Raw genomic sequence first — 69,355 nt, 5'->3', positions numbered from 1 at the left:
TTTGAAATAATTGATGTCAGACAAACTGTGTAAATCCATGGAGGATTATTTTAAAAGGCTTGGAAAACAAATGATCCCAAGAAAACTTGTATATAACTTCAGTGAATATTTTATTAATTACTCCTTTGATGGGAACACTCCTCTTTCCCTATCTTAAATTACATGAATGGATGATGAAGATATTGCATTAAAGCTCAGTGATCTTGCTTTATACTGTGCTTTAGGAGGCAAGAGAAGGAGTGGATTCAGCTCCCTAAACAAAGAAGGCTTAAATCTCTTAAATATCTAGCAGTGCCACTTTGCCCTGAAGAAATACAGAAACAAGGGAGTGTTTCTTTGGTCTGATTGGAAGTGAGAGTTCATGGGGGTAAAATGCAAGTGATGACTATGGAAGGATTTTTTAAGAGCTGGCTCAGTTTGAAAACATGTGCCTAAAGCCTCAACACACACCCTGACACAAACATTAAAATCATATGACATATGACAGAGAAAATGACTACAATTTATGAAGGTAATAACCATGTCTCAACAAAGTTTCAGAAGAATATCTCAGTCATGAGACATTATAAGAACCTGTACAGTATTCAGACACAATGCATATAGAGCCTCAGAGCACAAGTTGTAGCCAAAAGTTATGGCGGTGGAGATTGATAGTGTCTCTCATGGAGCACAGTGGGACTTCTATTCACAACCAAGACTACAGCAATTCATATAATAGTTAATGGACAGTATTGTCCACCAGTGAATGGGCATGTTATTGGTAGGCAGACACAACAATAGATGGTATACAGAAATCCTAAGGTTCACTGTGACTTTGTGGTTGGGGATGTGGGGACTGAACTAGTTGCAAATCAACATTGAGACCACAGTGAGAAGTACAGCATCACAAGTGAAATAATTGGATGAAATATAATATAATTACCACACAAATGAAAACTATATGATGACATGCATGTTTGGAAAAATATACATTGAGATTCTGCACAACAGGAGTGAATACAGAAGCGGTAGGCCATTCTGAGCCATTGTCGAGACTCAACTTTCTTGCTTGAGAAAATGAGAAAAAAAAGTAACCCATATTTTGGAAGGCTACGTTTGTGGAACATGATCACTTGGTTTCTATTGACTCAAGAAGGACGGACAACAGAGCAACGTGGCATAGGAAAGAAAGTGAAAAATGAATAGGAAAGATGAGTGAGGGTGGGGTGTGTCCTCAACCATCACTGCTTCCTGTCCGGAAAAGTCCATTCATCATTTTCACGTCTTCGTGTCATGGCTTACTTTGGCAATAGCCAGAAGTGTGGCAATGATGACACAGAGGATTGATGAGGTGCAGGCAGGGGTGGCTAGCAGGGGTTTGGGGCGAAGATGGTCAAACCAGATGTGGCGTGAGATGGGGCTGGGATGGACCACGAGGGGGACCTGATGAAGGTCATGATGTTACCCGCTGCCCCCATTACCCATATCCACTTGCAGACACACACACACACACACACACACACACACACATGTGAATGTAGGCTACGCACAGACACTGTACTGTGTATTCTGGTGCATATTCACCCAGAGCAACACAAACACAACCTTCCACGTGGCATTACCCACCAGCATGCAGAGACACTAACCCATGATGTTGATACCAACCTTGGAGAACTCATGACAATGAAAAAGTATCACACAAAAAATTGGATTAAAATAATGTGAAAACTTAATGGAATAATGGTTGGAAATATACTTATTCGCTCCATGATTGAGAGTGAAGATCGATACCATTTTCATTTTTGAAGCTGGCGCCAGCTGGCTTAGCTTAGCACTGGGAAAGTGGGGAAACAGCTAGCCTGGCTGTGTCTGAAGGGTAAAAAAAAAAACGTATCAGCACCTCCTTGCCTGGCAACATAACCAGGCAGTGACGACAAGACTGCACCCAGAAGAGAAACAGTTCAGCACATTTACTTCCCTTAAAGTCACAATGTATTATGTGTATGTATTAATATTCTACAGATTAAACTCACAAGAGGTAATATGTTAAACTAGTGAGCTTCAGAGGTGCTGGTACAAAAAATTGCAAATGTGTTACCCTCAGTCAGAGCCTGTCTGCTGTTTCCCTCCGTTTCTAGTCATACAAAGCTAAGCTAACCAGATTCTGGCTGTAGCTTTATATTTACCAAACAGACATATGAATAGTGTCTTCACATCTAACTCTTAGCAAGAAAGCAAATAAACATATTTCCCAAAATATTGAAAGTAAATAACCCTAACTAAAACAGTTTTGGTGCGTAGTATCAGTTTATATGCACAATGTTAGCAGTATTGTCATCACTCGTGCATGTCATTCTTTTGTCAACACAGTTTGCTCCAGTTTGGCTCCACTCTATATTGTTCTTAATGCAATTTGTCAGTGTTTATTGTATGCTGCAATAATTTGAATATTCAATAATTTTACTTTTCCACCAACAATACTACAGTTTCCAAATGATTTGGCCACCTTGGAGTTCTTTTAGACTCAAACGTGTTGATTGTCAAATCTTTATTTACTGTCAGATGCTGTTAATTTGCCATCAACCTTAATATTCCACACATTCATTGCAGCATGTGAAATGTTAATAAGTAAGTTTCTGGTGCGACTATGTGGTGTCAAGAATGCATTTATTTTTGAACATTCATTTTGGAAAGACTAGATTTCTACATTTCAAAGCTTCATTCTTCTCCCTTCAGCAGACTCAGTGAGTTTGTATTGTTGAACTCCCCCTTGTGGTAAAATATCACACAACTGTAAAGCCTACAGCCTCTGAGACACAACTGCCAGACAATACATGCAAAGGGGTAACTGAACTCACACTGAATTACACTGGAGCCAAACGTAATATCAAAATGTACCCTCCCCTCCACACCACCCCTCCTCTTCTCACTCTGCTGTGTAGTGTATCCCCTGCTGGCACTAGGCGTACTCCGAAGAGTGTGGCTCTCCCAACTCAGTAGCTGATCAGAACCAGGTGGGTAGGCCTCCATGTGCTTTCCATTTGTGCAGGATGTAAATGGATTCAATTAGATCCAAATGCACAACCTGTCAGCCAGGGGGAAGTGGCAGACTTTCAAAGGCCATTAGATTATGGACAGGATTTGGAATAAAAACTTCACTGGCCGGGATTTTGCCATTAAATTGGTTGATGTGAAACTATTGAAGTGATTTGAGCTTGCATGCTGACTGTGCGCTATTCATGTGGGCGCAAATTCTGTCACACACACACCCTCCCAAATTATCATCAGCAAACCCGTCCTCCCTCCCTCCCTCATACACACACACACACACACACACACACACACACACACACACACACACACACACACACACACACACATACAAATACATACACACAAATGGCATGCCATACATAAAGCTGTAGTATATCCTCAGACATATTGCCAGTGGCCTCGCAAAACGTAGCTGCATTACAAGAAGGAGCTCTTACAGCGTTAAAGTCAAAAGGCTCCATCAGTCATGGCTGTTAAGAAGCCCAGCCATAAAAATTAAAGACTTCCAGCTAACTGACCAACTGTAACACGTCTCCTTTGTTTTGATTGGCTGGAATAATATGGTGTCTACTGTTAACATTCTGTTTCACTCACTGGTCTCTGTAAACATCTGAAACAGAGAGAAATTCAAGCCTGTTGAAGGAAAAGTGCTGCATTCACATATCTTTCAAAATATAATTTCACACGTTTTACAAAAATGTATATTACCAGGAAAAGCAGAGGTGTAAACTACATAACTACACACCAGTATCACTCATCATGTATTGGAACGGGGGAGGGGCAGTTGCATCGAAAACAAAGGACTTGCCACACATAGAGTAGATGGGAGAGAAGGTTTGGTTGACCTCCTATGATTTTAATGTAGAGACCCTTTACTTCGCAGGCCTGATATAGAAGTGAATCAATGGGACATTTCTAAGCCATTATTATCAATCACCATTGCTTAAGACATCCTAATGAGCTCATTAGATAAGATGAACAGCAGATTGATTGCAAAATGGGGCAAGTAAAAAGTAAGAAGTAGAGAAGTAGAAGGTGATGGAAGAGAAAGGAAATAGGTCTCATGGATCTGCAGAAAGAAGAATGGCAGGGTAAAATTAAATGAAAAAGAGACAGGCTATGTGTCTTATGCTGTGTTTCAAATTCTGTGAACGGTACATTTCAAATTCTTTGCATCTCTTCAGTCTATTTTGGCACCTGCACCAATCTTCCGAAGACCACAGAGATACTGAGATGCAGAGGTGGTTTCTGAATGCACCATGTCATCAACACAAAAGGACCACAAACCCTGACAGCTATAGAAATTATGACTTGCCGTGAGTCTCCCACTCACGGCTGCTGATCTTAGCTGTCTGTGGTCCAACAGAACAAAGCAGTTCAAGGCGATTCACCCGCTGCTTCGATAAGGTTGGAAAATGAGAAGGATGGAAAGAAGACAGGCAGGAGAGAGAGAAACTAAAGAAGAAGTAAAAGAACAAAGAAAGAAGTTGTGGACCCAAGAAAACAAAGAGGAGGGGGAAAACAATGTGTAAAAGAGTGTAAACGATATGATTCAGGCAGACATTTGTTCCCCTCGGGCAAGCTTGATAGGTCATACTGTCTGAATCAGGAGAACGTAAGGGAACCCTGCTAGTGTTGGATTTCGGTTGCTGTGGTACGAAAGTAGATCGCAAAGTAAAAATATGTAAGAGAAGGTCAGTATTAAAGCAGCAGCACCCCTCTCTGTTTCCACCAAGGACGGAACAGATGTGCTCACAACTCCAGCTGTTGCCAGATGTGAATAGGACCATCTGCATTAGCTGTTACTGTGTGTGTGAGTGTGTTTTATTTTTTTTTAAAGGCACAGAGAAGTGCTGCTCACATGAGTCAAACTGAGTAACGCTCCCATTTTTGATTATTTTATTCCGACACTTACCTCTTCAATTACTCCCTGTCAGGATTACTGTGGATCCTGATGGCCTCAAGGTGCATGTCGGCTGTTTTATGGGAGGGGAAAACAGCTTAACGTTTAATGACTGGAACATATTTTGGAGTGTAGACTTTCAGCATCTTGTCACATTTCTGCATGAAAAAAGCAGATAATAAAAATGTTGCACAAACACACTTTGATCCCATATGTGGTCAATTATATCACAAAGACCAGGCTCTATTCATAAGCAGGTCTATACTGACACACATACAGCATTCATATAAGGTGAATATAGTTTGTTTTAATGCAATAATATATAAGTTTCTTTCATTTTCAAGGATCACACGTTCATTCATTTGGCCAAAAATATCTAAGAACCACGAAATATGATGGCGATTGAAAAGCCGAAAAAGGAGATTGAAAGAATAAAATAAAAAAGGAAAGTCATCTTTTGTGTGATCCGAGAATATAAAACCTGATGAGACATATAAAGCTATAAAGTGTTATGACACCGCAGGAGATGGCAGATTAAAATGTGCAAGGGCGATATCCACCAATAAAGGTGGGGACAGCGGCCGCTCCACTGCTGTGCTCTGCTCTACCAGGCAAAGAGAATGGTTTGAATAGATTTCAGCAACCTTCATAAAGCCAGGTCTAAAGCTACTTCACAAAAGGGAATAGAAACCAAGCCAATCAATTAATACCCCCCAACAATGACAAGCACGGGGAGAAATGCTTTCAGACCTGGTGCACGTCTCAAACTTGCTGGGTTCCTACGTCCTGTGGCATTGAGCAGGAGAGTCAGGGTCTACTCTCTGCATGTTCGCGGCTGCTTTCTTTGTGTGTGTGCATGAGTGTGTGTTCTAATGTATTTGTATGTGTGTGTGTGTGTGTATGTGTGTGTGTGTGTGTGTTGAAAAGCTTGCTATTGAATGAGTACATTCAACAGAGTGCTGTGCTCTTTAAATGCCAGTGAAAATAAAGAGAGGGAAATTGTAGGCACTCTGAAGCAACAGGGAAAAAACCAACAGAGCGAGACAGAGAAAGCAAAACCTTACAGCGCCAAGAGAGACTTCATAAGGTTTAGCAGCCCTCCTCTCAAATATATGGTGGCCATAAATCCTCCACTTAATGTCCTTTGGGCTCCACTTTTTATGGGTGATGACAATGACAGTGAGTGACTTCTTTTTGAAAAAATGTTAATCAACACAGCAAATTTCAACCAGGCTCTCTGGACAAACTCCAGGTTTACTCTTTCGAAAACTCCCATTCCAGTAATGAAAGTCGACATTACGCTTTGTTGCACTACACAAGACATTCAAAGGGATGTAAAATATTATGTTTCCACTGAAGTTTTGGAAGGAGTAAATCATTAAATAGAATGGAGCTCAATACATGAGACCGTACTGTTGAGAAGGCCACACTGGGTGAGACACATTTGTGTTAGGTTTCTTTTTTTGGCAATGTTTGCAATTCAGTCCTAATAATGACATTTAACCATAAAAGTAAAAAACGAGAGCAGAAATTACAACTTAAGTATCAAAAGTAAGTGTTCTTCAGAAGAATGGTCCCTTTCAAGACAGTAAATTATTAATACACAAAGCTGTTGCTGAACATTTAAAGTAATGGCTCAAACTACTTAATATATTTGATCCTAAAATCCAACAATGGATTATATGATCACATCATTATAGACATAAAATAATATTTTTAGTGCTGAACCTTAACAAATTTGAGGGACTCAGAGGAGGCATATTTCTTTTAAAACAATAGTCAAAACTGAAGCGGCAGAGGCCGAAATATCCTGAGTTTTAGTCCCTAGTTCCCTAGTTTAAGCCCCAAAAACAACATTTCCCATAATACATCTATCATAAGACACCGTCTGCCTCCTACACAGCCAATTCTTTCAAATTACACACCTCCAGTTTGTAACGCTGGCTTTCTGTTACAAAAATTAGGTGTGAAGCCCGAGCGGAGATTTTTTTTTTTTACAAACACTAAAAAGCTCCCTCCAGAGTCACAGGCAATGTTATACAATTGTTTTTGGCTGAGTAGAACTATTCATGACGACTAAACGTCATGTGTGAAATCAGCATAGTGCCTCTTTAAATGTGCAATATTTCCCTCTGAAATCTAGTGGAATTAAGTCTCAGAAAGTAGAAGTATTCAAGAACAGTGGCAGTAAAATTAAATACAAGCGCAGTACTTCAGCAAATGCACTTAATTTAATTCCAACTCTACTTACGACTTTGCCTTTTTCGTGTAATTTACAGTGCCTTTATGAGCCTGTGTAATAAAATGTGGCAAAGTTGTCCATCTTCAGAGGAGGTGAGAATATGAGAATCTTTACTTTTTTTGGATTTTTCCTCTTTTTGTATGCATGGTAAGCACAACCATCAAGGCTTTGAGAAAACAGCTCATCTGTGTGTATATTGTTCATGGGAACTTGTTTCTCTTCTAGTTTGATGATTACTCATGTTTTTACAACCTCCCCCCCCCCCTCTCTGTAACTGGTCCAGCATAGACAAGTGTGCACCATCATTCACTGTGGCATCGAGGTGTTCCTACAATCTTGTGCATGCCCAAACAATACCCTGTCCAAGGATTACTCACTGTTTCCTTTGGAGAGTCAGTTTGTTTTTCTATTTTGTCCATATATCCATGACTCCATATACCCGAGTGCTGTGATGTCAGCCTTTTCTCTCCATGTTTCTGGTTGTTCACAGTCGGTCTTGATGGCTCATCAAGTTGTCATGGCCTTCCAGCTTTACAGCATTCCTTTCTTTATGTCCAGAGAGGAGGTTTTTTCATCAGCACACACTGACTGCGCTGTAAAATAAGCCCGTGAATAGACCAAAAGCTTTGAGGTGTACTCAGAGCCAGGTACGTTGTGTTGATATTGGAAGAGTCCTGCCTTCCCTCAGAGTGTGATGCCACTTTGGGCTTGGCCTTCCTTTTGGAAGAACAGTAGGAGGTCACAGTCCGTGAAAGTCTGCCTTCGGGGGTTTTCTGTGTGTGAAAACCAAGCGACTTATGCTACGCAGAAGAAAAATGTGTGGGAGAGAGAATGAGGAGAAAGTTTGGTCACCGCGGCCTTGGTTTCACGTTCAACAAAGGAGTGATCATCAATAGACGGAGGAGGAGGGTTGATACAAGGAGGAGGAGTGACTACTGGCCTAACAGACATGATAGATGTCTTTAATAAGCTCTGGCTGCTTTTTTTTAGTGTCCTCCAGGATTTGTTGTTATTAAGATCCAGGTCTTATTATGATGACCACCTCTTTCATCGTCTCCCACATCATGCTGGGGCGTCAGTCCAGACAGTCAAAATAAACACAAAGTCAAAAGCCCCCCTGTACTTCTGCTGATAAGGCACTTGTTGATGGTGCCAGCATGTCTCACTCCTGACCAAGGAATAAGTGGCTCAACAGCAGTCAGCATTGATAGAGAAAACAAAACATCCTGCTTGGTGATCACCTGTTGAATCATTTGGAATCTGCACCTCAAAGCCCTGTAGCCAGTGATGTAGCATTACTACATTACAGGCTAGATTGCAAAAGGATGTTTAGGTAAATGGTGTATGATGGCTTTAATAAACATTTCCATTATGAAAAGGAGGGAGAAGGAAGTGGAAGGATGGAGAGGAGCTCATTGGGAATACATGTTGGACCGTGGGAGTCATCAAGAACTGGTGCTCATCACTGTTGAAAAACAAAATGAGAACATTTTATTGCACTTCCATTTCTTTTTTGCAAATAACAATCACAAACACTCCCCTTTAGTGTGTCTAAGTAGCTTCAAGCTCTATCACAGACATAGATTTAGTGAGGGCCCATGTTTTATTAATTTGCAGATGAGCTCAGCTATTGATGGCGTTGGCTGCCCATGGGTTCAATTAGGATAATACAAGGAGAGGGGCAGATTATGGGCAGCTATTTAAGTGAGGGTATATCTCTTCCTGACAGTTATAGTCCAAATGCAACAAATTGCACCTTGGTGGCTGTGAACGGCGCCATATCAGTCCTCTGGTGATGAAACATGCCAGTGTGGCAGGTCAGCCGTGTGGAGACGACACCAGGCTGTGTTATAGCCATGTAGCCTGTTCTCCCTGAGCTAACAACACAGGCCTGAGTGCAGCCTATTCTTACTCAGTTAATAGGGGCCATTTAGAAAAGAGCAGTCTATATGGTGGTGCGCTGAGTGCATGCTCTACCCAGCCAACCCTAAACAGTCTCACTTAGACTCTTTCTAAACTATTGCACTTTTGCTCCCCAGGATGCTCTGGGCTGAAAGCTTGTGAGTGTCAACAGCTGAACAGGGCAAAACAAGAACAACGTAAATATCACATTTTACAAATACAAGCCTGTGTGAGTGAATATTCTCAGCTTCAGCAAGACCATCTCACAAGCAGCCATAAAAGGAGGGATGTGTGTGGCCTGTGGGGCAGAAAACTGCTCACAGCCTCTCTTTCTTTCTTCTGGGGTGAACATTTATTATGATTGATCGGGGCCTTGACTGTAACTTCGCTGTGCAATGAAAACAGTCTACTGTACATTGTCTCTGAAGCGCATTGTGTGAAATTGAATAGGGAGGCCATAAAGTGGAACCGGAGACACTGACCCAAGCATGCCAAGCCTGGCCGTTATCTTAGTTCTGTGTTCAGTCCGTTCAAAGCATTAAAACTGCAGACAGACAGCCCAAGTTCTATAGAGAGTGGCTGTACTGTTTGCTTTCTTTTTGCTTAGGGAAATGACAAGTGTTTCTCAGCTGCATTGAGGCAGCGTGTTTAGGCTACAGTCGTTGAGATAACCCAGTTCTCCTATCCGCACCCTGACAGCAACAGTTGAAAGAGTGGGTATTCTCAGGAGCAGTGTAGGCTGGCTCACAGAAGATGAGGAAGCAGATCCTCTTTTTTTCTTTTACCTTAAGAGCAGGTTGTTTCAGTCTGAGTGCTGTGACTTAATAGTCATATATTTTGTATTTTAACATCTGTCCTCAACTGGCTTCCACTGCTACCATGGGATGAGTAATACTGTACTTTCTTAGATACACTGCACAAAAGATTCATGTCACACCTTTCAGAAAACCATCCATTTTTTAACAATAATTCTGCAAGAACATGTCTTAATCTATCAACACTCTCTCAAATAATATCAGCCTACCATAGAATAAGTGAAAATATATACATATATATATATATATATACCGATATTCCCTGAATATAGATCTGTCTTAAATCTGAAGTACTTTATCATCCTGACCCCACTAACCCTTCCTTCTCCTTGTTCTCCTGCCCCAGCTTTCCCTTTTCCCTGCTCCAGCCAGGATGGAGCAATAGGGCACTGCTAATTTGCTTGGTGGGTCATTAATTCTTCGTATGGCTATGGGGTCAGCAGAGCAGGCGAGCTTTGTTGTTTGATATTGGGCGAAACGGTGGTGGGGAGGCAAAGCAGATGTTTGTGTTGGCTGTCGAGGGAAAGCAGCACACTTGATGCCAACCCAATCACCATCTCATGCCAGGCAACAGCTGCCCAAATATATTTCAGCCAAAGTCTGGCAACGAGACGCAAGGGTGACCAGATCAGCAGATTAACTCACTTTTGATTTCTTTTCTCATGCTCCTTTAGCCATAACATAATTTGTTTTATTGCCCTTACCAAAGCCGCTCACTTGAAGGACTGTTCTGTGAGCAGTTTGTCTTTTTATTTGCCAAAATAATCTTGGGCATGTGTGAGGTTATTCATGGATATTTTATATTTGCAAGTCTAAAAGTTGAAGGTGAACTGGACACTGATAAATAGAAAACATACAGTAGTTTGTCTGCTTTGTTGTGTGCAGCTGATGTTCTATGTGCTTTCGCCTTTGAGGAGAGATGGGAATCTTAGCAGAGAGGACACAAAGAAACGGAGTCATAGACTAACCCAGATTTTTTCGCTGGCCATGGTAAAAATATAACAATGTATGCGCATACATAGACCCCAGAACAAGGACAGTTCATTTAACTCTCTCCTGCCTCTCCACTCAACTGATATGAGCCATTCATCACCGCCCACCTTCATATCTATGTGCTGCGTGGGAAGGACAGTGTGGGTATGCATGTGTGTTTGCGTGAAAACAGATTAAAGATAAATATCGTCCTCGTTGCCCACACGTTTGGATTCTGTTGTAAAATCTCCCAAAATTGATGAGATTCAGACCGACTTCACTCTGTTGTCCAGCTAACACTCAGAGTGTGCTGCCCTCTACTGATCTTTTCATGAACATCTGTACTCCAGACATCTGCTGTTAACAAACTACGATAGTTTGAAAAAGTCTGACAGGGAACAGGGAAAGGATTAACTGAATTTGCATTTTAGTCAACACAATTTCTTTAATATGTTTTTCCTAACAGAAATTTGAATGATCAGAGATAACATTTACACAAGCTACTCCTAACTGCTTCCTCACCACCAGTACATTGCACTTTCCTGGATCTAACATGTTTGTCTAAAGATACACAACCCCCCCTACAAACAGGCATCCTTCAGTTGATGCTAATTTGAAAGCAACACTTTCTCATTTTTACTGCCTCTTTGTTACTGTACTGTACATAACAAGAGGGTGAGCACCTGTGAAAAGAAAGAGCTACGTTGTCATGCAGGAAGATTTCAAATCCTGAATTATCATTAGCTCATTCTTCATCTCTAACTTAGTCGAGGTGGAGTGGGGGAATCAAAGGAGCCAAGTAATGAGGACCCACAGTAGCAGGCAAGGTAACCGTGGTTACATGTGGTGCATTAATGTATGTAATCTGTTACTGTGTCTGTGACAAGACAAGGACATGTAGTGTGCTAATTAAAGAAACCTTTCACTGCTCCTCCCTTAGACATAGGTCATATCTCATTAATGATGGTCTCAATGCACAAGGAGTCATTCATTAATGGTTATTTGGAAAAAGAAAGAGAAGATGTGGGGGTAGAGGGAATTCCTGTTTGCAGATACGACCTATAGCATACAAATCTAAATGAGTGTTTCCTCACTGATGCACAAGTGTGGATGGTCCCAGATTATCCAAGCAACAGCATCTTAAAGATTTATTATACAATTTTAAAAAATGCCAAGTGCAGCCTCCACATTTCAGCCTGCTATCACATGACAAAGCATGAAAATTATTCTTTGCCTTTGTTCAAAAACATTAATTTTTATTTTTGAAATGAATGGATATTTACAAGAACAAAAAAGATCAATGGCATGTTAATGTCATGTACATTACTAAATACAAAAAATATATAATTGAAAAAAATAAACCACATCTTCAAAATGCTTTCATTTCTGACACACCATTCTGGAAAAAAAGAAAAGAAGAAGGAAAATAAAAGCTGAGCTTTCTCCTGGGTTACGGGTTCAGCAGTGAAACCAATCCCACTTTAAGAAAAAGGAGAGATGCACAACCTCACGGTCAGTGCTTGTACCTGGATGTTCAGTGCACAGGGACACTTGTACAGAAACCATCGATAGTAGTGCACAGGCAGAGAGGCCGGTCTGCAATAACAGCATTTTAGTGGCTCTAGTAATATTACAAACCAAGCCAGGGGAATGTATTTTTGTTCCTTAAGACTGTAACCCTCTCTGGACAGAAATAATTACATTTCCCTATGTGCTTAAATGCTACTTCAAACAGCCCTCCATAGCAAAAAACAAACAAAACCAAAACCAAAAAAGAGAAAGTCTAAGAAGTATGGAAGGTTGTAGAGACTATGGTTATATCTACTGTTTTGTTTTCTCTTTGTCATCATAAGAACATTTTTAAATGGCTGACCTGCTCTCATGATGAAATTATTTCATGATCTCAACATATTAATCTTTGTTCTCTCATGATCAACTTTGGGGGGGGGGAAATTCTGATCTTTCACACGATTATTAGAAAAAGTGTGCAAGATGTAGTAATCATCTATAATCCAAATACATGAGGCAATCCACCCGTGATATTGCTTACGTCCAAGGTCATTACATTGTAGCTTACTGCCACAGGTGCACCATCACTCCCTGTAGGGGAATATTACAGCGATATTAGCAGTAGTGTAGTTGCATTAGCTTAACACATAACACATGGTGTCAACTTATGATATCAAATATGACCTGCTATATTTGGCAACCTTACTGATTATAGATGATCACGATATCCCAATCTACATGGTTATTATGGAAATAAAAACAATAAAATAATTGATGCTGTGATCACAGGAAAACGAGAGATTATTTTTATCAACATCATGAAATACTTACTCCACAATCAGAGAAAATAAAGCATAAAAAATGTGTGTACCATTGAAAAGGCTGCACAATATCTTAATAATAATAATAATAATAATAATAATAATAATATGTTCAGAAAATATTTGGAACTAGATCAGCATCTCACTGTGCTGATGTTTGAATGAGGGATGTGCCAAATTGTTTAAATAAGTGCAGTAGTTCATGAGAAATTGTGTTCAAAGTTGCATTTTTGCAGTGTTAAAAAACCTTAAAATTCCTCCTCTGCACCAAAACCAAATGACTTCTTCCATGGTTTCACTTTTACACTAATTGAAATCTGGATTTGGGGACATTCTACAAACAAACAACAGAGGCAGGACAGAAAATGTAACACCTGTGGCTTCTACAACCTCCCGTAAAGGAATCCCTGTCTGAATATAAAAGCAAGTGAGCCATTATCCTCGACAAGTGCAAATCCTCCCTGAGACTGGTCCATGTACCTACACAGACATCAGATTCAGCATGATACAACCCAAGTAACCTACTAGCAGACTAAACGAGTCACATCTGACCGGCCTAAAATTGTGTTTGGTGCCATTTTTGCAGCTCCAGTAGTACTATTTTCATACAACATTTGAAACAAAACACAGGGATTCATCATTATTACCAATCAGTCACTATAAAGGCTCTTCGAGCAGCATGTAAACCAGACTGGATAAAAAACAGGTTGATCACAAAAAAATGTTTTGAGTTGATCACACAGGTATTATTGCTAAAATGATTATCACTTTGATTTATTTGAATGATGAACCCCCTCCAGATACACGACCAGGAACTGGTCTCCATCCACAGATATGTAGAGAACAGAGCTGTGAGATATCACAGTAACTGGAGATGAGTGAGGAAGAGCTGAGTGAAGTGATTCAGCGTGTAATGCTCTGACGAGCTTCAGGGACTGGTGGCCGACAGAGGGAGATTAGGTCATCGTGTGTCTGTGAGCTGACCTCGGCTATGCAGACTCTGGAAGTGGGCTTCCTTCAGGATGCGGTTGATCTGCAGGTAGGTCACCAGGTTTGTAGGGCCGGCCAGTTCGGAGTAGTCGGCTGAGCTGGGCGGACTGCAGGGCCCCACAGCACATCGACTGCCGCAGCTCCCAGCCGCATGTTCTGGACTGCTGATGCTGCTGCTGCTCTCACTGTTGGATGACTAAAATCAGGATGTCAACATTAGCAGTATGACAGCAAACCTTCGTCCATGGTTTAAAAACAAGAGAGATATGGATATATCAATATCTAAATGTTCCACACTCACATGAATTTCAGACATGACATGATTTCATTTTAGAAAAAACAAAAAAACAACTCAAAACTGACATGTCTTGGGGTGACTCTTGACATTTTCCAAAGCTGGTTATTGAATTCACTTAGGGTAGTATGAAATGTCAAACCACGACCACTTTAAACAGGAGGGTCTTGGTTGGCTTCCAAGGAAACTCTGATTCACCTTTGGTGTTAACACAAAGCAGACAGACCAACCACCAGATTTTCTGATCATAAATATGTGACAATAGTATAATTAAAAAACTAACTGCATGTCTTGACCATGAGAAACGTTGATTTTGATCGATTGATATAATTGTGTAAGACAGTTTTGGTAACTTGAGCTGCAACGATTACTTTTATCATCAAGCCATGTTGCACCACCATAGCCCAGAACAGACAAACCAAACACTGGCTCTAGACAGGGCCTTTTGCATTTTTCACGAGTTTCATGGCTCTAAAAACTAATAATGCTCATGATGCTAACCTACCCATTTCCACATGAGCTAAACAAGCTAGATTAACATTTTACACACAGTAAAGCATGGTTTAGCATCATTTTCTGGACTGATGATGTCAGATGATGGTTGTAGTCAGTCCATATGATGTCATGTTCACAACTCTTAGTTTGTGAAGAGTCTGTGTAAACAGGAAATAGACTTCAACTAAAAACGTATCTTGTTGTCTTTCTTTGGTTTGAATCAAGTGAACCAAACTAGAAGTGTGTACGCAGCCCAAAATATACCAAAACTGCTGCTACTTAAATTTTAAGTAGCACACTAACTTTTAATGAAAGTTAGCGTGCAGCAAATGTTAGTTTAAGGCTGTATCCAAATGTCCAGACTCCACTGCACTTGCACAGATTTTGGGGGTGCGTTCCCGGGAAGTCTGCGAGTGCTGTCCAAAACCCCAAATCGCCAAGTACACAACAGGCCTCAATCTGCTAAACTAGATGTGAAGGTCCTTAGTTGAGGATTTAATGTAAATATAATATTAGCAGTGTCGAGCCGTTCATGTAAAGGGAAAATCTCACTGAGCATCCTGAGCAGATTTGTTGAGAGCAGCAGACCGATCAAAACCGTACAGAAACCAAGTTACAGGTACAGGAATTTCACTTCATCTCCATGGAAACACTGAAGGGCTTAAGTCTTTCTCCGAAATGCATTTCTGTACCAGGATGGCCCAGTGCCATTGCAGACTTGACGCTGAACACGTCAAAGTACATATGATTGAAGTGTGCAAAGGGATTAGGCTGCAGGTTCGGAGGGTGGATTTCAAACCTGGACAACTTTTTGCCTGGTTCTGTTACAATTCACACTCTACATCAGTATTAAGATTTAATTTCAATTTGACTGTTTATTGTACCTCAGAGTCCCAGGCATCCCGTCCTGGCTCAGGAGAGAGAGGATGAGCTCTGTTCTGCCTTTTGGCTTGGGGCACCAGGTGGCCGCTCTCCTCATCATGGCCACCACGCTGCCGCTTCCTGTTTAGGGCACAAGTACAAACACAGACAATTAAAAAAAACAAAAAAAAACACACACATACAATGAGCAAAACAGGTGGTGGTCACACAATACTCCAATACTTAACAATCTTAAAAAACATAGAAGCAGCACTTGAAGTCAGTACATCTAAGGAAGGCTGGTAGGCTTTTAGGCACAGACTTTATCCCCTTATTTATTTATTATTTATTCTGTATGCACACACCCACGACCCCATATACACACACACACACACACACACACACATATATATATATACACACCCGTATGAACAGCCAATACATAACGCTCCCACTTTCGTTTCCACAACAAGCTAGCCATGTTACCAAGGTCAAAACAAAACAAAGATAACAGAGTAAACTCATTAAATAATCGACAAACACGGCTGTAATCAACAAGGCCGCTGCTCCAATGAGTCAAACCTAAGACTTTTCTCGAAAAATGCCCATAATTATTATTTTAAATGGCAGCTGCAAGTGGACATTTAAGGCCACAGTAACGTTATTGCATCTTAACAGGATCCATTGTGTGTTTTTCACAATACAGCGTTAACGCTAGCTATATGATCACTTATCGATACATAAAGCACTGTACGCCTCACTCACCTGTTTTCAGTCAACATGTGATGACACTGAAGGCATCAATCTCGAAGAATTTCCTTTGTATTTATTCTGACCAGACTGGAGGACCGGGCTAGTTGACGTTATCGGCTTTTTTAGCTTGTTTCCTGACACTCGATGGCCTACCAACTGAGCTAGCAAACTAGCCTTGCCTGACTAGCAATTTATACTGAACAATTATGTGATAAAGTTATCCATTATCTCAGGAAAGAAATCTGATGTAATTAAACTAAGCGGATACTTTATGTACTGGTTAGCTATCCGGCGTTAAGAAGCTAGCTAGTGACCGAGCCAGCCCCACTTGATAAAATGTAGAATGCAAGCTATCGACGGAGCTAGCTAACGTTTCTGCTAGATAACCTTCTTAGCTGATGATGCTCTTAAGTAACCGTCAACAGCACATATTACAGAAAGTCCGCTTAGCTACTTTTATAAAAGGCTAAGAACCTCCATATCACAGCTCAAGTAAGATTAGACTTATTTAGATTTAGTTCAACCCTACTAGCTGTAATAATAGCCTCAGCTACATCTACAGCCAGCCGCGACAGTTGTGTTTACATGGCACTGCGGCTGCGCAGAGACCCTGAATGGTACGTTCAGGGAAAACGGGGATAAAAATATCAACAACGACTTTGCTTGTTTGATATGCGAGTCGGATAAGCAGAATAACATTTTCATTGGAGTCAGATATAGTGTGATATAATCGAGAGAAAGTGGTAGTTATTAATGAGATTATTTGCTGTATCAATATTGCGCTGATTACACCTATTCAATGTATTAGAAATTTACGAGTAGCACTTTAAGGCAACAAAAATAACACTGGCGCACGTTTTGCAGTGGAACACACAGAATCTGCTACTTTACACGATGATTAATTGAATAATTACATAGCATGAGGTTATTGATTTCATTTATAAAATTGTAATAGGTCTAAATGAGCCAACAAGTCGACAACCATTTCCCGTTTACAGATGCTGTTGCTGGCAATTATTCAACCTGACACAGTTAACATACCCAAAAGATGTCGCTGTTTACAATGGGACGCGTTTTCGATACACTGGCTAAATGCAATTTGGCTATTGCTTCGGGGATTAAAAATACCCACTGCGATTTTAATGAAAAGATATGCATAAACTGCTTAGACAGCGAGCTACAGGGGTTGCCATTTCGCCTTAATTGTGACGAGGATATATTATAGCCTATACAAAATGGACAATGCTTTATTCCGATTTTTTTTATATTGGCCTATTTATTTATATTTATTTGCATGGAACTGTTAAGACATTGCAGCTGGAAAGAAAACAAGCGGATTGAAGGGTTGACATCTTCTCAACCCGGAAATTACACTCTGCAAAACAGCCAGTCCAGTCAGCCAATAGTGTAAAAAAAAAAGAGAAAGACAAAAACGCCTCCGCCAATGACTCAATCGGCGGACTGAGGTGAGATTAACAGGGATTCTCAGCGGCGGCAGTCCCATTAGTATAAAAGGAAATAATCGCAATGGGCACCACCGACTCAAAACTGAACTTCAGGAAAGCAGTGATTCAGCTGACAACCAAAACACAGGTAAATGCGCCTCCATACAACTGAACACAAGATGATTATAGACCTACAAAGCTGATGAGCGCGCCGCATCACCGAGGAGATGAGATAACGCTTATGATGTGGTAGCATAAAAACAGACTGTCTGATGTTGCATACAGCCTTTATAATACACGTATATTTTACATAGGCTATTTATGAAAATATGTATAAACGCGATGCATGCATCGAACTCAAAACACGTCGTATTTCTCATCAAATATTGGATTAAATGATGGCATATTCTGCGATGGCAATACCATAAACCTTTATTCAAATGTACATGTTTAGTTTAGACAGAGATATGAACGATGCGTAGATAAATCAAAGCCGATGACGTTGGTCTGGAAATGACCACGTTTGCAGATGCGGCAGGTGCTTAGATCAGTGTGCCAGATAATATGTCCTCACTGTTAAAATACAGGCTGTGTTTACATTGCCATTAGATAGGCCTTGAAACAGCAATACAACGTCATGCAAGACTAAACATCATTGTAATATGATCCAAAAGGCAAAATTATATGTTACTATAATATATATTGTATTGTAATACTGTACAATGCAAGATCATCAGGTCATTTGTATTTCAAGTCTCACTAACTTAAAGTGCATTTGGCATGTGGGTATTGAATTATAAACATATTTTCTACAGCCAGTGGAAGCCACAGATGATGCCTTCTGGGACCAGTTCTGGGCAGACACTACCACCACAGTCCAGGATGTTTTTGCACTGGTGCCAGCTGCAGAGATAAGAGCTGTTCGAGAGGAGTCCCCCTCAAATTTAGCAACCCTATGCTATAAGGTATGAACTGTTACTGCATCTATGTAATCAGCAGCTGATGAGACTGCATGAGGGTATGCTTGCATTGAGGCTTTAACATGGTATAATTTTGTTTTAAAAGAATGCAGGTTTTTTTTTTCTCTCAGTCTGTTATTAAAACACAGCCCCATGGTCTCAGATGTGGGAATAAATGAGTCAACTCCCCTTCCTTTCTCTTTGCTTCCCGTTTCTAGCTCCCAGCTTCCGTTTGAAGCTGCCTATCAGAAACAAAACAGACACACTGGATACTTGCAGCCTAATTAAATAAAGAGGAGGAGATGAGAGCCCTTGAAGCTGGGCTGATTCAAAGGGATGTGTTACCCATTTTAGGCACAAGCTGCAGAATGTTGTTGATTGAACATAGATAATAAATCATGTTCAAACAAAAATATGTGTTAAAGGCCCAAAACAACAACAACAAGTGTCTCCATCTCATGGGCAAAATATTTTTATTGTCAAATGAATCACACTGTAGATATCCAGTGTAGTTCCTGAACAAACAATAGCCACTCCACATAGTTTTATGTTTACCGAAATATACAAGTACTCTGGATAGATGAGTACATTCAGACACTGTATCTTTGTTCTCCGATAATAAAATCATCCCAGTTGATGGCATAGTAAAATAAAAACATTATAAGGATATGGCCAGTTAATCAAAATATTGGGATTTGCTAAGAATTTGATGTTTAATAAAAGAGTGTTACAATACGTTTTGATTGTAGAACAAATAAAGAGCTCAAACTTAGCTATTTGTTTTTGTACTTCATGTATTGACTTTGTAATCACTTATTAAACTCTTAAAAAGAAGCTTAACATGAATAAAAAAAGGCACCAGTGCAGTCACAGGGAATTGGATGAGTCATCAAAAACTAATAAGATGGCACATTACATTAAAATAGTAGAGCAAGCCTTTTCTGTCTGAAGTCAAATAATTAAGCTGCATTTTTAATGTGATGAGTTTGTGACTGTGTGTGTGTGTGTGTGTGTACTTCTTTTTCTCAACTCTTTAGGCAGTGGAGAGGCTGGTACAGGGGGCAGAGTCTGGCTGCCCTACAGAGAGGGAGAAGCAGGTGATCCTGAACTGTACTCGTATCCTGACCCGCATCCTTCCATACATCTTTGAGGACCAGGACTGGAGAGGATTCTTCTGGTCAACGGTGCCCGGTGCTGGGCGGGCTGGGGTGAGTGCAGACAGGAAAGGAAAATCTATTTTCCAACGTTCCTAAAAAGAAGGAAAAAAATAAGCATCAAGTCACTATTAATCACTTTTAATGCCGATTATCAGATAGTATAGCTGTTTTTTTGTGTAGTCTTACTCTGAGCACATGATGATTGTATGAAGCGTTGAGTCATACTAGAGTATACCATGATGATACAACATAATGAATATCTCTACTTTTACTAGAAGAGCTCCTATTTGGCTCAAGTGGCCACAACAAATGGGAGATATACCATGGCAACACTTAACAAAAAAACTTCATTAAATCAAATTCACCCACATGAAGCCAAATTAAAAAGGTAACTAAGTATTATAATTATAGCCTGGGATTTGGGTATCAGTTGTGTCAGTGTGCATGCATTTAAGATGTATTTATGTGCGTTGAGTGAAAGAAAGTAAAATACAACAAAACTGAGGAAACACGACTCAACCAAACCAAAACAAGTCACTGTAGGGGAGAACAGAGAAATGCACACAGCAGCAGCCGCCAGCAGTCAGAGGAGAGTGACGTGTGCTGCAGCCCAGAATGAAATAACCTGGAAACACCCTCAGATGTTCCTGGTAGTACAACAAATAATTGTCTGCGAAACAAAGCAGACAACTAGGACACCTGTATGCATAGTGCACAACAGATAATGTTGCATTGGTTATTACAAGACTCATCCTTCACTCAGTTAATCAGTTAAAAGTAGTTTCCTCATTCCAGTTGTAAGGAGTTGTGTTTTCCTCTTTCCTTGTAGAGCAAGAAATATGCCACAAGATCATGTCAGCTGTTACTGAGCCATTTCATTTGGCTCGTCACCCTATTCTACAATTTGACCATTCATGTCATTTCTTTCAGTTGACTGGACAGAAAAATATTCTAGTTTCTAGTTTCAAACATTATGATGTGATCCTTTCCAGACAGATGAGCTCGATGATGATGACGGAGCTCGACCACTGGCCGAGTCGCTGCTCCTGGCTATCGCTGACCTGCTCTTCTGCCCTGACTTCACCGTGCATAGCCACAAGAGAGGCCCTGTGAGTACCCAGCATCTCTATCCTGTCACTGCGTGATCCAAAGTCAGCAAGTTTATTATATCATGACCATTCAGGAAGAAATTATTAACTAGAGACATTTTATGGCAGCAGCTTAACTTGATCTGGTTGTTTTTCAAGTGTACAAATATTTTTGAACACTCTTTCCTTCTTCCTGGTTTGAAGTTGCCCAACTGACCTGTCACCCGAGTTCCTCTAAACAGACAACACTGACTAAAGATTGTAATGGATAATGCATGTCACTCTTACCAGGAAGAATTCCTAGTCCATTATGGAGGCAGGAATGTTGCATGTCACACTGCACATTTGCAGATCACAATCAAAACTCTGTTTATCATTTCATCATCTTTCTGTTGTTTCTTAAGTAAGTAACATCCTGGAAAATCGCCACAAGGCTGTACAGGGAACTTCAGATAAAGTCAGACTGCTCTCAGAAAAATGGTGACATTCTAATTGCACAATAGACAGGTGAAAAAGAAGGCTTTGGAGGTTGGGTCAGTGGACACAATATTATAATTAGACACCAGAAACGGTTATTTGCATCCTGTCTCTTCCCAACAGTCAACATGTTTCCATTGCAGCAATATTTCCATCACCTTGGCTGAATCTATTAGTTGCTTTAACTGTGTGACAGATGGCTGATTAGAAAAATGCTTAAGCATCAAAGAATCAACCAAAAAACAAGCAAGGTCTTGTTAGAGAAACATTTGCAATGTCATTGATCATATATTCTGGGAAATGTTAATCCTGCACTTAATTAGATTCCTGAATGTTTTTCCAGGACTCAGTAGAGAACATGCAGTCTATAGACAGCTGTGAATACATCTGGGAGGCAGGGGTTGGCTTCGCACAGTCCCCCCCTCTTAATTACATCCATGACTTGAACAGGTAAGACTAGGTGCTGTGTGCAGCTGTCATTAGCAACATCTGTGTCACATATAGTCTTTACTTTCTCATCTTGATGTTGGACTGACCAAAACTCTTCTTTTTTGTGTCTCACCAGGACAGAGCTGCTAAGATTGTTACTAACCTGCTTTTCTGAGGCCATGTACCTGCCTCCTTCAACAGACAATAGCGTCCTCAACCCCTGGGTGACATTCTTTTGTTCCACAGAAAATAGGTAAGGTGTTGGAATGCACAAAATGCTAGCTAAAAACTGACATGGCACATTCTTGAATCACCAATGTCGTCTTTATATCTTTGTCCCTAGGCATGCCTTACCACTGTTCACCTCTCTGCTCAATGTGGTGTGTGCCTATGATCCAGTGGGCTATGGCATCCCATACAACCATCTGCTCTTCTCTGACTACCGGGAACAGCTAGTGGAGCAGGCCGTACAAATCCTCATTGTGACACTGGAGCATGATGGAGGGGTTCCCTACCGGCCTCCCTCTCCATCCAGCATGGAGGAACAAGAGGTACAACACAAAAGACCACCAGAAATAAACCAATCAGATGCTGACATGTTCGTGTGTGTTTTTATATCATTCATGCTTTTATCTTTGTGCAGACTACAGGCCCTGAAAACCTGTTTGTGAATTATTTGTCAAGGATTCATAGAGAGGAGGTATGCCTATCGTGATTTCTATAAAATACATGAAGATCATCTACACAAAGATCACTTGTCCCACACCTTCCTTTTTGTTCTCCAATTGGCAGGACTTTGACTTTGTACTGAAGGGTCTTGCTCGTTTGCTGACCAACCCTTTGACTCAGACTTACCTGCCCAACTCCACCAAGAAGATCCAGTTCCACCAAGAGCTTTTGGTGCTTTTCTGGAAGCTTTGTGACTTCAATAAGGTTGGAAAGAAGTACAATTAAATATTTCTTTGGGTAGATTTGGCATTACAAATCGGTCTTATTAAGCACAATCGCTTTTGTGTTCCCACGACAGAAATTCCTGTTTTTTGTCCTGAAGAGTAGTGATGTCTTGGATATTCTGGTTCCTATTCTCTACTACCTTAATGATGCCAGGGCTGACCAGTGTAAGTCTCCTCTGCTGTGTTACTAGTTTCCATTCACCCAACAAAACTCTACTTTGCATTTGTATTTATTCCCCTTCTGATGTGTTGTATGCTTTGACTGCAGCCCGTGTTGGACTCATGCACATTGGTGTGTTCATTTTGCTACTGCTGAGTGGGGAGAGAAACTTTGGAGTGCGCCTGAATAAGCCCTACTCTATCCATGTGCCAATGGACATCCCAGTTTTTACAGGGACTCATGCTGATCTGCTTATAGTGGTGAGATGCCTGCCACATTACATCATCCTGTTTTGATGGCAGCCTAATGAAAAAACAGTCAGTCAGGGCTCACAGCTGTCACTTTGTTTGTTTTGTAGGTCTTCCACAAGATTATCACCACAGGCCATCAGCGTCTCCAGCCCCTATTTGACTGCCTCCTCACCATTGTTGTTAATGGTGAATTGCTTTGGCGCCATCTGTTGGACAATGCACATATTTTAACAATATTGACTCAATTTTATTATCTCATAAAAAATAGATATCACCTACTTAAAGAGGCCTGTTATAGTTTTCATCACTTAACTACACACTTATATGCTTAACTTTTCTCCTGCTTCCTTTACAGTGTCTCCCTATTTGAAGAGCCTATCCATGGTAGCAGCTAATAAACTGCTCCACCTACTGGAGGCCTTCTCCACAAGCTGGTACCTGTTCTCTGCAGCCCAGAACCATCACCTTGTATTCTTCCTTCTTGAGGCGTTTAACAATATCATCCAGTACCAGTTTGATGGTGAGCGAATGCTGACATATGACAGATTTCTGTGATTGAGTGGAACTGCAGATAGAGGTTTTAGTTGGGACTTTGTTTCACAGCTTTAGCTAACACATCTGCTCAGGAAATCTGTCCCTTTCTCACTCACCTCTAGGAAACTGTAACCTGGTGTACGCCATCATCCGCAAACGTAACGTGTTCCACCAGCTGGCGAATCTGCCATCTGATTCCGGTTCCATTCAGAAGGCTTTGCAGAGAAAGAGGAAGTCTCCAGATGTCATTTCCCGCACCAGCTCCCAGGAGACTGTGTCCATGGAGGGCTCTCACCCTGCAGTGCCAGCAGAGCCTGGTACATTAAAAACCAGTCTGGTCGCTATGCCAGGTACTGACTGATGTTACTGATTTAATGTTGAAACGAATTGGCTCTTTGTTCAACTTACTTTTCATTTTTGCAATATTGCAAATATCAGATATACTGTATCTGCCCTGTATACAAGCTAACTTGGACTAACTGTATGATCATTCAGAAAGGGCATATTTAGTTTGTCAGTAATTTTAAAATGTTGAAGTGAACCACTGGCTCAGTTTCTCAAAAATATAAAAATGAGGATTTGTAAAACATTTTCAAGGTCTAGTGATACTCTGTAATTTTTGTTATTCTCAGAATTGTTGACAGACAGAAAAATAAATAACAGAATTATTATTTAATAACTTTTCCTGATATATGTTTTCATGCAGGCATTGATAAACTGACTGAGAAGTCTCAAGTATCAGAGGATGGTACCATGGTCTCAGTCCCAAAGACAGACTCCCCAGACACAGTCCCCTCAGACCAAAGTGCAGTCACTGGGACTAGTGACACTGAGTCAAACTCAGGCAGAGACAATGAAGTAAATGCGTGTGTGTGTGTGTGTGTGTGTGTGCCTGTTTGTATGAACTGTACTACTTCAGATGAATTTGCATGTTAGTAAATCCATTTCCTCACATTTATCAGGATGTTTTCTACACTGAAGCAGAAATGGAGAGAAGACGTTTGTCAAGTGCATCTTCAACATCATTTTGGGCTCCCACACCTGAATGGGTCTGTAACTTATTTTCCTATGAGCCTTCTCTAACTTTTCATAGATTATATCTCTTTGGCAGAATGATTATTTGACTCTTTTTGTCATAGGTCCTCTCTTGGAAGTGTAAGCTACCCCTGCAGACTATCATGCGTCTGCTGCAAGTGCTAGTTCCCCAGGTGGAGAAGATCTGCATTGACAAGTACGTAAAGAGTTTTCTTCCATCTGGGTTCTCATGCACAAATTGGCTGTGATGCCTTCTCAATGCTCCCAGGAACATTTTAAAACAGCCTCATGTGTTTCCTTGCAGGGGTCTGACAGATGAATCAGAGATCCTCAAGTTTCTCCAGCATGGCACATTAGTGGGCCTGCTGCCAGTTCCTCACCCCATCCTCATCAGAAAGTATCAGGCCAATGCAGGCACTGCAATGTGGTTTCGCACCTACATGTGGGGTGTAGTCTATTTGCGGTGAGTAAGGCATAAGAGCTAAGTTATTCACACTCATCAGTCATCTTTACATGCTGACTAAAACTTTTTTTTAAATGTTTTATTCTAGCAATGTGGACCCTCCTATCTGGTATGACACTGATGTCCGCCTTTTTGAAATTCAGAGGATGTAAACAGAGCATTTTCTGACTAGAATGGGAATGTTCAATACCAGGATTCCTCTTCCCTTCAGTATATACTGGTTTCACCGTAAACCTCACTGTGTTTAACTTGCCTCGTAATCATCATAATGCTTGCCCCACACACCGCCGACTTTGGTAGGAAAGTCATCCAGACTTGTGAGGTAGAGATACCGGTCAGATTCAATGGAGAAATTATTGAATTATATTGTCTATAAACAACTGTGTTTGTACATTTCTTCAGACCTCAAGACCACAGAATGTCTGTCAAAGCACTGATATGACTGGAGTGTTTGCCGAGGGCTCTCTTCTTGACCGCATAGACATGAAAGGGGAAATATTGTTTAAATTTTCAGTCAGACTTGCTATAGAAGGAGCGTGGTGCTTTCCAACAGAGGCTTGTTACATATCTTGGACGGCACAATATTGGTGTTTCACATTATTTGTCGTACTTGCCATGCTTTAAAGTGAACTTGCACTCTTTGAGTTGTCCGTTATTATGGTTGTAATTTATGTGACAATGTAACTTTACAGGATTTACAATAATACAGATTGTATGTTTTTATGTATATGGCCAGGTTTCAGTTTCTGATCTGGCTGGCTATGCTTAATAATGCTTGATGTTAAAAATTGTATTTTCCTTAAATTATCCTGAAAATATATATTGATATGTATCTGTGAAATGTGTGTTGGTCATATTATTCTGTGTGGTTTCTGTGTAAAATTGTTAATATTTCAATTCATTTCTTGTGCCTCTGTGTAGCTTGGCCACAATACATTCTCATGAATGCCCCATTACACCTTGACCACTAGATGGCACCATGTCCCTCTCAGTATCCAGTCTGGTAAAGGTTTGACCTTTGAACATTTATATGGCTGCCACAATTAAAAAGCAGCTGACACTTAGGAAATTGCTCCCCTAGCACTGCTTGTAATAAACAAGCCATCTTTCTTCCCTCCAACATAAGGTCCTCAAACCTGTGACTACTGAGGTGACAAGTATATTGACAAATAAATTTCATGTACATACTTATGAATGCTATCACTTGAAATTAGTATTGTGATTCAGAGTAACACTATGTTTGCACTCCAGCACACTGGACCATCTCTAAATGATGAGTGATGGGAATTTAAATGTTCAGGCAGCAGACCAACAACTGAGTTAAAACATTTATTCTTTGTAGTCAATATCAAAAGAATTAAAAAAAAAAAAGTTACACATTTAATACATAAGATCATAAATACTACATGTTCAAAAACAAATCCGGCTAAGAGATTAAGTATACTTCAAAGAGACTGGCGACTGAGTGCATGCGGTAGAAGATTCCAAAAGGAAGTCCGATATTCACAATAGCAGCCCACATTGTGAATTTGTAGAATTTTATCTCAACGGCGTGATCAAACTGGGGACGAGCACCAAATGCAGGCATGATCCACAACTGTCAATACAAAAATAGGTGAATGAGCAGGATACATTTCCAGAAGACAGCATAACACTACATGCAACAGTTACCGTTAATCAGAAAATTAAAAACAAAAAACTTACAATGATGTTTGCTAGCAGCATAAAGGCACAGACTTCCTTCAGTACTCTTCTCTTCAAGCTTAGCTTTTGAGAACTTGAAGTAAGGATGTACATTGATTTACTGTTTTCTACAACAAGACTCATCTCTGTATTCTCTTGGCAAGCATGGGCATTTGTGTGCAGAGCTGCTTCCTGCATCACATGGAAGGGCTCCCGGTGTAGGCCTTCAATGATGAAATAGTTCTGCAGTCCTAGCTGGAGCACTGTCAGGACAGCCCAGGACAGGTTGAGGGCATTCAGATAGCCTCTGGCTCCTGTTGCTACCACAGCCACAATAGTGAAATAGCTGATGATGAACTGTCCCATTGAGGCTCCCACCAGCAGCCCCACATCCAGGCTGCGTGTTGGGTTTTTCTCTGACACGTGCTCCCTGTGGTCTAGCCTGTAGATGATACAGCCGATGATAGTGGAGAGGGACATCATGCTCACTATTACTATATTCATGATAAAATGAATCAGCAGTGCCTGGTTTGTCTTCTCCCCCTCCTCTTTTAGTATGAATACCTCATACATTATAAATGTTACAAGTCCTGCCACCACTATGAATATTCCTGTGATAGGGCCCAAACACACATCTTTTGGATGGAATTTAACAATGTGGTGGCTGTGATCCTCTACAAGTCGGCCGACATTTTTCCACATGACGTAGGCCATAGCAGCGGCAAAAAGGCTGTATTCTATGTTAAAGGGGTACAGGTAGTAGCAGGCCTCTTTGAAGGTGTCACATGCTGAGTGACTGCATTTACACTTCTTGTCACCGTAGCTGGCTGAAATGGAAAGATCAGCAATTCTTAAGTTTTATTCTTAACCAGTGATCAAAATGATTGAATTAAAAAAAAAAAAAAAACAAACATTAGATACCTCTGTACATCTTATGTGAAGCACTGACATTCAGATCAGGAATCTCAGTTTGGTGAATAGATTCCTCAGTAACAGCTGCCATCCATACTACCAGGTTTGTTGAAAGTGTAAGAGTGAGTCCGCACCTGAAAGAATGAAAAAAAATAATGTCCTGTAAAAATTAAAGACATTCTAGTGAGGGAAAATTGTCTGCAGTAAAGAAAATAACTTATCTACCGAGTGAAATTTGTGTGAAGCTGCACACAGTCCTTTGCATGAATCCACAGGAAATAGGTCTAACAACAAAACAGGTTGTGTTAAGTTATCAACTCATCTCAATTATTGTCTTGTAATGTATAACCAGTGTTCTTAAAATGCATCAACCTGGATTAACAAAAAAACAGCTTGCACGACAGGGAAAGCAACTTTAACAGCAGAGTCACAGTGAAGGTAGCCCACATAAGTGGCAATCTTGAAGATGTCCATGAGGAAACTGAGCAGCCCGAAAAGCAAAAGTCCAACTGCAACACAAACATTTAGGTGATTAAGCCTTGAGATGAGATACCTAAATTCAAAGGCTTAATATGAAAAAGGACTGTAAAATAGTCCCCACCTCTGAGCCATACAGGCCCTGCATGGCTGTCTTTGAACAAGACTGCTTGATCTTTCCGGAAAGTGAACACTGTGTAAACCAGCATCCATAACATAGTGAGGAGGAGGAGAATGATGAGGAAGATTTGCCTGTGCACAGCAGTAATGGCCACACTGTTGAAGGCACTGCCGCTGACCAGGGCACAGCCCAGGATCAGGATGTTAATGCAGATGATGCCGGACAAGAGCCATCCACCACCGTGATGGGCTCGCTCCATCACCGCCTCCACATGGTGCACACCCTCTCTAACATCCTCAACAATGGACAGCTGGGAAGGACTAGTCAGGTGCTGGATGTTATCCATCTGTGCTGCTGTTTCAATGTTGGACGGATGGGCCTCCTGAACATCATTGGGTGTTTTACTAAGAACACAAGTGTGTTAGCAATAAACATCATTGACTGTCCAACATTCTTGTAAATTCACACTGAAATATTACAGGCCTATATAGGGGCTTTCAAAATGTACAGTAGGGCACCAGAATCTAGAACTTTATTTTTCCGTGAGGTTCATATCATTTAAATGTCACCACATCCTTTCTGTATTAGGGGCCTTGTAGGCAAAGTGTAGCCGGATAGTAGCTTGATAGTAGCTGGATAGTCCTCAATCAACCTCAATTGAACAACCTCAATCTTAAACTGTGAATATTACCGTGTGAAGAGTTTGTTGCAAGTCCGGAACATCTGTTGAGCTACCGTTTTCATGATGTCCCTTTGACCAAATGCAGATTACAACAGACAGAGGCTACTTAATGATACTTCAGCCACTTTATAACATTTCAAATTTGAAATAACATTACGAAGATTTTTTAAAAAAAAGAGAGAGAGAAAGAAGGATAACTAAAACCAGAAATAAATTAACACCCCCCGCCTTTTCTCTCTCTCTGCGGGATAGATAAAGCAGAGAGCGCGCGCCCGGCACGAGGTGAATTAATGACGAAACACAGGTGCATTTAGTTTCAGCTGATTAATTAGCCTATTGTTGTTTCTCGCGTCTCCTCCACGTTTTCGATGGTCGCTTCTTTGTCAATTCCCATTTGGCCTCGTGTGCCAGTGTTATTCCATTTTAACAGCACCTGTGAAATCAGGTTAGACGACACACTGCCTCAGGGGGAACTCTGATTTAATGACTGTGTGTTTATTATTTAAAAAGCCTAATCCTGGTATCTGCCCCAATATGCGGGTTCATTTAATTATTTGGACGTCGTTTCTGAGTAAAACCCTGTGACCTGAGGCATACAAATCCAATAAATTACAAATATAACAATGTCGCTTGCAAATTATATGCAACCGTTTCTGAGACAATCAATGTGCAAATGCATTAAGGATATGAAGTAAATTCTACAAAGTGGAGTTTTCATGTCTAGCTGCATATATAGAGCTGTTACACTTTTGTAGCTTATTGTGATATTGAGGTTAAATTACAGAATACAGAATGGAATGGGGTCCTAATTGAAATTTCAGAGTTGTTTAAAGTATTTGGATTTTGTATTCATTTTAATAGGTTAGCGGCTTAAATATTATAGTTACATCCGTGATAAACATACACACACAAACGTTGATTATATTTTAAACAAGAAATCCTGATTTATTAAACTGTTTATTGTTTTTCTTTTTTTTTAAAAAGCATAGGATAAAGGGAAGATGGTATGTTACATGATGATGCCTAAACATTACTTGATTATTTATTTATTTATTTATTTTATAAAATGTTCTAAGTATCCTGCAGTTCATACTTTTTGAACTTGGTTAGTTTTGCAATGGGGATAAAGGCGATATAGGAGAATATCCACATCTGGATAACCACTAAACTGTAGAAAAAAAACAGATAGACAAAGTAAAAAAGAAAAAGCACAAAATGATAGAACATGTCATCTTAAACCAGGTGTATATTACTGCAGGAAATGTCAATCTTTTACAGATCACCTGCTTGAACAGGTTGATGTAGTTCAGAGGCTCATCAACTTTCCTGTTTACTCGTGTGCACTCATGTGTTAGTCACAAGGTTGGACACAAAGGTCACTTAATGCTCTCTCAGTCTGTCACAAATATCCAAGATGCTGAAGACACTGGACGTGCTCCTTCTCCTCTGTCTTGTTGGAGCAGCGAATGCTCTGTACAAACAGTGGATTCCTGACACTAACTATGAGAATAAGACCAACTGGGACAAAGGCGCCATTCCTTGTGGCAATGACATAGTTCAGTTTTCAGCCCAGAGGAAAGTGTCTGTGTTTGTGGAGACCACACATGCTGTACAGGAGATGAGGATGCCAGTTGATGGAGAGCTCATCCTGAATTCAGGAGCTGGATTTTATGTTGTTGCAGGACTAGACCCGGACTGTGGAGCAGGTGTTACTACCACGTTCAAAACTTCAGAGTCTCTGCAATGGTTTAACCCAGCCCTGTGGCAAGCAGCTGAAACTCTGGATGACATGCAGCAGGGAAATTTTCTGTTCTCAGTCCATGAGGAGAGTGTCCCTTGCCAGTATGATGATGTGGTTTTTAAGGCCCTCTCCTCCTTTAGAGTGGACACCAGCGCCAGCCTGTCAAGCATCCCTGTCAAATCTGTGTCTGTATTGGGGAAGACGTTTGACAGCAAATCTGACTTCACCCAGTATCTCAGCTCACGTACAGGCCAACTTCAGTTTCATGGATCCTCTACAGTCACTGTCGGGAACTCTGGCTGCGTGGATCCTTCTGGCTGTGACTGTGGGAATTCTGTCAACAATCAGAAGATCTGTGCCACTGTCACATGTCCCTCTCTGAGCTGTAAGAAGCCTCTGAGCCCTTTAGGACACTGCTGTGATGTGTGTGGTGCCATTGTCACAATCCGTTATGCCTCCAGTTTCAACCTGCAGACTTACAGACAACGAATCCAGCACCTCTTTCTTGTTATGCCACAATACAAATCCATTCAGCTGGGGATGTCTAAAGTCTTAAAATCACAGCGGTTGATGGGGATCATCCCTTTTGGCTCCTCAGCTGAGATCCAGGTAGTTATGCTGGATGAGGAGAAGGGCACACAGTCAGAGGCTCTAGCCTGGGACATAGTGAATGATGCCCGTTCTAATGGGGCTAATCTGGGAATCGTTGAAGCTGAATTCCAAGCCTCGACTGGGAGCAGCAGTGATCAGCTTGGAAGCAGTGCTGGAATGGTGGTTGGAGTTGTGTTTGGAGTTTTAATTATGATTACATTCATTATTGTTGTGGTTGTCCTAATTCGTAAGGGGGTTGTTAAGATACCACAGATGCCTCCACTGCCTTCTCTGAGCCGCTTGAGAAACAACAATGATATTGGTGACCTTGGTGGGCCTCTTGATCATGGCTTTGCTAATCCCATGTTTGACAAGCCCGGCATGATGCCTGAAGCTCCTAGTCTGTATGGGGCTGAAATGAATAGATCTATCTCCCTGACTCAGACAGGTGTACACTTTGTAAATCCAGTTTATGACGAGAATGAAACTGATTTTACTGCCTGAAATTGACTGCATTGAACTTTAGGTATGTAAATGATTTCCAAATGTACTTTTTTATTAATGTGATTATTTTACAATCACTCCATAGATAATGAATGCTCTTATAGATTTAAAATGGTTCAAATATGCAAATAAAATCATAAAATTGGTACCAGACACTGAAGCATTTAATTACCAAATTAACTTGTAAGATAAATAAAGGAATTGTTGGCAGGCAGCTGTGTACCTTCTCCTCATTCATATCACATGCAAAAGTTATAAACCTGCTGTAAATTCCTGACACAGCAACTGCTGCACAGGTTTTTCGATGCTGATGCATAGTTACCACAGGATGATAGTAAATGTAACCTTTTATGACACGTATGTGAAAAAAACACAACTTTATGTCCCTTGCCAAGTAACCTCAATAAACATTTATGATACAGTAATTTTTTTTTAGTGAGCTTGCACTGAAGGCAGCTGCAATTTTGTGCAGTGTCACAGGTAAACATGGGAAGAGGCTTCATTTTATATGAACCAGAGAAACTACATTGTCCTTCTTTGACAGCCAGGCAGTAACATACAAGGGCTCTATGAAATCACCCCTGTACTTGTGGAGCAGCCTCATGGGACCAGTTACATCATAGAAAGACACGGAGCCTCGTTGAAAGTCAACATATAAGCCAATTTTTGTGATATCAGAGGCTTCTAAAAGTGTCTCCACACCAGCATGCCAGACGGAGAAACCTCGGCTGCTCCTCCCTATGCACCAAGAAAAGTCATTCCCGGTGATGCAGCTGGCACTTTGCTCTCCCTTACGATCAATGCTCTTGTATGTGACTCCTACATGTGCACCTTCCCCACTAAGCTCAACTTCAATGTAGTGTCTCCCCAGGTAAAGGCTCTCTGAAGTTATTGCCTGGCGCCAATACTCAAAGCGATCAGGGTGGTTTGGGTAGCTGTGCTGCCAGGGGCTGGTGTTGATCAGCTTTCTGTTGTCCTCTTTTACACGTAGAAACTGATGAGTAGTGTCTGGGTCAAAGGTCAAAGTCCTTGTGTCTGCCATACAGGGGAAACACAATTCAAGAAATCAATGAAACTTAATTTGTGTTGCACCTTTTGAACAGGATAGTGCAATTTAAAGGGCTTTACTGTTGACTGACAACTGGGCGTTTAAATGAACAGATTAAATGAAAATAACATATATTGCATGCATACTGAAAAGACAGTGATTTACATTTTAAAAAGTCCTCTGGGGTCTCAGGATCAGGCAGCGAAGAATGGTCTGGCATCTGGGATGTAGTACCTAGATTATCATTAAATAGAGAGCATATTCTTCTGTATTTCGGTAAAACACAACGATTTGAGAGGTTTAAAAAAAGTAGATGAACAAAGAAAGGAGCAAAAATATATATTGTATGATATACACTCACCACTTCTGCAAATCTCACTCAGTTTTTCCCTGTAGCATGAGAGAATCAGGTCACACAGCTCCTGGGTAGCATCAGTCACTACTTGAACGTAAGAGGTCAGATGGTCCATGCGGTTGATATACACACTTGGCAAACACACATCTGCCTCTCCTTTCCTCCATTCTGAGTACTCCTACAACAAGCAAAACAGAATTGCATAATGATGTGAAGTGAAGCGGTTAAATAACACACAACTCCTTTTCCGTGTTCGAGAAATTTTCCTTGTGAGATTACGAAAATACTGGAAGGCTTGCTCTGTGTACACTATCAACAACACACAGACGTCCAAAATAAAGTCTTTGTCTCAGAGAACATCCTGTGTTAATCCCATATCACGAGATATTTGACTGAAACAAGTTCACACTGATTGGCATACATTGTAATATTGCAACTTATTTATTATCATTTTAAATATTTTTTACCTGCAGAAAGTTGACATCAGACTTGTGTTTGCACAGCTTGTTTATTTGGGCCAGAGTCTTTGCCAACTCTGTATTCCTCTGCTGCAGATGTGCCTGTATGCCCTCTGCCTGTCTGAGAGCCTGCTTCTGCTCACCCTCCAGCACCTCCACCACCCCTTTCTTTGCCTCTTCCACGGCTGTCTGCAGTATACTGAACTGCTGTTCAACAATGACGCAAACCTCCTGCACCGAAGACTGAAGACCCAGAGAGAAAGGAGAAAAATGGAAGAGTGGAAAATGAAATCAGAATGATACACTTAAACCAAATCATTATGCATTGTATTAATTCAGAGAAAACTGGTTATGTACCTTAATTAAGTCATTGTTGCTCTGCAGTTTTCCAATTGCTTTCTCAGCTTCTAAGGCACTCTGACTGATCTCTACTTGCGTTTTCTCCAGTTCAGTCTACAAACAATCATCACAAACACAACTGCTACAGATGCTACATGATGATTTCAAATAAGACAAACAACAAATACAAGGCTATCCAACTAATAAATTATTGCATTTTAAAACAACAGTTAAAATAGAATAGCAATTCATTTCACAATATCAGATCCTCTGTGTTGAATAATAACTGCGTGTTGTGCTAAGACCTCAATCTGAGTGCGTGCCTCCTCCACAGTTGCTGTTGTGTGACCTTTATGCTCCTGGCTTTCGCAGTCCAGACACACACAGCAGCCATCCATCAGACAGAAGCGTTCAAGGGGAAATTGATGAACCTCACAAGCCCGACTGTCAATGTCATGGAGGGCGTCCACCAGTCGATGGTTTTGAAACTTGGCGTTCTCCAGATGAGGTCTGAGATGACCCTCGCAGTAGGAAACCAGACAGGTCAGGCATGATTTTAGGGCCTTACTGGGGCTATCCATGCAGGAGTCACATAATACATCTTGTGGGAGCAGTGTGTCAGACGCTTGGCTGGTGGGATCCCTCGGCTCCTCCTTTACATTCAAGTTCTCTTCTTGGCTATTGCTTATAGTCTCCATGTTTCAGGCCTATTGTAGTTTGTATCCATTCAGGATGATTCTTAATCCTTGTTCTGTTCTCCTAGCCAACTTAAACTTGAACCAGCTAGGTTTCGTATTAGACTGTAAAAAGGCCTACACTGCTGCTTTATCCGGTCTTTTCTCTGATCCGATCCAAAGTGCAGAAGGAAATAATTGAAAGCTACATATAAGCTATTTTGTACTCAGCCAGATGAAACTTTGTTATTCCTCACTCCTCCCGTTTTCTCTTTTCTTGCCTTGTATCCAAGCTCACTGTGCTCAAGGGGGAGGAAATGACGAGTGTATTACGGCCCACCCAGGGAGGGGGATGGACATCCTCTTCTTCATTATGTCCTAGTTAATAACCTCTAGCCTGTTTGCTTGTCTCAAACTTAATTTAACAATAACAGTGATAACAAAAAGACTGGGTCTGTCTGAGATAAGGCGAATGAATTAATACAACCAGGGTATATATATTATATGTTTCATGGATATTGCTGTAGCTTATTTAAAATAATTTTAGACCTCTGCTAAGAGTCTGACAGTGTTTCCTTTTGATAACAATGTTATCAAAAGGAAGGCATGAAGCTCCTGCACAGCAGCACTTATCTAGAGAGCAACTTCCTGACTTCATGTTATACAGTTCGTAGGGAACAATGACACATGTCTTGCAGCATGTTAGGATTATCGCAATGACTGAAGATGCCAAAACAAGTATTTTACAATCTCTCTGTTTGTTTCTCGCACACACACACACACACACACACACACACACACACACACACACACACACACACACACACACACACACACACACACACACACACACACACAGACACAGACACACACACAGATACACACACACACACAGACACCAAACATGTTATGAATGCGACCGGATGTTTATGGACCTGTAAAAACTGAAAATATGACTACATACTACTGTACTAAAAGCTCATATTACAGTTATTTCATTGTGTGAGTAGCAACTCAATTAATTTACACATTTGGTATATTGATGAATGAACATCATTTTACTTTATGCAAGGGTTGTAATCAGGGTTTTATAAAAACTGAGATCAGATAATCCAAAGTTTTCAAGCAAAAATCCCATCACCAGAATTTTTGGTCAAACCCCAAACCAAACCAAAACATGTTTTAAAGCCTCCTGTGCATAACTTTAGCTGTATGTAATTCTGGGGGAAAAAAGAATGAATAAATTATTTTAATTGACTTTTTGCCTGAAAGTATAAGCTACATTTTTAGATATTAAACCTAAAAATCTAAGAAATATTGAAGAAAAACATTGATGTGAAGATGTGCTTTAAATGTAGCATGCAGACCTCCATTTCATGCCATTAAACTCTTGAAATTCATAGTATGATGAACTCAGTGTCCTCAATGGTATATATATGGCCCACTTTTTAAAAAGCACATTACATAATACATTATGCTTAACTTCTATCTAGGCCACTCCGTGGATGAAATATAGTAAATAAAGTGCAGTGAGGAGAACAAAGTATAATGATACAGCAGTGAAGTAGTATATAAATTATATCAGTACTTTTATTAGAATCAACTTATAATACTAAAAAGTTAAGATATTAAACAGTTGCATGTGCCGGTGTACATGAAGGAAATAAAAAACTTGTTTTTTTTAAACTGTTGGAAGACTTTCACAATGTTAAGAATGACGTGAATTATATAGACAGGTTTATAAACCTCCCAGTGTATTAACTACCACATATTACATATTACTATGTTTTGTGTTTTATAAAACTACCTACATTTTTCACACAGTTTACAACAGTAAATCAGAAGAGTAATCTCAACAAGTAATTGGCCTGCATTGGCAGTGAGCCACACATAGACTAACATGGCTTCCTGTATGTAAACATGTACAGAAATCAAATGAATAACTTGAGAAAATGCAGAAACTTTTGCTATTGAGCAGAACTGTCATGTAAAAATATTTATGACAAAAGACATTTTTAAGCAAATGCACAGGCACAAGCAACGCAGGCACATGATGTGGTAGGATTTACCCCACAGGGGCAAACATGTTCAGGGGAAACATACCCCACAATCAACTCTCTGCCATTGTCTGCCACTTGGCATACAATGACACTGCAACTCTGCACTCTGACAATTGTCATTCAAGTTCTTAAATCATGCAGTTTAGAGGGCTCCTACAGATATTTTCAGTGAGTCCAACAAGACTCATGTTTTGAATTTAGCTCATATCTCTTCTTGTTCGACATAATCAATTTGACAGTGTCCTTTCTGCTTTGTTGCCACTGAGTTGCCAGGAGAGGTAAATCATTTAGTCCTCTTTGTCCATACGTGACATTCACTCCACAATGCTCCACTGACCTTTAAGGCGGGGTGAGCTCACAGAGAGAGGATCATCTACAACAAATTGCATTATCTGCAGGACAGAATGAAGACAGATTTCTTTTCACAAAACATTTTCTCAGTGACTAGATTTCAATAACTAGAAGCAGTGCAGTCCATTAATATTTGGACAACTACATATTTTATGTTTTGGCTCTGCTTTCGCACATGTAATGAAACAATAAATATGAATTAGCTTAAAGGTTATTTAGAGGATATACACATCCATACTCAAAGTACAGTACCCAAGACTATTCTTATACAAAGTCCCAATGTTTTAGCACAATGAAAGTTAATATGTAGAACAGGAAACCAGGTGTTGATTAAAGAACAGTGGAATGTTCTTGACTGGAAAATGTAGTCATCTGACCTCAATCCAACCCAAGACACAGGTTTTATGAGGAAATTTGTTTACCAGGAAACTCCAAAGAGTACCTTTAAATGTGCTGTTGTTGTTGTTAAAGTCATTTTAAATTACAATTACTCTTATCTCTGATAATTGGGAGGTTGTATAAAAAGCCCCACAATCTCCATCTGATGTGAGTGTAAACACACATACACACACACACACACAGCTGATAGTTTTATAGCATTTCCTCATTGCTTCATTTATAATCCATTGTGTTGTACAAGATAACAAACAATATGTAACTTGATGTCCCTTAAAAAAATTGAACTCACAGTTCTGTGTCCTCAATGCAGTCTGGGTCCTCTATAGTCTCCAATCGTCTCTTACAGGCATCTAAGATCTTCTTCCTAGGCCCTAAGGGGATGTGGATGCCCTTAAGGTCATGGTCTGAGCACAGCAACAGAGCTTCAAGGTCGATCTTCTCCCGCCTAAAGATGGAGAAAAACTCACTCATGCTCTGCGTGGCCAGGAAGACCTCCAGAGGGCTTGTGTCAGGCTCATCATCATCATCCAGCCCTAACTCTACCTCCTCCCAAGGCAGCTCCTCCACGTTCCTCTGCTGTAGGCTATGTGCACTGCCGATGCTGTCTTCATCTAGACTCGGGTATTGCTGCAGCCGACTGCGTAATTGCACAGTATTGCCTGACTGGTTTAAACTAGCCCCTTCTCGATCTCCTAGGTCAAACATTCCCCCACTCACATAGTTCCTCCTGAAGACCATGGTGCCCAGACCGGGTCGGTTGAACAGGGAATCATGTCCTGAGTCAGTGCTGATCTCAGAGTAGTCTACATCAGGCCCATGAAGGTCAGGCTCACTCATGGCACGTGAAATGGCATCATCGTTGTCTCTGGGGAACATGTCACGAATGTTTCGGCGGCCGTGGTCTTTTGGGTTGATGTAGGTTCCCTGTTTGACAAACATAACATCATTGCCCAGCTGCAGTCCAGAGAGGGAGCGCACACTCTTTCTTCCATCCTCATAGATTTTAAAGGTCCCATCTCCTTGTTTTCTCTTCTCCAGCTTCTTCTGGATCTTTGTCTTCCCTCGGGTTGTGGCATGGAGAGTAGCCTAACAAAAGCGATAATACAGTAATCAGTCACATCCTGTGAAAAGATGAGATTTCAAAGGAACAAAACAAGTGTTTTTGAATATTTTCACAAAAAAAATTATCTCTGCCGATCAGTTAAAAAGGTTTTGATGAAGTCATGTTTTGACATTTTCACATAGTGTGGCATAAAAAGCCATATGTATGCAGTTAAGAGCAAGGATTGATCTAAAATATTTTTTATACAGCTGGTGCTCTAATCAAAATTAAAAGTAGAATATGTAGAATGAGCAGAACAACGCCATCTAATGTCTCGAGATCGTAGTCGCAACAACCAAAAAGTAATTCCAGCAGTCGGGTTGCCAGCTCCGGTGCCGGATTTTATTTTAGCTTCCGGTCATTTTCACAAAATAAAACACCCGTTGCCTTTTATTATTAAGAAAACCATAACGATAGAATTGGTGCTTTTATTTTGAAAACAGGAAGCGAACATACCCTCGCTGTTGCTGTAACTGACTTGAAACCACCGAGGTACATTACATTGTAACACGCCAGTGGGAGTAGCAGCAATGTCTCTGCATGTACTGCCTAATCCTAAACACCGATTGGCTTGTGTGTGGTGTCGTCAGAAGCAGAAGAGGCTCACGGTCGTAAACATCTAGTCACGTGTACTCTGAGATGGACGCGCAGGTCAGGAAATGACGTAAACGGACCGTATATGGTTTGTTATTTGTGTTATACATTACGTGTTGGACTAAATACATGGACATATTGAGGAAAATATTCCGGTTTTATGGAAACGGATTTCATATTTCACAAGAATGGATACTTGGCGAGCTGTACATAAAGTCCTGTGTCATAAGATGATCGTTGTGGATAAAGGGAAGACTTTGAAGGTATGTAGGCATTATAGCTTTTCTCACTTAGCTGAGTGGCTAGCCAAGATAATCGCTAATACTATTACGGCTGTGAGCAACCATATAAGTCGTGAGTGGCCTTGAATGAATCAGAACAATCTAAGCTTTCCAACAATGTACGGCATGAGTATATATGTTTAAGGGTTGGTGTTTAAAACATTCAGAAGAACGTGTGGCTACCTCCTAACATCCGTCCCGTCCCGTGAACGGAACAGCGTGCGTTAAGAGGTTAATGATCAAATATCAAAATCCGAATAGCGTCAGAAAGTCAACCCACTCTCCACATTTCCATTGCTACCGTTTTGAAACTTCGTGGTACACAAACAAATAGCATCTCATATGAAAGCTAAGACCCTGGCGAGTTCAACAGTACCACTATTATTGCGCTAAAAACTCAGTGAACCAGCAGCATACAAAGGTAAACAACCACTTATTTACAGCGACTAACAGATATTCTGTCTTACCTTCGAAGTTTTGTGATGAAAAGTTGTACTTGAGAGCAAAAAACGCTGGTTTTAGTAAGTCCAACACGGCCGTGTTTGTTTACAACTCCATTTCACCCAGTGCCAGCCTACAGTAGCTGCACCGGGACAACAGACAACCCTGGCAACCCGCACTTCCGGCCGCTAAATGGCTGGTACAATGTACACAGAACGTGTCAGAACGTCATTGTCGAACCCGTCAAAAAATTTTAAAAATATTAATTCAGGCTAAATATTTTTTTTTTATGGAAAAGCAATACTTTCATTCTGTACCCCTCAAAACGCCCCGTGGCTGTATTATTTTTTAAAAAAAATATAGCTTTTAATAAATATTCTACATATTCAACCTTTAAATATGTAAAAATGCAAAATAAAAAAAAACAGTCCTGACCTGAGAATATGGCACACTGACGGAGGCTGCACTTAAGTTGTGCAGCTTGTGGCTAAGAGAGCTGCTGGTGTAGCTAGAAAAGCTCATGACATCTGACGCAGAAGCCTCAGAAGCCTCCTTATGAAACTTCCTCTCCATGCGCCTGTGGTGTTTTTTCTGCATCTTCAGGCACTCTTTGATTCTCCGCTCAGCCTCACGAAATGCCCGGTCCTTCAGCTTGCCGACCAGCTTGGGGTTCAGGCCTGTCTGCTTGGTAGCAATGGAATCTAGGTAGCGGACGCAATCCATATGATTTTTTGTGGCGGCCATGTCCAACGGCGTGTGGTAGTCGTTGTCCAGGCACCATATGTTGGCACCGAAGGACACCAGAAAGAAAAGGCAGTTGAGGTGACCGTTGGCGGCAGCCAGGTGGAGTGGCGTGTTCCCCCATATGTCACACTTGTCAGGGTTCCCTCTGTGGAAGAAAGTAATTTCGAAGAGTAAAGTAATCTCTTAAAAATGACCAGATTGTTTCATCCCTGTTCAGACTGATTATGGATCAAGCCTTTATATTTGCTGGTTGGAAGACGCATGAGCAAGCATATGATTTTTGGGTGATGTTTTCAGCACTGACCTGCCATCCGTGGATTGTTAATGGGACCTATTTAATAATTTAAAGTTTATACGACACAGAGCATATTCAGAAAAACAACCACAGATCTCTTATACTACCTTTTAAAAATAGGATGCTTTGATTAAAAGTACCATGCACAGGGAATTTATCATTATTACATGCCACTGTAACTAACTTTTTAGCAGTATTCACCCGTAGCTGACAGACCACAACCTTAGGGTTACCTCTACGCATGCTGCACTGTTGCTGTTGGTCTGTAATATGACTACAGGCTTGCCAGGATCAGCACTACACTCCTTGTATCCGGTTTCAGGGGAGGCCAAATAGGTTGCACCTGACTGAAAAAGCACAACTGTGCATAGCTGGATGATGTCATGCTGAATTCCTCAAGTCAAAATATTACATCTGCTTGGATGATATGGAGGACAGATGTATATGGATGTGTATTATCTATTTCCCATTGGAGGCCCAGTGTGCAAATCTATGAAAGCTCATTTGTATAATCATTTACATTTCAAAAATGTTGTTCAAACTATTATTCCATCAGAAAACATGAAAATCAATAATGTTCAAAGTAAAACAGGCTGTATTCATGTTATACAACTTCTTTGTGGTTCTGACAAATAAATATTGGTAATAACTAGGATTTTCTCTGCATTTTTTTTGTTTTGACTCCTCTGGAAAGTGGTACAACACTTAGATTTAAATGTTACTAAACTGGCTATGTATTATCTCGTGTCCGTTCTCCAATGTAGCCACATACGGACTGCTGAATATTTGATGAGATGGAGGTGAAGCCACTGTCTAAGTACAGATGTATTATTGATGGATTTAGTTGTAAAGTTTTCACAGGGAACGTGTGTCAGATCTGCCAGACCAAACCTGGGCAGCGATTAGCAAAGAATCACTCTGATTTCAACCCCTAGCTCTTTTGTCAGGACAAGATTGAGTTTAGAGAGAAAAAAGAGTTGAGAAGAGTGAGTTGAAATATACAAAATGAGTGGATGTCATCAGTGTATGTGATGTACTGCATATGGCAAACAGCCAAGACAGCCACAATAAAACATTGATCATACAAAGGAATTAAGCTGTCAACGCAGAACTGAAATAGTTGAAGATAACACGCCATAAATTGATGTGAAAAGATATTAGCTATGTGTTCAATTTTTATTTTAAGACGAAATATTTATAACTCTCTCAACTCAGATTATACAATATGCTTGTCACAGATAGGGACCATCTAACATGACAGCTTTATGTGTCATAATTCATGTCTCTGCTGGTAAAATGCTGACTACAGCGATAATATGTCTGCTCACTTATCCCTCCCTTGTTCTTTATCACATTATGAGCTGTTTGCATCCACACTTCCTATGACAGCTTGATGTTACTGCAGGACACCCAATGCAATATACTTGGCAAATATAGCCGGATATGGCATATTTCCCATGATATTGTCAAGCAGCATAATACGTCTCTTCATATATATGTCTCAAGAGTCTGGTGCCTCTGCGAAAAATTACAGCAGCTATTAATGTTTAATTTTAGTACTTCATGTCAATCAGAGGAATGCCATTGATAGAGGGATGATTTGTCACTGGCAGCTAAAAGCTTCCAGGGTCTTGTTTACACTTATTCCGTGGGAAATAGTGAATTTAGTATTATCATGCAGCACTGGCCATGAACCCGTTCTTGCTTAGTTGACTGTTAGTTGAGTGTTATAAGAAAACTGGGACTATAAAAATAAATATAAACGTTTTCTTTATTCTGATGATGATTCTTATGTGTGAGGTGAGAAGCCTTTGAGGAATTTCAGAGCATAATGGGACACACATTGATGACTCGCTTTTACTGTGAGCCTCTCAAAAGCTTTACTCAATTAAGCAGGTTCATAATGGGCCCTTTTTCCTAGCTGACAGGCAAACCAGGTCAGCCAGAAAAGATGAGAAAATCGGCTGTTGTGTGCTTTCCTCAGGCCAAATGACCCTGAATTCCATTTGCATGCTGTGTTGAAGAAAAGCAAATAGTCATGCCACAATGCTGCTTTTTACTATTATGGTATCCAGTTTATTTGATCAAACATCATCCTTTTGTCTGTGATGATGTCATAAAATTGTTAATTAAATAACAATTGTGCACCCTTTTACATAACAGCTCATGATGTCAGAGAGAGATATGATTTATGTGCAATATATTTTTAAAGTCTGGGTAAACTTACATATATGCTCTAGTAATTAGTTAATAAGTAATCAGGGAACAGCAATGCATTTAATGAACTGGGTTTTCTATAGTAATGTCTCTAAAACTCATTGGTGCTCTTAGATGATGTGCTACTTAAGTATATGATCAGTTGACCTTGAACACTGTCATCATATTAAATATCTTTATGGAAATTTTTCAGTTTTACACTCATTTCTTTTCATCATAAAATGAAAGGAAATAAATCAAACCCTGTCCCCAACAAGGTGGATTAAGACCCGTTAGGTCTATAAGTCCAACATGGGAATTTTTCAGAGTTGGACAAATAAGAAAATCCATTTCTGTAATTGTTTCATTCAATTATTTGCTTTAATGCAAAAAAAGTGCTCTTTTGGTCAGTAGCAAATCCTGAAGTTATTTGTGTTAGTGAAATGTTAACTCAAGTAATTGCTGAACCTTGTAAAATACAAAAGTATGCCTACATTGGTAATGGCATTGATCCAAATATTCTGATGGTTCAGCAGCTACACAAAAGCCTGCCTTTCGAGTACTGAAACATGACTTTATCGTTTGACGATCTGGTGTGCAAGGTTACTGAAATAACAATCTTTAATAATCTCTTCCTGCCTCCCTAACTGATATGCAATAGTCTTAACTTCACTATAGCACTTCACCTTTGCTCTAAAAAGTGATTCTAGGATCAGGATGAACACATTGGTGGCAGTCCATGCAGTAATTACGCACACGTCCTGATGGCTACCAAGCTTTATACCCACCCCCTCGCCACGATCAACCGCAGAGCCTCCAGGTTGCCGTGATAAGCAGCCCATAACGTCGGTGTCATGCCATCCTCATCCGATGCGTTGAGATCCTTCCGAGTAGCCTCCTTCAGCAGGTCCAGGTAGCCGTCCCGGGCCGCCTTGTGGTACCTGTCATTCATGGTGCAGAATGAATCCACCCTGCTCCTCCATTTCGTTGCATCAACACCAGCATGATCATGCTCATACGGCGACGTGGTGGGAGAAGACCGACTGAAGTGCCTATTTGTGTCCCACCGACCTGCTGATCAGTATAGCGGAAAGACAGGCAGAGCGCGTCGCTGGTATCTAGGGACGCCACGATGCGCATCGCCTGGTTAACAGTGCTCCCGGTGGCCGATGTGGTCCAAAACAGACTGGAGAACCTGTTGAGGTCTTGCCCGTGCCTGTCTTAAGCAGTTCATCCAACACAGAAGCCAAAATCGCAAAATCTGTAGCTCAATCCATTTGATGATGTCTCTATAATACTATTGTGACTTAATGGATGTTTATGAGATATTTGCAAATTGCATAAGGTGTCTGAACCTCTCAGTAGGTTAATTACTTCAAAAAGACATATCCTTTGGTATGCTCTTAGAGCTACTTAACCATGTCCTCTGTTTGTACCTACAGGCAAGACAGAGCGAACTTTGCTACTGATTTGCTGCTATGCTTAAATGGTGTTGTTTTTAGGTCAAGCAAGATATTTGGGGTATTCGGTCAATGGCCAGGAGGATATTTGCAATTTCATGTTATTAGATCTGAAAACCTTTCGGAAAGTTTCCAGTATTCTTTCAAACTAATGAACTAAACAAGAATAAACCTTAAGACACAAATGTCCACTGTTCAGCTAATGAGTAGAATTGTCATTGTGTTAGTCATCATTACGAACACACAAGGAAGTGTCACAAGGGAAGAGTCACTCCTTGATATTCTGGCATATGTCTTTCCCTGTTCCTTTAAATAAACCATTGTTCAGTTTTTTCATTAGGCTATGTTGAGAAATGAGTGCAGACAATGAAGTATTGCATGTCATGTAGAGTTACGATAAAGGAGAAGCATTACTCTCAACCCCAACCTGAGGAATGGGGTATAAAATAGTCTTAGCAAACAATAACAAAACGTAATGGACAGGTTTCATGCTTCACACCTTGGAAAATCTAGTAAAGACAACATATTACATTGCTGTGTTGAGCCACAAATAGTGTCAAAGGACTGTATTTGCCTATTCCCTACAAGCACTGATTCACCCAGATAAACGAATGAGGTAGTATGTTATTTGGAGAATTTATTCACATTGAGATTGTGAGAAGTAGCTCTGTGTGGTCAGCAGGGGAAACAAGTTAAACAAGACAACACAAGCTATAAAACCTGTAAAGTATTTAAGAATAAAAAGAAATAATAGAGATTTCCCCCGCCTCATCTTCAACATCTATTTTATGTGTGCCACAAAACTTGTATAACAAACGACTAGTGTTAATAATAATGTATTGTATAATATCAAAAAAAATGCTGTTTAACTGAAAAAGGAACCGGTTTCTTGTATTTTGGAATTCATGAGATTAGGCTTTACCTGGAAGCATCTTTTGAACTTTACATGAATATTTTGTGCAAAACATGCAGTGTTTGGTAATAATATGGTATTGTTCATAACAGCTTTATTGACATTTATGACTCTTTGTACAGTCAACTGCTGTGGTTTTGGAGGCATATATAAGCCATGACAACTCTGACTGTTTATCAGGATCACACCAAACTTCAGGTAGGCTTACAGTTGTCCTGAAAGCTTCTCTTGATTTTTAGCAAGTTGCTGCTTTACTGAAAAGTCGCATTATGATCTTGATTTTGATATTCAATGAGAGTCATATTTACATTAATATAAAGCTTTTTTCACTTCTATTGATGTTGATCCATGTAAGAATTTTTGTGGATTATCACTCAATACATGGCTCTGTCATAATCCGAGTTAAAAGAATCCTATTTGTTGATTTGAGACCACTTTTTTGTGTAGCATTGAAAGGGTGTCAATTATGCTGATTAAGTTGTCATGGAAAGGTTTCAGTTGGGCGGGGAATGTTTTAAGAGGAAGTTGCTGAATAGGTGTAGCGGTTAAACCTGTAATGTATTCAGCAAAACCAGAGCAGCTAACAACTGATATGTGAACAGTTCAGGTGTTAAACAGAGAGCAATCATGTGTTTGAACTATCCCTGTGATTGTAAGACTGATGGTACTCCGTGTGAATCATGCAGGATGACAGCCAAAGACAGGGAGACAGAGGAGGCCCACCTGTCCAAAAATATCAATACAGAGGGCCAAGCCAGGAGGACATGTGAGCCCGAGATGAACATCTCCTCCATTGGAGCTGCGAAAGAGTGGGGCAGAAACTGGGGATGGATGCTGTCTGGGATCATTTGTTTAAACATTTTGTTGCTGGGCTGCGCTTTGGTCAGCGGCAGTGCATACAACAACGTCGACATCAGCTCTTCTGACCTGCAGAGTTTCCTCATCGTCCTCCTCCTCCTCACCTCCATCTGGATGATTTATTATGCTATCTATACGATCAAGCATGAAAATGCTGTTCTGTACAAGGATGGCCATGCCGGACCCGTGTGGCTCAAGGGTAAGTAAATGTTCCTGATTGATTTTTCATTCACAGAGCAGTTTTTGAAGACTTTCATATGTTTTAACCCTGTTTTCTTTCCATCAGGAGGACTTGTGGTATTTGGATTCCTCAGTATTCTCATGGACATTTTCAAGATAGCCAGCTATGTTGGCTACCTCCACTGTGATTCTGCTGTTAAGGTTGCTTTCCCTGTTGTCCAGCTTATTTTTATACTTGTGCAGGTAAAAACAACTAAAAATGCCAACATGCTTCAATGACACAAAAAGATATTGAGTTAAAGTTGAGACTTAAATGGTTGCAAAATAATATTATTTTAAATAATATTAATCATTTTAAAATCTGTTTGCAGACATACTTCTTGGGGATGCATGCCAAGGACTGTGCACAGCTACAAAAGAACATTACACGGTATGTGATTCATGGATTTCTTGTTCCTTCATTTCATAATTCAAGGTCTTTTTGAAGAATGACAATAACTGCATCTTTATACTGATGCTGTTGTTGCCATGTTCAGAAAATCAGGCCATTCTCTTTATTTACAGACCTTCAAAATGTGCTATTATTTTATATCTTCTTTACTTTCTTTAATTAATAAACCAAATGTCATTTGAAAAATACCGAGAGTTGAGGGGACTGGTGGTGAGGAGGATATTAGGTATATTTTTGGCATTTAAAAAATTACAACAATTATAGGGGAAACACTGTAAATACATAAATCAATGAACAGCAAGAATTTCATTCCTTGGTACATACTGATTTTAATATCAAATGTAAATATAAAATTAACACCTGATGTTTTTTTTCTTTTCTTGCTTATTTAGCTGTGGGCTGATGCTTACCCTCTCCACAAATCTAGTTTTGTGGATGACTGCAGTCACTGAGGAGTCCCTTCACCAAACAATTATTCCAGACTATCCGAGCAACTCAACTAAAATTTCTGGACGAAGCCTGTTCATTGAAAAAGGTAATCAAAGTACATAAATAGATATTAATAGAATAGGTATTTTTTGTCCCGCAGAGAATTTATTTTCATAACCTGTACATATTCCACACAGAAACATACAGATAGCCGCACTGCAAATATACTGACAATATAAACATATAACATTACCCCGCCTGTCTACACATATGTATCTGCACACACATCCACTGATGGTTCAGTACTGTTGTGGCAGAAAGGACAAAACTTCTGCCAAAGCAGGCTCTTCCTCATTTTAGGGTCCTATAAGTTTATCAGTGGCATTCACTATTTTGAGTGTAAGGCACGTGATGGCTCTGTTGTTCGTGTCTGAGAGATAAATCAATCAAAGCATATAGAGCAAGCCAAGAACTACCACAGCATAACATTGTTCTCTCTCTCTCTCTCTCTGTGTCCTGTCATGTCTTACAGCAAGTTATGGCAGCGATAAGTGCAAATGCAGCCACACTTCATGCAGCATGTTCAAGGAGGCCTACTACTACCTGTACCCCTTCCATATCGAGTACAGTCTCTTTGCCTCTGCCATGGCCTATGTCATGTGGAAAAATGTTGGTCGAGTATCAGACGAGCACCACCACCACAACATCAAATTCCATCTCAAGAATGTATTTCTCGGTCCTGTGTCGGGATTTCTCTTGGTGATCGCAGGTTTGGCAACCTTCATTGTGTACGAGATGGAAATGAAGAAGCATAACAGCAATGGCAAGAAAGACACATTTCTGATGATGCACTTCGTCATGAATATAGTGATAGTAACCCTTATGTCTGTGACCACTGTGATCGGCTGTGTCATCTACAAGGTGGACCACAGAGAACATGTGTCAGAGAAAAACCCCACTCGCAGCCTGGATGTGGGGCTGCTGGTGGGTTGTTCATTGGGTCAATTCATTATCAGTTATTTCACTATTGTAGCTATGGTGGGAACTGGAGCCAAGAGCTACCTGGACGGGCTCAACCTAGCGTGGGCTATCCTGATGATAATCCAGCTTGGCCTGCAGAACTTTTTCATTGTCGAAGGGCTTCATCGGGAGCCATTCCACGAGGTTCATCCAATCTCCAGTGTTGTTGCAAATCCATATGTGCTGCAGCCAAGCAAAGAGCTGGGCGGCCTTGAAGAGAAAGAAATGGATACCAAGCCAAGCCCAGTACTTACGGAGCGCAACCCGCATGGACACACTACTGAGCACAGATCCAAATTGTCATGGAAGAGATGGGTGTTGAAGGAAGTCTGTGCGTTTTTGCTGCTGGCCAATGTCATAGTGAGTACCGGTCTCCCTTGCTTGCTCAAATTCTATGTCTCTAAATTGTCTCTAAATAATACTAAATCTGATCTCTTATTTCTTTCTATAACAGCTGTGGATCATGCCAGCTTTTGGTGCTCGTCCCCAGTTTGACCACACCACCGAAACTAAATTCTACAAGTTCAACATGTGGGCTGCTGTCGTGAATATTGGACTTCCTTTTGGCATCTTTTACCGTATGCATTCAGTTGCCAGTCTGTTTGAGGTCTACCTCACCACATAACACTGAAGGAGGGACAAAGTGTGTACAGCCAACTGTATTGACATTATAGACTGTTTTGTATAAATTGTAGTGTGCTTCGGTGATGCCTTTGTGACGTATGTATTGGCAGACAACATTGCATTGATGTTTCTCAATATGCTATAGCCTGTATATTTGGCCATGTAAATGTATCCATAATATTATTTTCAGAGCTTAAAAAAAAAGAAAACAAAAGTGAAGGTAATCTTGTCCCACTGGTTTTATGCCTCATCCTCTGTGTAAAATAAAGATGAGCAATAAATAAATGGGGTGGAAGAGAACGATTAGTTGTGTGTTATTATCATCATCATCATCATCATCATCATCATCATTATTATTATTATTATTATTATTAATGTAATTATTATCATCATTATTGTTAGTATTATTATTATTATTACTACTACTACTTCTGCTAACGTTAACAGAGTTAGTTAAAGCAGTTAATCTATTAAAAAACTATTCTAATGATAATCTGAGAGACTAGTCTGTGAGCATGTATTCTTAAAAAAAAACTTGAAACAATTAGTTGATTGATAAGTTGTTTAACAGAATCAGCATCCATGATGATAAATGATCAAACATTTTCACAAGTAGAGCTCAACCGATATGTAGGTCAGCCGATATTATTGGCTGGTATTGGCTGATCACAGATATATTGGTATCAGTGAATATGTTTAAGGTATATTTGATCCTTTTTTCTTAATTCAAGTTTAATATATGTGTTTTTTTTAAAATTCATAGCCAGTGTTAACGTTTATTGTTAAAATGTAATATATTAATATCCATTATATGTCTTTATCACCAGTGTTTGATAACCACATTTGAGGGATCATTGCAAAAAAGTGTGTGTTTATGTTTATATTCTGTATATATAACATTATTGGCCAATTTCTCCCTAATATCAGCATCGGCCACTTTAAGTCCAGTATCGGTTGTGCCCTATTCACAAATTTTGCTTTTCTTATGATAGCAAGTTAGCCTAAATAGCTATATTTTAGTTTTGACCTATTAGACCAAAACAAGCAACTTAAAGATGTCCCCATTGGGTATAGAAAATTGTAATAGGCATTGTTTCTACTATTTTCTGATATTTTATAGGGCACATTTTGTTAAAAGATAATCAACCCTATACCTTACTTTTTAATACACGTTTAAGGCAGGGAAGTTAGTAAAGTTGATAAAGACATTCTTCACCAAAGCATCTGGGAAAACAGAACAAACATGAGAAAAATCACAAGAGAATTAAAAATGCTCATAAATGATTTGGGAAGGATAATGGATCTGATCTTCAGGCAAATTTAAGGGCGCACATCCACGGGGTCCTTAGCACACTGTTTTGTTTACCACCACGTCACCAGGAAATACATTTGAAGTGTCAAAATGCGGACGCAGGTAAGTCTCATTTTATGACTATTTAGAAATAGTTTTTCGTCTTGAGCACGTTATACACATCTTAATTGATATTTTAAAAAGTAATATTTATGAGTTTTCATGTTGAATGCACAAACTAAGCCGAGAAAACACACAGTAGATACACATCTTTGTCTGTTTTGGTCTCTGCATGAAGTGTTAGCGTTTAGCTGCTAACACATGTACACGTAATGTTTACAGGATTATCAAGACACAGACGCTCCTCTTTTTGGTGAAGATGACGATACCAGCACGTTAAGAAAGTCCAAAATCAGGTGAGATGTGCTACTGTCGCGGTTATAAAGTGGCCAGGCTGTCAGTATTAGTTAAACTGGACTGGATTTAAATATAATGACATGTAGATTTGTGTTGCAGGCATCCATTGGCCTCATTCTTCCATCTTTTCTTCCGAGTATGCGCCATTGCGGTCTACTTATTGTGCGAGATCTTCAGTAGTCGCTTCATTGTCTGTATGGTCACCATCATCCTTCTGCTGTCATGTGACTTCTGGACTGTCAAGGTGAGCTTAATACAAGTCTGCTCAGGTTATGCTTTACCTCAGGACCACCAAGTTATACTGCATTAACTTCTACAGTGTGCCATGCTTCAGTTGTGTATATATATTTTAACACCTTGTTTTAAGTTTTTTTTTGTTAATTGTTTTTCCTTTTCTGTTTTTCTTATTTTGTGAAAATGTGGACACAAGTGTTATGTGTAAGTTGTGTATGATGAATCAAATCAGCTTATTATAATACACATTTATGACATTTATAAATACAGAAAGGTGATAATTCCACTTTATGTTTATTATTGAGGTCATAGTAAGTTATAGTGGCATATTAGGGTGCATTAATGGTGTTCCTAATATTTTGTCCACTCCATTAACATACATGAAGGGGCAAATATTAGGAACACCATTCAATATAATGCACCTCAGTGCGCTACCACCGCTTAGTATAACCTCAGTAATCAGCTTAAAGTAAAATTAACACTTTTTTTTGACAATATCAGCAAAAATGGAAATATATAAACTTAAAAAAAGTAGAAGAGCTGTTGTATTGGATTGAATTAGATTGCACATGTGTACGTTATGAAATAGCTGTTGACTGTGTATATATAAACAAACTTTTTAAAATGTATTTATTTTTTTCCCTCCCAGAATGTATCTGGCAGATTGTTGGTGGGGCTTCGATGGTGGAATCAAGTGGATAAAGATGGAAAGAGCCACTGGGTGTTTGAGTCAAGGAAGGTAAGCAGGAGTTCATTGGGCTCATCTCAAATGTTTAGCAGGTATTTGCACAACTCATGTCGCACTAAACAAAGACATGAAATAATACGTTTTTTAGTATTGCAGTTTTTTTGACAAAAAACGTTCTCAAATGAAAGAGAAAAATGGAACAAAGCATTATTTGTAAACTAAATAGCTTCATAACATTTCATAAACATAAAAACTACAACCTTGCCAGCCAAAAATACAACTTTCTGAAAAATACAGGAAGATGGTTGAACTCCTGTCTGCACTTTGTGGAAACTATGGTGCATCTACAATTTAAAAGATTGATCTACCTTGCAGAATTGTTTATAGTCCTTCAGTAATATTTACTAAGGGCTTTTCTTGGGTAAACATTAAATCTTGGTTTCCTTTTATTAAAACATCAAAGATACAGCTGCATTGTCATCCCTTCAAAATGTCACACGTCACAATGCACATGAATTTCCATGACTTAAACTTTTTTTTTTTCCCCGGCTCTTTATTGAATAGATTAAAAGGAAATGTTATTTGTTTTTCTTAACAGACAGACAGTCTGAATCCAACGTCGAGTGCAGAGGCACGGATCTTCTGGCTTGGCCTCATTGTGTGCCCCATGTTCTGGATCATTTTTGTGTTCAGCACCATTTTTTCTTTCAAGATTAAATGGCTGGTCGGTTCAGTGTTTTTTAATTTCAATGTCAATTTAGTAAACTGCTAATATTTGGTTTGTGTCTCACTCATGTTTGTGATGTTTTCCCAGGCTGTTGTAATTATGGGCTTGGTTTTACAATGGGCCAACGTGTATGGCTATGTCAGATGCAAAGTTGGCGGACAGTCCAACCTAAGAAACATGGCAAAGAACTACCTTGGTGTCCAGATTTTTAAAGAGGTATGTGAAAAATAATGGTGATCCCCTCTTTACTTTACTTTATATTGTTATATTATTACAATATATTGTTACTTATACCGTTATATTGGTATGTTGCATTAATGTGTCCTTTTTTTTTTCATAAACAGACAATGAAGAAAACAATGGGACCTTTAGGTTAAAGAGGAGATGAGTACGATGCTGGATGGACACACTAAATTCACTTGATTCCTTTTTGAAAACATTAGGATTAATGGGCTTTTGCACTTCCATTGGAGTCTTTGGTTAAAGTTTTTGGTTTTTGTATGTGTCATTCTCTTTGAATGTATTGATTGTTACATTCAAGAATAATTGACTTCTAAAAATTCAACATTCATTTTTTGATTTATTTCAATAATTTCATATAATAGTTTTCATACTCCAGGTGATGGCACAGGGAAAGGTGATTTTTTTTTTATTGATGTGAGACAATTGTTGCATCATTTTGTAGACTAACAAACTTAACTAGTAAGCACAGTCTAAAAATGATTTACATTAACTTATTATTATCTTTACATTACCAGGAGTGCAGATATTAAAATGTGAATGTGACCACACTTTATGCATGTTTTTTTCTCAAATGTACAGCATGAAATGTGTATTACATATAATATTGCTGTACCCTGAGGTTGAGCCACTTTTTCTGAATTTTGATGAATCAACTCTGCAGGAATATTTTGTATGTTTTCTAAGGCCATTTGGGATGAATGGTTTAATTATTTTGGATATATAGAAATATATATATTTAAATTATAAAGTTGTTAACTTCAACATGTTTACTCATGCTTCAATATAGATGTTGTTAATCTTATTGTGGCTGCTGATTAAATCTTGGTTGTGGCAATGAAATTCAATGAAACTTTATTTTCTTACATTGACATTATAGGATATGGTAGGGAGGTTAGGGTTACGTTTTTAAAGTTGAAAATATGTTTTAAAAGTGTTACTTGAGTGTGGTATTATATGAAAAACAGCCACTTACTCAGACTTCCCCTGGCATATTGTTGTTTTCTACAAATATGATAAGTAACATCTAATGATTGTTTCTGACTTTCTCATGACTCACTGCAAATGCTTCAGTTGAGCCACTATACTAATTATGTGATCATGTTATTTACACATATTTAACAGCATCCTAATGTTTGAGCAGCATAAATTAAACGTGTTATAGTCTTACCATAAAGTCCATGCTGATGACATCGTACACACTTAATAAGAATATTAGTTGCTGATCTGTTCACCTCTCTTTAGCCTCCCTTCAGCAGCTTTGTGGTAGACATACACAGAGTGGTGAAATATTAAACATAAGTTCAAGTCTTGCAGGTTAAAATGTCATGAAGTCAGATGGAGAGTAGTTGTGGGGTAAATAATCAAGTGAAGGTAAAGAAGTGCCTCTGCTAGTATTGATTCAACCACTAGGTGGCAACAAAGGAACCTTTGTGTATTGAGAATTCATTGCAGTGTACTTAGATTTGTGTTAATCACCTGTGAGTCTCTGCCAACATGCAATAGTTTAAGAAGCTGAGTGAAGATGCTTGAACATTTTAAGCAAACCCTTAACACCATCATTACTTTGTGTATTCAGCAATAAGTGGTGCTTTCATCAGTAACTGGACAGAGAGAGGCCTCTTGAGCCGAACAAGTAGATGATCATCAAAGTTTTGGTGTGATCAAAAAGCACAGTAGAAAAGAAGAATAAGATCTTTTTTTTTTCAGTGCTGAAATTAAACAGTTGCAGGGGAAAAGTTGAATCATCTCATAGACCTATATGTTATTTATTGTTGTGGTATTTTTTGTTTAGTTTATTTTGCACAAATTAAAAGTTACACACAAGATTACAGAGAACAGATAAAAACAGTGCAGGGAGAAGAGAAAACCTGAAACCTGACCTAAAACATATTACAAATTCACAACATTATACAAACTAACTACATACAAGTGATAGTGATAAACTAAATAATACATATGTGTATTTTATGACAACAATAACAAAATAAAAAACAATATTTAATATGATATGTATTTGTATGGATGTAACTATTCATCATGTGTGCAACTGCCTCAGTGAAAATGATTATTTCATATGTTTATGTGACTCAATTGGAATAAATAAGCTCAGGAGTGAAAGTGAAATGTCTTTATTTGTCTGACTTTCAGAAATAAGCTGACTCACATTTTTAACAAACGTCCAAATAAGGCCTATACAATCACAAATCATGGTGGAGAAATGATGCAATGATATGTGTATATATATTTGTTTTTGGGGTTTTTTGTAGATCAGCTCAGTTATATGTTTGAAGTAATGTTATGCAGTATCTATTTTTAGTACCAGAAATCAAAATGGTCAACCTCACATTGATACTTCAACATCACACCAGATATTATACAAAAGTATAAGATGCAAAAAGTGAAATAGCACCAGAAAAAGATCTTGTCCACTCTGTTGGCAAACTCCTGACTTTTCGCTATCTTCAGTTCCTTGGCATCCAGGGTTTCCAGGAAGTAGACCACCTTTCTGAGGATTTGACTGTCTGAGGCATCAAGCTGAGTGACTGCAATGTCAGCTTTGTCTTCTGTAAGGATTAAAGTGATAATTAGGAGAGGTGGAATGTGTTATACAGGCTTCTAAAAAATCAAGACTCACTCTACTCAGCTCTTTATCAAAAATATTCCAGTCATTTAACATTCACATCTTCCTCACCTTCATCCTCTTTCTCTTCCTTGTTCCCTCTGCTTCCACAGGTTGATCCTTTGGACATGCAGCAGAAAATGAGGCCTCCATCTTTGGCCACCCGTGTAAGCACCAGGGACACCAACATGCTCAACACCAAGAGGGCCAGACAAATACAGAAGTGGGGTCCTGCAGCGAAGACAGATGGTTAGTGACTTTCCACAGTTCAGAGTCAAACTGTGAGTGTGTTGGTGACATGCATGCAAGATGACTGACGGATGATGGGGCTGCAGTTGCTGTCTCCAGGGAGCTTATCGTTGAGAATTATGAGGAACATGGTGAAGCTGAGCACCAGAGTGACCTTGAAAGAGTTGCGTTCACCGCCTCCCAGTGGCAGGGCGAAGCTGACTACGTCGGTCAAGATGAGTAAGATACTGGGCAGCATTAAAGTTAGGAAGGGGTTCAGGTATTTGATCTTCAATGACACCTAGGGAGAATTACAGTCCCAATTTGATGGTTATAGTAGGTTTTTCATTGCTTTTAAACATTTCTAACTGTAGTTGAAATATCTTCAGTTGAAGTCATGCAGTTTATTTGGCAAACTTTCATCAAACAGATAATAAGTTTTTCTAAGTGGTTAAAAATACTTTGGGTTAATAGCAGGATAGAAAGAAACACTAATTACAATTCCTTCCTTAACTCCCTTCCTTCATTTTTTAATTTTATGAACATACCAAGATGTAATTGCGATCAGTTCTTTTTTTCAGGAGTTCCACATTAACCGTTTCCCAGTCTCCATGGGTACTATCCACCATCCACACGTCACCCAATAACAGCTCTGTACCACATTCTGAAATGAAATGAAACTAAAATTAAAATTTTAATAATTCATTTATTATGATACAACTGCACAGAATTATGTGCATTTATTCTCTTTTGACACTGAATGATTGATGATTATGACAATGCTAAAATAGTTGAAATATCATCCAAAAGATGAAGCAGATCTTTCAAAATGTAACTGTAAAGAGAAGGAAGGGCAGAAGAGTCTTCAATTAAAAAAAACAAAAAACAAACTGAAAATTGTCACCCACTTTTATCTTTTATCACCCACTCTATATCTTTGAAAGAATATTACATGCAGTGAATTTTCTGAGCTCACCGTCAATGGACCAGGCCTGGATGGCGACGGGGCACTCATCAGCTGCAAAGGGATAGTTGAACAGATTGACTTCACAGTTCACCTCTGCATTGATGATGACCATGTGCTTCACGGTGCCATTACTGTATACCAGCAGATCATGGGAACTGTGCTTCATAGTTGTTAGGATTCTGTAGTCACACATGATAGAAGCCAGATGTAACAGATAAACATCAAGGAGTCCAAGAAATGATTTAGTGATAACACATAATGACAGTTTGAATCTCTTATCTGATGTGATAAACTTACCCATTTGTCACATGGAGTTCTGGGGTCCAGATTGAATTTACTGGCAGGACCACCGTATCATATTGATAAACTGACGTGTCCCATTTCAGCTCAATATCTTTCCATTCCTGTTGTGATAATCAACATTAATGTGATTAAAGTACACTCTTTATTGCTCTTTTGCTCTTTGCTCATTTGAAAGTATCTTGAGGCTTACAATATTGGCTTGTAGACGAACAATTAAGCGGAGATTCTTTGTATCCTGTTAAAGAAAAAATAATAATTATAAATATGATAAGATAGATAAATGTCCTTTTTCAAATGCTGTGCATTTTTACATGATGAAAAGGCATTCTCAAATTATTAGAAAGTTTTAATTAGGTGATATGCAGGAAAGAACAGTGAAATATTTTTTCAACTTATAAGAAAAACTTTAAACTATAAAATGTTTAAGACAATACTTACGACTGACAGGGTTTGATACTCAATGAACGGCACTTTTATTTTTTGGTTGCAGTTTTCATACTGTGGCTGAGATGAATAGTTTCTGTTGATGAGTGTTTCAGCCAGACATCGCCTTGTTGTGCAGTTGGAATTGCCATATCCACCTCCTAAAATGAGACATAAATGTGAACCAGAGTTTTAAAGTTTTTAGAAATGATTCTTCCAGCCTGTTACATCTTTAAAAAATAATTTACCTATTGCAAGAAAAGTCAGCAAGAAGACAGCCTTCCACAGATGAATAAATCTCAACATATCTGAAAACATTGCTGCAGGAATAAGATGAATAAACCTCATGCATTAACTGACAGCTCTCCTCTCTCAGCTTCGTTTGCCTGACTTGACACTTAAATAGGCTTATGTGTGACGTGAAACTGCATATTTACAACACTCAGCACCCCATGCAGGCTCATATGAGACAATATGGCTCTCCCATAATAGTGTGTAAGAATACCAGTGGTGATATTGATCCTCTGTAAACAGACAGAACATAAGTACAATTTGTCCCACTGTCTGTTTACCTGCCACCAAGTACAAGTGGCTCCAGCTGCAATTTGTCATTCCACCTGTCCATGCTGCTCTGCATCACAAAAGGACTCTGGCTGTCATACAACACAGTGAGTAAACAATAATGGAGACATGAGTGTACCTGATGGAGACAGGACACTGTCATGGTGGCGTGACAAAGACTTGAGACAGCTATGGTTTTTCTGTAGTTTCGCAAAGGCTTACCTTCTCACGCAACAGCCATCAAACACCTATTTTGTTGTGACAGCTGGGTGATTGTTGGCTTTTACTTTTGTTAATTGGAAAACCTTTCTATAAATTAGATTGCACTGGCAAAATAATAATAATAATAATTTCAAATATTAAAACATATTATGTACGTTGGATTGGTCAAAAATGATCATTAGATGTTGAAAACTAGGAAAACGTATAGAAAGAAAAGGACAGGTACTTCCATCTGATTGTCTATCTTGGGACGTATTCACATGTCTCCAAATGAAGTCTAGTGCATTACAAAAAAAAAATGTTCTACCCTATTTTCAGTTGTATCCATCATGGTTTTTCTGGAATGTTAGAGTACTGGGTAACTGGTGCTTTATCTTGAACATTTCACACATGTTATGTCTGATTGACTAGATCATTATCAGTCAAAGCTAAGCTTATCACTTTCTGGTCTCCAATATGTTGAACTCAGAAGATTTCCACACTGATCAGGTTGTTTCCCTATTCAAGGCCTTCATCCTGTCTAGTGCTGCGTTCTCATCCTCCTCTTTGGTGCCACTGGTATGGATACTTTTCTATCTGTTTTAGGTCACTACACAATGGCCTCTCCTCTTTGTCTGACACGCAGATTCAAAACACATCTCTCCGTACTTGGCTGACAACTTCAAATGAGCCTCCTCAAACCACATAACATTCACTATAGGCACTTTAGAGCAGCTCTTGGGAAAATCCTTTCCTCCTGGGAAATCCTGTCCCCATCATGATGGTCATGATAAATGTTTCCCCGTGTTACTGTTGTACACATTTCTCCATTTAACATTTTCTGCTAAAAACTTAAAAAAAGTTACAAAATAACTAAGTGTGTCTAATAACTATGTATAATTATACAGTATATTGGGCTATTTTTCCATTTGGCCAATCAGCTGAGACAGAGTATCCTGCATCATTCAAATTGAACATACCTCTTTATTGGATGTCCTGAAATGTTGGCTTTTGAAATGTTGTACATCATGATTTGTTTGTAACCATTTTTGATGTTTGTCATCTTGTAAGCATCATGTGGAGCAGGACACTTGAATCAATCAATCAATCAATCAATCAATCAATCAATCAATCAAGGGGTATACTATGTACTGCTATTTCATTTTTTCTTGTGTTTTCAATGTGTCTTTATATAGTTGCTGCCTCAAAATGACAGACTGATGAACTTTCCAGGTTATCTCTCTGAGGAATGTGTCTTATCTCTGTTTTCACACGTCATCTTCAAAAAGATCAATACACACTGAATCGGGTAGGTTTCAGAAGGGAGTAGGGGTTGTGTTCTATTTTTAGCAACACAAAAAGGTTGTTTTGATGTTGCCAACCTCTTTATAACAGCTCTAAATGATGTTATATGACTGCAATAAATGTGGTTTTAAAAGTTAGTGTTTCCCGGCAGTCATTTGTGATCTCTCTTGTCTTATCAGAAACAAATTGAAGACAATTGAGAGAAAGACGATCCTTGTGCCAATGACTGCCTCTCCACCTGATCGAGCAAAGGTTAACTTTCTGTCTAATGAATCACGGAAATTTTGAAGAGAAATTACTCAAATATACATAGCTGCAAATAACCTGCAAATAACCTATAAATAGTATCCCTGTCTTCATCATCTGCAGAAGTCTTTTTAAAAAGACGTAATTATGTTTCATAATCCTGAAACAAACACGTCGAGGACATTTGATGTTTTTGTCCTGGGAGAAACCTTTAAAATATTCCATAGGTCATAAATTCTTCCTGATTGTCCAATAAGGTTTCACAGGGAAGTGATTGCCGTGATATCGGAACAAAATGGGACTTTGCTTTAGGACCAGGCCGTCCCCCAACAGTGTCACACTCTGCAAGTGACTGAAGTCAGCGGTTACTTTGGCTGTGGCACCTTTGTGACACCTGACAAACTCTTATTTCTTCTCTGCACGTAAGTTTGATATTGATTCTCTTGTGCTTTGTATTAGTTTCACTTCACACATTTTATCAGACTGCTTTTAAATGATTGCAAATTAAATGCAAATGCAGTTGAATAGTAACAAATAATACAGAATAATACCTTCGATATATGACTAGTGTTAATCTAGCCAGAAGAAATTGCAGTCAAATTATAACATTTTTTTCCTTATTGACAAACAAATGTGACAGCAATTGTTGAGTAATGCAATGAATTGGTTACATATTTATGGAAGATGTTGTGCATGGATTTCACTATTTGCAGTAATGTTTCGGCACAAGAACTGTACTAAATGAAATGAGAAATGGAAATAAATAGGATTTTAAGGACATATAGAGGAATATAAAATCCCCAGTGTACACAAAACAATTACCTGAGCTGGAGACAATACAGGTGAAATACAAGGGGAAAAGGAAAAAAACATAGAGAACTCTGTAAGAAAGATTACTTATAAACACCATACCTCAACAATGTATCCTGCTTGTTTTGTGACTCTGAATCATTCAAGTGCTAGAGGGTGGGTAGGTGGGCCTCAGCAACCTTTTCCACAGACCTGATTGTCCTGTAACCTGTTCTTGTCCTTGTCCATGGCCTCTGATAGAAATCAGGCCGCAACTGACTGAAACCTGTAGCACTGCAACATGGCTCGTTTTGTTGTTAATAAGTATTTTATTCATCATGTTGTTGTAGTAACTTGTTTTATTTTTGAAGCATTTTGCTGTTGTCTACCATATTTATCAAATACTGATTCCACCTGCCACAAAATTACTGCAAAAGAAATGTTATAATTATAGTAAATAGATTTTATAGATAGAGCCTTTAATGTAATGCAGCTGAAAACTCAGTGTCTCATGCGTGAGGGTGCATACTTCCATAATCTTTGACTTTTTCACTTTGTGGGTGTTGAGTGTTTTTGTTTACTTATGTGTTCAGTTACTGTTCACTTACCAAGAGAAGCCCATTCAAACTATAATTCAAATTTCATTTAGACTGACCTTTATCTAACATTGTGAACTACACACCTTAATATTGCACATGCCACAACTGAGACCTGCAATAGTTTAGGTACACAATTACAACACTGGAGATGTAATATTAGAACTCTTGACAAGTCATTAATCATAACCTGATATTACCATCAGCTATGTGTTCCCAAGTGGTTCAATTAAGCAATAAAAACTTGAGATAAAAGTCTGACAAACATTCAGAAAGGAAGGATATGGCTTGAAAAATGTATTGATCAATGAGACAGCTGACTCAGCATTCTGTAATCAAACTTGATAACGTGTCTTTCATCTGTGACAGCTCAAGAAGCCGCCCCATAACTGTGGTAACTGAAGAACAGTGTGTGAAAGTGATAAAAACATCGTGGCTCTGGTGTATTTTATACTGTTCGTCAATGAGAAATAGGTTGTGTGTTAAAGTTTGACCTTTGTGGTAACATTTGGAGGTGAGAGCTGTTAAAGGCTGTTTGTGGATAATAATTTACCCTCATGAGGAAAGCAATAGATTAATAACAGCACCTCACTAAGGTCAGGGTTGTGCTTAATTAACCGGCACAGGCTTTCTTAAGACTCAAACAGTAAAGACATAAATGATATGAGCACATGCATGACAAGTATGCTTGTTTAATTTATTGTATTTATCAAATGAAAACTTAATATCAGGACTGTTGTTCAAAGGCTGACTGTTTGCTTTTGGTCTGGGGCACATCTGGGAAGTCAACAGACTGCCAAAACTCAAAACTAAAGAGATAAGCCAAACTGATTAAAAAGAGGTTCTCCCCTCTGTCAGACTAGATTTCCCTGTCCCTGATAGGGGAAGCATACTCATACACAGATGTTGCCCTACAATTTTTTTTTTTTGATATGTCAAAAGCTACAAAGACTTTACTGCAGTAAATACTTGTGACCTGGGGTTGATTACACCAAATACTAAACAGTAACAAAGACCCTTTTTAAGGGACCAGTGAATATAATAAGTATGAAAATTGTTGTTTTAACATACAAAATATTACATGTAACAAAATTACCTTGTATTCAGTAACACAATAAAGCTTTTTACTGTAGTTCGTTCAGACCTAAGGAAAAATGGCTGAAAAGAAGAAAAGATCATTAAAAGTTGCTGGATGTCCAGCTATCATTCATTTGACCTTAACAGGTCACATAGGAACATATCAGTAAACCTATGTCTGTAAATGAGGAATAACTTTAAATATGTCACAAACTGTTGCATATTATTTCACTTGCGCGTCTACCACATCACTTGAAATGACAAATTATATCAAATTTATTTGAATTTGTCTTCATAGTGACTATTTTCAAGGTCCTAACCACAAATAATCACAACTGTAATTTATGTAGTACTTCCACACTGAATGTCAAACAGTTTAATTTGGAATTGAAAGTTTATTTAATGGAACAAGTAGAATGGAAACAATCCCTTCACAATTGCATTTGGTTATAATGCAGACACTCAAGTGTTTGTAGAGAGCTTCAAGCACAGACTTAGTGGGTGGCATCCAGACTGTAATGGAACCTCTGGTAAATAATCAACCAGTGAGAAACTTATTCTCTTGAAGTACATTTTTCACATCCAGAGCTCGGCACTGTTCAAATCATTTGGCCTGAGGCAACGAGTGACCGCTTGCTCAAACATGAAGGCTTCAGCTTAACAAACAGTCCCAGAACCTTTTACATTTTACTCACATGTAATGAGTAAAATGTTGTCCCTCTTAGTCCATTTTAGTGATTTTCCTTTGAAAGTACAATCCTAATCTGCATTTTCTCTGTCTGTCTACAGGAGATTGAAAGGTACTGCTGGACAAAATGAGCACAGAGAGGGGTGATCAGGTCATCATTGACACTCACAACACTACAATCCACACCCTTGGCAGAAAAAATGAGGGAAAGAAGCTGCGTTACATGCAGAAAGATGGCAGCTTTCCTGTGCTGTTTCAGAAGGCCCCCGGAAACTGGGGCCCATATCTGATGGACATCTTCACCACTCTTGTGGAGATCCGCTGGAGGGTGATGCTCCTCATCTTTTCCCTGTCTTACATTCTCTCCTGGCTCTTTTTTGGTCTCTGTTATTGGCTTATTGCATATGTAAATGGAGACACGGATGATGTAGAAAATGAACCCTGTGTGGCCAATGTGGATGGCTTTACTGGAGCGTTTATGTTCTCAATGGAGAGCCAGGCAACTATTGGCTATGGCTTCAGGGCGATAACTGAGAACTGTATTGTGGCCATTATTGTACTGACAGTTCAAAGTGTAGTCAGCTGTCTCCTTGATACCATTATCATTGGTATTGTTTTGGCTAAAATGGCATCTGCTCGTAAAAGAGCTCAGACAGTGGGCTTTAGCAGCTGTGCAGTGGTCAACCTGCGAGATGGGGTTTTGTGTTTGTCATGGCGCCTTGGCGACTTTAGAGGTAATCACATTCTGGAAGGTGTGGCCAGGGCCCAGATAGTCCGCTTTGTGAAGAAGCCTCTGGGCTCTGTTGTAGTATCATACGAGGACCTAGACATCCAGAACCAAGACATTGTCCTTGCCACACCAGCAACAATTACTCACAAGCTGGAACCTGGCAGCCCCCTCTACAGCCTGAGCCTGGATGACCTGCAGCAGGACCACTTTGAACTGGTGGTGTCCTTCACCTACACTGGTGACTCTACTGGAATGCTCCACCAGACACGTACCTCCTACACACCAGCAGACATCCGCTGGGGGCAGCGTTTCCAGGACATGTTGAAATTGGGCAAGAAGCATTACAGGGTGGACTACGCTCTGTTCAATGAGACCACATGGGTGGCAGTGCCCCTCATGAGTGCAGAGCAGTATGACAGGGGGAGACATCCAGTAGGGACGGGACAGTCCGACAGTGAACACTTAAGATTAATCAAGAGAAATGGAGGCAGCTATGCAGTGACATCTGACATTGCTGCTGAGGTGATGCACCAAACCTGTTTGTAGGTTAAAAAGCCAAAGAAACCAGTGAAGCCAATATGTACAGTTATGTACAGTGAACTGTTCATGTAAGATAGTTTTTTGTTTCTGTTCTGTTCTGTTCATGTAAGATAGTTTTTGTTACAATGTTAATAAATGTAAATCAAATTAAATTAAATTTCCTTGTAAAACTGTTTACATGAATTGGAGTAATAAGTCCAGTCATTGTTCAATTCTTCTTGTAGCTCTACACCACCACCTTGTGTTCACCCAGTACACTAAATATTATTCCAGCAGTCCTGATGATGTTGGAAATTCACAGATTTCACAACATATTACTTATTCTTGGACAGAAATGGGGAAAACATGAAGTTTCTAAACATTAAACCACAATTACAATTAATTAATTTAAATGTCATCAAATGAAATTCAGTCACGACTTGTTTTCACACTCAAGAGTCACGCACGCTTCTTTCTTTACACGTTTTCCACTGGCTCCCACTCTGACAAATAACAAAAATAATAATAATAGAAAGAAACTCCTTGTGGGCTCAGAGCCTCAAACAGGCGCTTCAGCTTTCTATTGGCCGTCAGCGTGAAAGGGGGCGTGGACAGGCACACGTGTTTTTAAAGTCTGTCTTTGCCACGGCAAACATTTTCCTCAGTACTGTTGGAGAGGGTTATGGCAGAATTTACAGTGACGGACGAGAAACTTGGTGAGCACAACAAAAGAGCAGCAAGAATAAACGGGACGCAGAGTGCATATATGGCGCATATGGGACTTATTACTACAAGAAAACGGGAGATTTGTGCATGGACCAACAGGTAGGTGTAATAAGCGGACAACATTTGTGTCTATTTGTGGGAGTGATGTAGCGTGGGAAATACAAAATTTCAGTTTGCAATAATAGAGGTTGAATTCAGAGTGATGCCTGCAGTATTAGAAATGATTCAGTTCTCAGAAAAGCTGCTCCATGTTTTATAAAGTTGTTTTTAATATTGTTAGTATTATTTAGTATGATCCCTTTTATTATTATTATTGAACGGTGCTGTTTTTACCATTAGAAATAGGAAGATGTAGACTGATCACCTTCATTGCCCCTGTCCTTGATGTAACTCATGATATATGTGCATGAGCTGAATTCATACTTTGCTGAAGCTTTTAGAGTAAAATAAAAACATAATAATATTACAAAATCAATACACACAGTGAAACTGCTGCAAAACTTAGTAATAGTCTACTATTATAAAAATATATATTTTGTCAGAGTTTATAATAAAGGACAGCATCTGCTGAATGATTGGCTAAAGTTATTGATTTGTGTAATAAAAAATAGAGCAGCTTTATGTAACCAGTTTCCATCTGCCTCAGCTGTAGGCTCTAATTGAGAACACATGTAAAACAAACAGTCACAGGTTGTGCAGCCTCTGGAAGCCTTGGTCTGTCACCATGTACCAACCTGCAGCAATAAGTGATGTGATACAGTTAGAAGTATGAACAGTGACAGTTGTAATGACAGAGATAGAGAGGTTTTAGTGCTCTCTTTCTCCTTCAAAGTAAGGGGGTTTGACTCCCACAGGGGGTCACCCATGTTAAAAATGCATGCTCTGTTGACTGCCCACTAATTCAGACGACAGTATGCTAGAAATGTCCTCTCAACTGTCTTTCTGTCAGACTGTTTTCAGTCATGTCTGAACTATAAAGGCTTTTAGCAGTCTGGTCTTTGCCTTGTTTGAGCACCACAATGAGACAGAGTATTTGGTAAAACCAAAAGATGACTGCTTGTTCATAAGGTAACCTGTACATTCTTCTTAAAGTATTGAAGAAGTTTGACATTGTCTGGGATTCATTATTGTAAATTCTATGGGATGTTTTAAGCCCCTTATTCCCAATAGTGTGCGTGACAGGTTGCTATTTTGAGTCATCCCAGCAATGACATCATTAGTTGAAAAGAACAAAGATGATGCAGAGGGATTTAGGGCCACGTCCTGCATATTTTATCCCACATGACATTTGATCACTTTCAGGAAAGTTAAATCAGTGCAAAATCAGATGATGTAATAAAAATGACCTACGATGACTAAAGGTTTAATTTTGAACTTAATCATCAAAACACGTACAATAACATGTTTTCAACACCAGGATTTATTTCCTACTTCTTACAAGGCCTTTCTGGACCTTCTCACTTTGACACAATAGTGACACACACGGATGAGATAGTTTCAAAAGTGGAGGTGGGGAGCGATTTTGGCACTAGCAGAGCATGTCTGGCTGACTGTGGCCTTTTGTAGCCTGTGGTGTTGCATTTTAATGGACCTTTCAGTCACACACACACATACACGAGTCAATAGCTTTTCTAATTTAGCTGTCCTTGTTGCTCTATTACATATGATGCAAGGTTACTGTTGCTTTCAGAGAAAGTGACCCATCCTCTCTGAATAGCTGCAAGGTTCATTAAATCTTGTTACATCATTGTTTTGTGGTGAAAATGTAGGTGTGAATTAGTTTTGTAAATGCTTGTACACATTTGTTATTGTAACTGTGTACTCCTGAATAACTAAAATGAAGGAGCAAGAAATGTAATAGTGAATATGCTGCAGGTTTATTTTTCTACGCATGTCATATTGCTTTTTCATTTATGTAAGTGTGTCTGCAAAGAGCTGCTGCATGTGATGTGTCTTTGTTCTAGTTGCTCACTGGATTAACATGAACTTGATCTGTAATTTGACTCTGCTCCCTATGGATTGACCTGCCTAATTAATACTTTGATTAAGCAGGGTAAACATCATTTCCCTCTTTGTCAGCTATCTAAGTGCTTGGATAATATTTTAATCTACTACTGACAATGCACGCACAATAAATTCCCTGTGCTTTCTGACCTCAGTGCACAAATTTATACTGCCTGTGTATGCCGCTAACTTTGAGTGTACACTGCATTATTTAGACAGCAAGTAACCACACACCCACATGCGCTGATCTTTGCTCTGGTTGCTGCCAATTACTTTAAAACTGTTTTTCTCTCTGTAATTTCCACAGCCCACTTCACTAATGAGGTCCAAAACAGCCATCAGAGAGGAGTGACCTACCCTCACCAAAGGTGCACACACCTGCAGAAGCACAGGCCCAGTCCCCCCTGTTTCCCTCAGGATATACTCCTGTTGTCCACTATTTCTGCTTGACTTTGTCCCCAGGATCATTTAAAACTGTTTCTCCAACGCTTCTACCAAAAACTTAGACTGTTTTCCAAAGCAGAATCGGCCCAGCCCTCCCAAGTGGAAGCAATGGGGAGTGTGCGAAGTCACCGCTACAGCATTGTGTCCTCTGAGGAAGATGGCATGAAGCTGGCAACTATTGCTGTCGCGAATGGCTATGGAAATGGCAATGTCAACAAGGTGCACACAGAGCACCAACATCAGAGCCGCTTCGTCAGGAAGGATGGTCACTGCAATGTGCAGTTTATCAATATGAGTGAGAAAAGCCAGCGGTACCTGGCAGATATCTTCACCACCTGTGTGGACATTCGCTGGCGTTGGATGCTGCTCATCTTCTGCCTTTCCTTCCTGCTGTCATGGTTGTTTTTTGGCCTTGTCTTCTGGCTGGTGGCCCTCTCTTATGGGGACTTGGAGAATGAGACTCAAATATGTGTTTCCAATGTGGACAGCTTTACTGCTGCCTTCTTGTTCTCAGTGGAGACCCAAACTACTATTGGCTATGGGTATCGCTATGTGACAGAGGAATGCCCTGTTGCTGTCTTTATGGTTGTCTTCCAAAGCATTGTGGGATGCATCATTGATGCTTTCATCATCGGTGCTGTCATGGCCAAGATGGCCAAACCCAAAAAGAGGAACGAGACCCTGGTGTTCAGTCACTTTGCCACAGTGGCCATGAGGGACGGCAAACTGTGCCTGATGTGGCGCGTGGGGAACCTGAGGAAGAGTCACCTGGTGGAGGCCCATGTAAGGGCCCAGCTCCTCAAGTCCCGTACCACTGCAGAGGGAGAGTTCATCCCTTTAGATCAGGTAGACATCGATGTAGGCTTCGATAGTGGCATTGATAGAATCTTCCTAGTGTCTCCAATCACCATTGTGCATGAGATTGATGAAGACAGCCCATTCTTTGAGATGAGCAAACAGGAGCTGGAGTCATCAGAATTTGAAATTGTGGTGATTCTGGAGGGTATGGTTGAGGCCACAGCCATGACTACTCAGTGTCGGAGCTCTTACGTGGCGAGTGAGATCCTCTGGGGTCACCGCTTTGAGCCGGTGCTCTTTGAAGAAAAGAACTATTACAAAGTGGACTACTCTCGCTTTGACAACACCTACGAGGTTCCCAGCACGCCCCACTGTAGTGCCAGAGAACTAGCGGAGAAGAAGTCCAATGCCTCCAGCTCAAGGAACTCCTTTTGTTACGAGAATGAGGTGGCCCTTGAAAAAGTAGAGATGGAGGACGAGTTTGAGGAGGATGAAAACAGGGAGATGAGGGCTGTGGAGGTTGGTGCACTTGAAGACATAAACACAGATGTGGTTTCAGACTCTGATCACAGTCTGGACTCTTTGCCTTTAGAATCAAGGCCTTTGACAGCAGAATCAGAGATATGATTATATATGGGATATTGAAGGGTTAAACACTACCAAGGGTATGTTAAAAGTTGCTTGAATTTTGTCCTGATTGCTTTTAATAATAATGCATGATGGTTTGTTGAAGACTGTGATTTGAGTATGAAATTCTCTATGCAGAAGCTTACGCACAGGATACCATGGAAATCCAAACAAGTTCATGTTGTTTATGGTGACGGTGGTGATAAATTAACTGGTTGCGTGGGATTAGAGGGATAAAATGGGTTAGATGCCTACACTTGCACTCAGTGTGCAGTCTGTTTCTGAGTATACTGCACTTCCAAAGTCAAAATATGTTCGCAGAAGAGCCATTTGGATTACAAAAATGCAAGGTTTGCTTAAAAAGTTAAGCATTTTGCA

At 39.7% G+C, this 69,355-nt stretch overlaps 11 protein-coding genes across 11 annotated transcripts; 6 read left to right on the top strand and 5 right to left on the bottom strand.

The window, feature by feature from the left end:
• Nucleotides 1-12,144: 12,144 nt before the first annotated feature.
• On the bottom strand, nt 12,145-17,140 carry LOC128378667 (uncharacterized). Its single transcript, XM_053338232.1, has 3 exons — nt 16,604-17,140; nt 15,862-15,979; nt 12,145-14,383 (listed from the first exon to the last, which is right to left on the bottom strand). Exons 1-3 carry the CDS (start codon nt 16,618-16,620, stop codon nt 14,159-14,161), a joined length of 360 nt encoding a protein of 119 aa, XP_053194207.1. The 5' UTR covers nt 16,621-17,140; the 3' UTR covers nt 12,145-14,158.
• Nucleotides 17,141-18,069: 929 nt separating this feature from the next.
• On the top strand, nt 18,070-25,813 carry hid1a (HID1 domain containing a). Its single transcript, XM_053338477.1, has 19 exons — nt 18,070-18,184; nt 18,852-19,001; nt 20,033-20,203; nt 21,145-21,261; nt 22,061-22,167; nt 22,283-22,399; nt 22,490-22,697; nt 22,790-22,846; nt 22,939-23,079; nt 23,174-23,264; nt 23,368-23,519; nt 23,618-23,696; nt 23,866-24,030; nt 24,167-24,394; nt 24,751-24,849; nt 25,026-25,093; nt 25,184-25,275; nt 25,384-25,542; nt 25,631-25,813. Exons 1-19 carry the CDS (start codon nt 18,119-18,121, stop codon nt 25,692-25,694), a joined length of 2,331 nt encoding a protein of 776 aa, XP_053194452.1. The 5' UTR covers nt 18,070-18,118; the 3' UTR covers nt 25,695-25,813.
• A 1,061-nt stretch (nt 25,814-26,874) lies between these two features.
• otop2 (otopetrin 2) lies at nt 26,875-29,479 on the bottom strand. The gene is made up of 7 exons (XM_053338919.1): nt 29,427-29,479; nt 28,739-29,139; nt 28,510-28,646; nt 28,363-28,421; nt 28,147-28,271; nt 27,247-28,052; nt 26,875-27,139 (listed from the first exon to the last, which is right to left on the bottom strand). Exons 1-7 carry the CDS (start codon nt 29,477-29,479, stop codon nt 26,969-26,971), a joined length of 1,752 nt encoding a protein of 583 aa, XP_053194894.1. The 3' UTR covers nt 26,875-26,968.
• Nucleotides 29,480-30,831: 1,352 nt separating this feature from the next.
• amn (amnion associated transmembrane protein) lies at nt 30,832-32,312 on the top strand. The gene has a single exon (XM_053338472.1). It carries the CDS (start codon nt 30,832-30,834, stop codon nt 32,251-32,253), a length of 1,422 nt encoding a protein of 473 aa, XP_053194447.1. The 3' UTR covers nt 32,254-32,312.
• Nucleotides 32,313-32,328: 16 nt separating this feature from the next.
• Nucleotides 32,329-35,330, bottom strand: LOC128378895 (E3 ubiquitin-protein ligase TRIM16-like). Its single transcript, XM_053338471.1, has 6 exons — nt 34,759-35,330; nt 34,472-34,567; nt 34,124-34,357; nt 33,663-33,834; nt 33,467-33,535; nt 32,329-33,288 (listed from the first exon to the last, which is right to left on the bottom strand). The coding sequence occupies exons 1-6, from the start codon at nt 35,149-35,151 to the stop codon at nt 32,753-32,755; spliced, it is 1,500 nt and encodes a 499-aa protein (XP_053194446.1). The 5' UTR covers nt 35,152-35,330; the 3' UTR covers nt 32,329-32,752.
• Nucleotides 35,331-38,222: 2,892 nt separating this feature from the next.
• ush1ga (Usher syndrome 1Ga (autosomal recessive)) lies at nt 38,223-44,542 on the bottom strand. Its single transcript, XM_053337828.1, has 3 exons — nt 44,379-44,542; nt 40,791-41,244; nt 38,223-39,023 (listed from the first exon to the last, which is right to left on the bottom strand). The coding sequence occupies exons 1-3, from the start codon at nt 44,540-44,542 to the stop codon at nt 38,223-38,225; spliced, it is 1,419 nt and encodes a 472-aa protein (XP_053193803.1).
• A 2,048-nt stretch (nt 44,543-46,590) lies between these two features.
• LOC128378341 (proton channel OTOP2-like) lies at nt 46,591-49,526 on the top strand. Its single transcript, XM_053337827.1, has 6 exons — nt 46,591-47,020; nt 47,108-47,244; nt 47,373-47,431; nt 47,845-47,987; nt 48,414-49,261; nt 49,356-49,526. The coding sequence occupies exons 1-6, from the start codon at nt 46,591-46,593 to the stop codon at nt 49,524-49,526; spliced, it is 1,788 nt and encodes a 595-aa protein (XP_053193802.1).
• Nucleotides 49,527-50,908: 1,382 nt separating this feature from the next.
• On the top strand, nt 50,909-54,843 carry zgc:112148 (uncharacterized protein LOC550424 homolog). The gene is made up of 7 exons (XM_053337829.1): nt 50,909-50,939; nt 51,159-51,232; nt 51,333-51,477; nt 52,117-52,206; nt 52,754-52,879; nt 52,970-53,098; nt 53,227-54,843. The coding sequence occupies exons 1-7, from the start codon at nt 50,928-50,930 to the stop codon at nt 53,257-53,259; spliced, it is 609 nt and encodes a 202-aa protein (XP_053193804.1). The 5' UTR covers nt 50,909-50,927; the 3' UTR covers nt 53,260-54,843.
• Nucleotides 54,375-58,390, bottom strand: LOC128379298 (5-hydroxytryptamine receptor 3A-like). The gene is made up of 8 exons (XM_053338918.1): nt 58,367-58,390; nt 57,238-57,344; nt 56,950-57,119; nt 56,522-56,637; nt 56,064-56,274; nt 55,818-55,976; nt 55,536-55,689; nt 54,375-54,381 (listed from the first exon to the last, which is right to left on the bottom strand). The coding sequence occupies exons 1-8, from the start codon at nt 58,388-58,390 to the stop codon at nt 54,375-54,377; spliced, it is 948 nt and encodes a 315-aa protein (XP_053194893.1).
• Nucleotides 58,391-63,256: 4,866 nt separating this feature from the next.
• On the top strand, nt 63,257-64,405 carry LOC128379296 (inward rectifier potassium channel 16-like). Its single transcript, XM_053338917.1, has one exon. It carries the CDS (start codon nt 63,257-63,259, stop codon nt 64,403-64,405), a length of 1,149 nt encoding a protein of 382 aa, XP_053194892.1.
• A 3,255-nt stretch (nt 64,406-67,660) lies between these two features.
• LOC128378370 (inward rectifier potassium channel 2-like) lies at nt 67,661-68,977 on the top strand. Its single transcript, XM_053337866.1, has one exon. It carries the CDS (start codon nt 67,661-67,663, stop codon nt 68,975-68,977), a length of 1,317 nt encoding a protein of 438 aa, XP_053193841.1.
• The last annotated feature ends 378 nt before the right edge of the window (nt 68,978-69,355 follow it).

Source organism: Scomber japonicus, chromosome 18, assembly GCF_027409825.1.
Source record: "Scomber japonicus isolate fScoJap1 chromosome 18, fScoJap1.pri, whole genome shotgun sequence".
Taxonomy (NCBI): domain Eukaryota; kingdom Metazoa; phylum Chordata; class Actinopteri; order Scombriformes; family Scombridae; genus Scomber; species Scomber japonicus.
This window is presented reverse-complemented; position numbering and strand designations above follow the sequence as displayed.

Bases quoted from the DNA above. Each gene is read 5' to 3' on its own strand.
- otop2 (XM_053338919.1), bottom strand. From the start codon at position 29,479: ATGAAAACGGTAGCTCAACAGATGTTCCGGACTTGCAACAAACTCTTC. The intron at 28,272-28,362 runs GTAGATAAGTTA...TCATTCTTTCAG, and splicing joins CTTCACACAAATTTCACTCG to GTGCGGACTCACTCTTACAC. The intron at 27,140-27,246 runs GTAAGTTTTTTG...TTGTATTGACAG, and splicing joins TGCTGCTAGCAAACATCATT to TTGTGGATCATGCCTGCATT.
- LOC128379298 (XM_053338918.1), bottom strand. From the start codon at position 58,390: ATGACAGTGTCCTGTCTCCATCAG. The intron at 57,120-57,237 runs GTAAGTTTATCA...GTGTGACTACAG, and splicing joins GAACTCCATGTGACAAATGG to AATCCTAACAACTATGAAGC. The intron at 56,638-56,949 runs GTGAGCTCAGAA...ATTTCATTTCAG, and splicing joins CCAGGCCTGGTCCATTGACG to AATGTGGTACAGAGCTGTTA.
- LOC128379296 (XM_053338917.1), top strand. From the start codon at position 63,257: ATGAGCACAGAGAGGGGTGATCAGGTCATCATTGACACTCACAACACT.
- LOC128378370 (XM_053337866.1), top strand. From the start codon at position 67,661: ATGGGGAGTGTGCGAAGTCACCGCTACAGCATTGTGTCCTCTGAGGAA.
- LOC128378341 (XM_053337827.1), top strand. From the start codon at position 46,591: ATGTGTTTGAACTATCCCTGTGATTGTAAGACTGATGGTACTCCGTGT. The intron at 47,432-47,844 runs GTATGTGATTCA...TTGCTTATTTAG, and splicing joins CTACAAAAGAACATTACACG to CTGTGGGCTGATGCTTACCC. The intron at 47,988-48,413 runs GTAATCAAAGTA...CATGTCTTACAG, and splicing joins AAGCCTGTTCATTGAAAAAG to CAAGTTATGGCAGCGATAAG.
- zgc:112148 (XM_053337829.1), top strand. The intron at 51,233-51,332 runs GTGAGATGTGCT...TTTGTGTTGCAG, and splicing joins TTAAGAAAGTCCAAAATCAG to GCATCCATTGGCCTCATTCT. The intron at 52,207-52,753 runs GTAAGCAGGAGT...TTTTCTTAACAG, and splicing joins GGGTGTTTGAGTCAAGGAAG to ACAGACAGTCTGAATCCAAC.
- hid1a (XM_053338477.1), top strand. From the start codon at position 18,119: ATGGGCACCACCGACTCAAAACTGAACTTCAGGAAAGCAGTGATTCAG. The intron at 19,002-20,032 runs GTATGAACTGTT...TCAACTCTTTAG, and splicing joins TAGCAACCCTATGCTATAAG to GCAGTGGAGAGGCTGGTACA. The intron at 22,698-22,789 runs GTACAACACAAA...ATCTTTGTGCAG, and splicing joins CCAGCATGGAGGAACAAGAG to ACTACAGGCCCTGAAAACCT.
- LOC128378895 (XM_053338471.1), bottom strand. From the start codon at position 35,151: ATGGAGACTATAAGCAATAGCCAAGAAGAGAACTTGAATGTAAAGGAG. The intron at 34,568-34,758 runs GTCTTAGCACAA...GATTGTTTGTAG, and splicing joins AGGCACGCACTCAGATTGAG to ACTGAACTGGAGAAAACGCA. The intron at 33,289-33,466 runs GTAAATCACTGT...CCTGTATGGCAG, and splicing joins CCCAGAGGACTTTTTAAAAT to ACACAAGGACTTTGACCTTT.
- amn (XM_053338472.1), top strand. From the start codon at position 30,832: ATGCTGAAGACACTGGACGTGCTCCTTCTCCTCTGTCTTGTTGGAGCA.
- LOC128378667 (XM_053338232.1), bottom strand. The intron at 14,384-15,861 runs GTACAATAAACA...TCCTGATTTTAG, and splicing joins GGGATGCCTGGGACTCTGAG to TCATCCAACAGTGAGAGCAG.
- ush1ga (XM_053337828.1), bottom strand. From the start codon at position 44,542: ATGAATGACAGGTACCACAAGGCGGCCCGGGACGGCTACCTGGACCTG. The intron at 41,245-44,378 runs GTGGGTATAAAG...TTTCTTCCACAG, and splicing joins CGGTTGATCGTGGCGAGGGG to AGGGAACCCTGACAAGTGTG. The intron at 39,024-40,790 runs GTCAGGACTGTT...CGCTTTTGTTAG, and splicing joins TCAGTGTGCCATATTCTCAG to GCTACTCTCCATGCCACAAC.